This window comes from Pan paniscus, chromosome Y (genome assembly GCF_029289425.2).
Source record: "Pan paniscus chromosome Y, NHGRI_mPanPan1-v2.0_pri, whole genome shotgun sequence".
NCBI classification, from domain to species: Eukaryota; Metazoa; Chordata; class Mammalia; order Primates; family Hominidae; genus Pan; species Pan paniscus.
The window spans coordinates 42,941,876-43,013,964 of NC_073273.2; the positions used below are offsets into that span (position 1 = coordinate 42,941,876).

General features: G+C 42.0%; 1 protein-coding gene across 1 annotated transcript; it reads right to left on the reverse strand.

Annotated features, from left to right (window-relative positions):
• Nucleotides 1-24,422: 24,422 nt before the first annotated feature.
• Nucleotides 24,423-59,956, reverse strand: LOC129395498 (matrix-remodeling-associated protein 5-like). The gene is given in 7 exon segments (XM_055106937.2): nucleotides 24,423-28,038; nucleotides 33,682-34,801; nucleotides 40,664-42,979; nucleotides 42,982-45,603; nucleotides 52,747-52,891; nucleotides 56,149-56,401; nucleotides 59,254-59,956. Coding segments are annotated over 7 exon segments (8,409 nt in total). The 5' UTR covers nucleotides 59,301-59,956; the 3' UTR covers nucleotides 24,423-26,132.
• Nucleotides 59,957-72,089: the final 12,133 nt, after the last annotated feature.

Consider the following 72,089-nt stretch of genomic DNA (forward strand, 5'->3'; position numbering starts at 1 on the left):
CCCCTCCCCCCACCCCACAACAGTCCCCAGAGTGTGATGTTCCCCTTCCTGTATCCATGTGTTCTCATTGTTCAATTCCCACCTATGAGTGAGAATATGTGGGGTTTGGTTTTCTGTTCTTGCGATAGTTTACTGAGAATGATGATTTCCAGTTTCATCCATGTCCCTACAAAGGACATGAACTCATCATTTTTTATGGCTGCATAGTATAGCATGGTGTATATGTGCCACATTTTCTTAATCCAGTCTATTATTGTTGGACATTTGGGTTGGTTCCAAGTCTTTGCTACTGTGAATAATGCCACAATAAACATATGTGTGCATGTGACTTTAAAGCAGCATTATTTACAGTCCTTTGGGTATATACCCAGTAATTGGATGACTGGGTCAAATGGTATTACTAGTTCTAGATCCCTGAGGAATCGCCACACTGACTTCCACAAGGGTTGAACTAGTTTACAGTCCCACCAACAGTGTAAAAGTGTTCCCATTTCTCCACATACTCTCCAGCACTTGTTGTTTCCTGACTTTTTAATGATAGCCATTCTAAGTGGTGTGAGATGGTATCTCATTGTGGTTTTGATTTGCATTTCTCTGATGGCCAGTGATGGTGAGCATTTTTTCAGGTGTTTTTTGGCTGCATAAATGTCTTCTTCTGAGAAGTGTCTGTTCATGTCCTTTGCCCAGTTTTTGATAGGGTTGTTCGTTTTTTTCTTGTAAATTTGTTTGAGTTCATCGTATATTCTGGATATTAGCCCTTTGTCAGATGAGTAGGTTGTGAAAATTTTCTCCCATTTTGTAGGTTGCCTGTTAACTCTGATGGTAGTTTCTTTAGCTGCACAGAAGCTATTTAGTTTAATTAGATCCCATTTGTCAATTTTGTCTTTTTTTGCCATTGCTTTTGGTGTTTTAGACATGAAGTCCTTGCCCATGCCTATGTCCTGAATGGTATGGCCTAGGTTTCCTTCTAGGGTTTTGATGGTTTTAGGTCTGACGTTTAAGTCTTTAATCCATCTTGAATTGATTTTTGTATAAGGTGTAAGGAAGGGATCCAGTTTCAGCTTTCTACATATGGCTAGCCAGTTTTCCCAGCACCATGTATTAAATAGGGAATCCTTTCCCCATTGCTTGTTTTTCTCAGTTTTGTCAAAGATAAGCTGATAAGAAACTTCAGCAAACTCTCAGGATACAAAATCAATGTACAAAAATCACAAACATTCTCATACTCCAACGACAGACAAACAGAGAGCCTAATCATGAGTGAACTCCCATTCACAGTTGCTTCAAAGAGAATAAAATACCTAGGAATCCAACTTACAAGGGATGTGAAGGACTTCTTCAAGGAGAACTACAAACCACTGCTCAAGGAAATAACAGAGGATACAAACAATTGGAGGAATATTCCATGCTCATGGGTAGGAAGAATTAATATCGTGAAAATTGCCATACTGCCCAAGGTAATTTACAGATTCAATGCCATTCCCATCAAGCTACCAATGACTTTCTTCATAGAATTGGAAAAAACTACTTTAAAGTTCATATAGAACCAAAAAGAGTCCACTTCACCAAGCCAATCCTAAGCCAAAAAGCAAAGCTGGAGGCATCACACTACCTGACTTCAAACTATACTACAAGGCTACAGTAACCAAAACAGCATGGTACTGGTACGAAAACAGAGATCAGATCAATGGAACAGGACAGAGCCCTCAGAAATAATGCCACATATCTACAACTATCTGATCTTTGACAAACCTGAGAAAAACAACATTCTTAAAGAAAAGAATTTTCAAACCACAATTTCATATCCAGCCAAACTAAGCTTCATAAGTGAAGGATAAATAAAATCCTGTACAGACAAGCAAATGCTGAGAGATTCTGTCACAACCAGGCCTGCCCTAAAAGAGCTCCTGAACGAAGCACTAAACATGGAAAGGAAAAATCACTACCAGCCATGGCAAAAACTGGCTGATTGTAAACACCATTGATGCTAGGAAGAAACTGCATCAATTATCGAGCAAAATAACCAGCTAACATCATAATGACAGGATCAAATTCACACATAACAATACTAATGTTAAATGAAAATGGGCTAAATGTTCCAATTAAAAGACACAGACTGGCAAATTGGATAAAGAGTCAAGACCAATCATTGTGTTGTATTCAGGAAACCCATCTCATGTGCAGGGACACACATAGGCTCAAAATAAAGGGATGGAGGAAGATCTACCAAGCAAATGGAAAACAAAAAAAGGTAGGGCTTGTAATGCTAGTCTCTGATAAAACGGACTTTAAATCAACAAAGATCAAAAGAGACAAAGCAGGCCATTACATAATGATAAAGGGATCAATTCAACAAGAAGAGCTAACTATCCTAAATATATATGCACCCAATACAGGAGCACCCAGATTCATAAAGCAGGTCCTTAGTGAACTAAAAAGGAGACTTAGACTCCCACACAATAATAATGGGAGACTTTAACACTCCACTGTCAACAATAGACAGATCAATGAAAGAGAAAGGTAACAAGGATATCGAGGAATTAAATTCAGCTCTGCACCCAGTGGACCTAATAGACATCTACAGAAATCTCCACCCCAAATCAACAGAATATACATTCTTCTCAGCACCGTGCTGCTCCTATTCCAAAATTGATGACGTAGTTGGAAGTACAGCACTCCTCAGCAAATACAAAAGAACAGAAATTATAACAAGTGGTCTCTCAGACCACAGTGCAATCAAATTAGACCTCAGGATTAAGAAACCCACTGAAAAACACTCAAATACGTGGAAACTGAACAACCTGCTCCTGAATGACTATTGGATACATAAGAATATAAAACCAGAAATAAAGATGTTCTTTGAAAGCAGCTAGAACAAAGACAAAACATACCAGAATCTCTGGGACACATTCAAAGCAGTGTGTAGAGGGAAATTTATAGCACTAAATGCCCACAAGAGAAAGCAGGAAAGATCCAAAATTGACACCCTAACATCACAATTAAGAGAACTATAAAAGCAAGACCAAACACATTCAAAAGCTAGCAGAAGGCAAGAAATAACTAAGATCAGAGCAGAACTGAAAGAGATAGAGACACAAAAACCCCTTCAAAAAAATCAATGAATCCAGGTGCTAGTTTTTGAAAAGATCAACAAAATTGATAGACCACTAGCAAGACTAAAAAGGAAGAAAAGAGAAAAGAATCTAATAGACCCAATAAAAAATGATAAAGGGGATATCACCACCGATCCCACAGAAATAAAAACTACCATCAGAGAATAATATAAACACCTCAATGAAAATAAACTAGAAAATCTAGAAGAAATGGATAAATTCTTCGACACATACACCCTCCAAAGTCTAAACCAGGAAGAAGTTGAATCTCTGAATAGACCAATAAAAGGCTCTGAAATTTAGGCAATAATTAATAGCTTACCAACAAAAAAAAGTCCACGACCAGATGGATTCATGGCTGAATTCTACCAGAGGTACAAGGAGGAACTGCTACCATTCCTTCTGAAACTATTCCAATCAATAGAAAAAGAGGGAATCCTCCCTAACTCATTTGATGAGGTCAGCATCATCCTGATACCAAAGCCTGGCAGAGACACAACCAAAAAAGAGAATTTTAGACCAATATCCTTGATGAACATTGATGCAAATATCCTCAATAAAATACTGGCAAACCGAATCCAGCAGTACATCAAAAAGCTTATCCACCATGATCAAGTGGGCTTCATCCCTGGGATGCAAGGCTGGTACAATATACACAACTTAATAAATGTAATCCAGCATATAAACACAACCAAAGACAAAAACCACATGATTATCTCAATAGATGCAGAAAAGGCCTTTGACAAAATTCAGCAGCCCTTCATGCAAAAAACTCTCAATAAATTAGGTATTGATGGGACATATCTCAAAATAATAGAGCTATTTATGACAAACCCACAGCCAATATCATACTGAATGGGCAAAAACTGGAAGCATTGCCTTTGAAAACTGGCACAAAACAGGGATGCCCACTCTCACCACTCTTGTTCAACATAGTGTTGGAATTTCTGGCCAGAGCAATCAGGCAGGAGAAAGAAATAGAGGGTATTCAGTTAGGAAAAAAGGTAGTCAAATTGTCCCTGTTTGCAGATGACATGATTGTATTTCTGGAAAACCCCATCATCTCAGCCCAAAATCTCCTTAAGCTGATAAGCAATTTCAGCAGAGTCTCAGGATACAAAATTAATGTGCAAAAATCACAAGCATTCTTATACACCAATAACAGAGAGACAGCCAAATCATGACTGAACTCCCATTCACAACTGCTTCAAAGAGAATAAAATACGTAGGAATCCAACTTACAAGGGATGTGAAGGACTTCTTCAAGGAGAACTACAAACCACTGCTCAATGAAATAAAAGAGGACACAAACAAGTGGAAGAAAATTCCATGCTCACGGGTAGGAAGAATCAATATCAGGAAAATGGCCATGCTGCCCAAGGTAATTTATAGACTCAATGTCATCCCCATCGAGCTACCAATGACTTTCTTCACAGAATTGGAAAAAAACTACTTCAAAGTTCATATGGAACCAAAAAAGAGCCCGCATTGGCAAGTCAATCCTAAGCCAAAAGAACAAAGCTGGAGGCATCACGCTACCTGACTTCAAACTATACTAGAAGGCTACAGTAACCGAAACAGCATGGTACTGGTACCAAAACAGAGATATAGACCTATGGAACAGAACAGAGCCCTCAGAAATAATACCACACATCTACCACTATCTGATCTTTGAGAAACCTGACAAAAACAAGAAATGGGGAAAGGATTCCCTATTTAACAAATGGTGCTGGGAAAATTGGCTAGCCATATGTAGAAAGCTGAAACTGGATCCCTTCCTTACACCTCATACAAAAATTAATTCAAGATGGATTAAAGACTTACATGTTAGATCTAAAACCATAAAAATCCTGGAAGAAAAGCTAGGCAATACCATTCAGGACATAGGCATGGGCAAGGACTTCATGTCTAAAACACCAAAAGCAATGGAAACAGAAGCCAGAATTGACAAATGGGATCTAATTAAACTAAAGAGCTTCTGCACAGCAGAAGAAATTACCATCAGAGTGACCAGGCAACCTACACAGTGGCAGAAAATTTTTTCAATCTACTCATCTGACAAAGAGCTAATATCCAGAATCTACAAAGAACTCTAACAAATTTAGAAGAAAAAAAGAAACAACCCCATCAAAAAGTGGGCGAAGAATATGAACAGACACTTCTCAAAAGAAGACATTTATGCAGCCAACAAACACATCAAAAAATGCTCATCACTGGCCATCAGAGAAATGCAAATCAAAACCACAGTAAGATATCATCTCACACCATTTAGTATGGTGATCATTAAAAAGTCAGGAAACAACAGGTGCTGGAGAGGATGTGGAGAAATAGGAACACTTTCACCCTATTGGTGGGACTGTAAACTAGTTCAACCATTGTGGAAGACAGTGTGGGGATTCCTCAGGGATCTAGAACTAGAAATAGCACTTGACCCAGCCATCCAATTACTAGGTATATACCTAAAGAATATAAATCATGCTGCTATAAAGACACATGCACATGTATGTTTATTTTGGCACTGCTCACAATAGCAAAGACTTGGAACCAACCCAAATGTCCAACAATGAGAGGCTGGATTAAGAAAATGTGGCACCACCATGGAGTAGTATGCAGCCATAAAAAATGTTGAGTTCATGTCCTTTGTAGGAACATGGATGATGCTGGAAACCATCATTCTCAGCAAACTATCACAAGGACAAAAAAACCAAACACTGCATGTTCTCACTTATAGGTGGGAATTGAACAATGAGAACACTGGGACACAGGAAGGGGAACATCACACACTGGGGCCTGTAGTGGGGTGGGGGGAGGGGGGAGGGATAACATTAAGAGATATACCCAATGTAAATGACGAGTTAATGGGTGCAGCACACCAACATGGCACATGTATATTTATGTAACAAGCCTGCACATTGTGCACATGTACCCTAGAACCTAAAGTATAATAAAATATATATATATTTTTAAAAATGCCCCAAAGGATAAAAAAAGAAACTAGACAAATATCTTCAATCAGGCATTGTGAGTAATTGTTGTCTTTTATACTAGATTTCCTGGCACCTGTTTTCCTGATCTACTTCCTGTATATCCTCAGCTCTGCCTGGCAAGGAGAATGTCCCCTGCAGAGCTCCTATCAGCTGACTTGTTGCTGAAGTCAGCAATGGGGCAGGTATCGGAGTTTGGAGAAGAAGTGGGAGGAATGGAAGATGAGTGCATTTCCTGTGTCAGTCTTGGGCCACAGTGTTGCAGCCACAATTGATACATCATCAGTCTGTGACTCACTCTCTGAGGTGCCTACTTGTCTAGTTGGGCTCCTCAGCCCTTCCTTTCTTTCTGTATGCAACACCATATAGTAATTCCCCTTGACTGAAAACTCCAACTATGTAGTCCTTGAAGTTTTTTCTGTTTACATAATTAGGAAGCATCATAGAATGTTTCCTAAAACAAAAAAAGGGTACTTTTTTCTCTCAGATAATTTATGCTGCCCTACCAGAGAGTGGACACAGCTTCAGTGCTTTTCTTCTTTTTTTAATGGAACTTTCAAGTTTTGTCCTATGAGTTATGATATATCTGTGGTTTTCCCAATGTCCTGGTAAAATGAGTGGTGTCATCCCCACTTGATACACACAAAGAAACAGAAGTTTAAGTAGAGGACATCTACATTCACACAGCTATTAAAGAACAGGAAATAAATTCAAGCCTGTGTCTCATCCACTTGAAGTCTTGTTTGGTCGGCTGTTTTCCCAAGGCTCTTCATCCACTCAAAGCCTTGTGTGATGGAATATGTTTTCCCAAAGCTCCCCATCCACCCAAAGCTTTGTTTCATGGACCATATTTTTCCAAGGCTCATAATCCACTCAAAGCCTTGTTCGATCAGCCATGGTTTCCCAAGGCTTTTCATCCACCCAAAGCCTTGTTGATCAGCCATGCTTTTTCAAGGCTCCTCATCCACTCAAAGCCTAGTTTAATTGTCCATGTTTTCCCAAGTGTCCCATCCACTCAAAGCCTTGTTTGATAGGCCATGTTTTCCCAAAGCTCCATGGTTAGGCACAACACATCACAGCACACATGTTTGTTCTAGTTTTGGTTTCTAGTTCTGGTTCTGCTACATGGCTTAGGATGCATAAGCTTCTGCTGAAGTTGGATGGTGTAGGACTGAACCTACACCAATGCTCTAATCCTACACCAGTATAGTGGTCATATCTAAGCACCCTTCCTCAGAATTCAACTCTCCCAAGAGTGGTTGTAGTGCTTAACTTGAACATACTTTGGAAACCATCACTCTTCAAATTACTGGAGAAATGACAGCAATAAGTATGGAAACAACCAACATATACTGAGTACTTGTGATGTGACCGGCTTTGTTCTAAGAATCTCATATTCTATTTTCACAATGGCTTTATGAGATAAATATCCTATAATTTTCCTCTTTCCCACAAATCTGAAAACAGAAGCATGCAGAATTTCAACAACACACAAGGTTCTAATGTCTTCTTGTGGGGAGGTACCACACAATATGATAAAAATTAGCAAAATAGGTTGCCCCATTGAGGGTTAAATCATAAGAAATATGTGATGGATCACAGTATAGTTTTGCCAAACTACTTCAGGAACAAATGAATTCCAGCACTAAAGAGGCCACTTCCTCATCGTATTCTTGCTGCACTTCATACTCACCCAGGCTTCTCTCTCAGAGATTCTGAATTGTAGGTCAGAGATATTAATAGAGCCTTGTGTAGCAGGTGGAATGGTGGCCCTCAAAGATGTGTCTATGTCCTAACCTCTGGAACTTATGTGAACTTATTTAGATAAGATATAAATGGCTTAAGTATCTCAAAATGATATTATCCTGGATTAGATAAGCCCTAAGTCTATGGACAAATGTCCTTACAGAAAACCATGAGGCTGAGGAAGGAGAATTGCCTGAACCCAGGAGGCAGAGGTTGCAGTGAACCAAAATTGTGACATTGCACTCCAGCCTAGGCAACAAGAGTGAACCTCTGTCTCCAATTAAAAAAGAGAGAGAGAAAAGAGACAGAAGAGGAGAACAGACACAGAGGAGAAGGCCATGTGGAGATGGAGGTAGAGACTGGAGTGATGCAGATACAAGCCCAAGTATGCTTAGAGTCCACAGGAGCTGAGAGAGACAGGAAGGATCCTCTTCTAGAGCCTCCAGAAGGAGTGGAATACAATTGTAATGTATTGAACCATAGTGTCCCAAAAAGATATTTCCACATCCTGTCCCCAGAATATGTGAATGGAACCTTATTTGGAAATGAGGGCTTTGCAGGTATACTTAAGTCAAGGATCTCAAGATGAGATCATCCTGGATTAGTGTGGCCCTAGATTAAACAGCAGGTTTCTAAGAGACACAAAAGGAGACACAGATGGAGAGGAGTAAGCCACATGGAGATGGAGGCAGACACTGAAGTGATGCAGCAACAAGTCCAGAGATGCCTAGAGCCTCCAGGAGCTGGGAGAGGCAGGAAGAATCCTTTCCTAGAACCTCCAGAGGTAGCATAGCTCTGCCCACTCTTTCACCTCAGACTGCTGGTCTCCAGAACTGCGAGAGAATCAATTCCTTTTGTTTTAAGCCATCGGTTCTGTGGTCACTTGCAAGGGCAGCCCTAGGAAATGAAGACACTTGGAGTTGAGGATGTTTAAATCAATCCAGGAGATGACAACATAAAGCCAACAAGAACCACAGGTTTCTTGTGTTCTAACAAGGTTAATTTTAAAAGACTCTACTAAAAAGTAAGATGAACAACCTCTCAGGAGAAGATAAACCAACTTTTTTTTTCCCCCAGAACAGTCAGTTTGTGCTGGCCATCCAGGATCTCACTAACACTAGCCCTCTTAGTTTCATCATTAATCTGTTACTGAACTTCCACCTCCAAAAGACTTGGGTCATTTTTTATTTTTGGAGACAATCTTTCTCTATCACCCAGGCTGGGGTGCAGTGGTGTGATCTCGGCTCACTGTAGCCTCATTGTCTTGGGCTTAAGTGATCCTCCTACCTCAGTCTACAGAGTAGTTGGGACTATAGGCATGCACCACCACACCTAGCTAATTTTTGTATTTTCTGTAGAGATGGGATCTTGCTATATTGCCCAGGCTGGTCTTGAACTCCTGGGCTCAAGCAATCTGCAGGTCTTGGTCTCCCAAAGTTCTGGGATTACAGGTGAGACTTGGGTCTTAAATGACAAAAGTGCAGAAAACAATCTTGTGGGGTTCAGTGTCTTGGAGATTGAATTCAGCAGCAGGATTGGGGTCTTCCTCATCTTGTCCCACATTCAGCCCAGCTTCATTTAAACAAGAACGGCCTTTGGAATTACAAACCAGACTTCAAGGACTAGAGCCTGATTGAAGTTTTGTTTTTCTGTGAGGGCCTGAGAGTAATTAAATGGTGACAATGGATGGTTAGCTAGGGATTTTGCTTGTGTCCACAGATTTACAAGAACATATACCGGATGTTAGAACTTAGCCATTTAGGTGGGAAAAAACAACTGTCTTGTAGTTAGTATATTATTTACAAATAATGATAGTCATATGTGATTCTGATTAATGATCTGCTCAAATCACACCTTTGTGTTCTGGACAAACTGGTTTAAATCACTTATTTTACCTGTCATGAGGTTCTAAGTACCTATCATCATGACCATCCCTACAAGAAAATTTTAAATATTTGCATTTATTTCTCAGGGCTTCTGTAACCAATCACCTCAAAATAGGGGCTTAAAAACAATAGAAATGGGGGTGGAGCCAAGATGGCCGAATAGGAACAGTTCCAGTCTACAGCTCCCAGGGGGAGCGATGCAGAAGATGGGTGATTTTTGCATTTCCAACTGAGGTACTGGGTTCATCTCACTAGGGAGTGCCAGACAGTGGGTGCAGGACAGTGGGTGCAGCACAACATGTGTGAGCCAAAGAGGGTGAGGCATCGCCCCACTGGGGAAGTGCAAGGGGTCAGGGAATTCCCTTTCCTAGTCAAAGAAAGGGGTGACAGATGGCACTTGGAAAATCGGGTCACTCCCACCCTAATACTGAGCTTTTCCAAAGGGCTTATCAAATGGCACAACAGGAGATTATATCCCGCACATGGCTTGGAGGGTCCTATGCCCATGGAGCCTCACTCATTGCTAGCACAGCAGTCTGAGATCAAACTGCAAGGTGGCAGAGAGGCTGGGGGAGGGGCACCTGCTATTGCTCAGGTTTGAGTAGGTAAACAAAGCAGCCTGGAAGCTCAAACTGGGTGGAGCCCACTGCAGCTCAAGGAGGCCTGCCTGCCTCTGTAGACTCCACCTCTGGGGGCAGGGCACAGAGAAACAAAGGACAGCAATAACCTCTGCAGATTTAATTGTCCCTGTCTGACAGCTTTGAAGAGAGTAGTGGTTCTCCCAGCATGCAGCTTGAGATCTGAGAACAGGCAGACTGCCTCTTTAAGTGGGTCCCTGACCTCTGAGTAGCCTAACTGGGAGGCACCCCCAGTAGGGGTGGACAGACACCTCACATGGCCGGGTACTCCTCCAAGACAAAACTTCAAGAGGAATGATCAGGCAGCAGAATTTGTGGTTCACCAATATCCACTGTTCTGCAGCCACCATTGCTGATACCCAGGCAAAAAAGGTCTGGAGTGGACCTCCAGTAAACTCCAACAGACCTACAGCTGAGGGTCCTGACTGTTAGAAGGAAAACTAACAAACAGAAAGGACATTGACACCAAAACCCCATCTGTACATCACCATCATCAAAGACCAAAGGTAGATAAAACCACAAAGATGGGGAAAAAACAGAGAAAAAAAACTGGAAACTCTAAAAATCAGAGTGCCTTTCCTCCTCAAAAGGGACACAGCTCCTCACCAGCAATGGAACAAAGCAGGATGGAGAATGACTTTGACGAGTTGAGAGAGGAAGACTTCAGAAGATCAAACTACCCTCAGCTAAAGGAGGAAGTTTGAACACATGGCAAAGAAGTTAAAAACTTTGAAAAAATATTACATGAATGGCTAATTAGAATAATCAACGCAGAGAAATTCTTAAAGGACCTGACAGAGCTGAAAACCATGGCACAAGAACTATGTGATGAATGCACAAGCCTCAGAAACCAATGCGATCAACTTCCATCAGTGATGGAAGATGAAATGAATGAAATGAAGCATGAAGCGAAGTTTAGAGAAAAATGAATAAAAAGACATGAACAAAGCCTCCAAGAAATATGGGACTATGTGAAAAGAGCAAATCTACGTCTAAATGGCATACTTGAAAGTGAGGGGAGAATGGAACCAAGTTGGAAAACATGCTACAGGATATTATCCAGGAGAACTTCCCCAATCAAGCAAGGAAGGCCAACATTAAAATTCAGGAAATACAGAGAATGCCACAAAGATACTCATCCAGAAGAGCAACTCCAAAACACATAATTGTCAGATTCAACAAAGTTGAAATGAAGGAAAAAATATTAAGTGCAGCCAGAGAGAAAGGTCGGGTTACCCACAAAGAGAAGCCCATCAGACTAACAGCGGATATCTCAGCAGAAACTCTACAAGACGGAAGAGAGTGGGGGCCAATATTCAACATTAAAGAAAAGAAATTTTAACCCAGAATTTCATATCCAGCCAAACTAAGCTTTGTAAGTGAAGGAGAAATAAAATCCTTTACAGACAAGCAAATACTGAGAGATTTTGTTGCAACCAGGCCTGCCCTAAAAGAGCTCCTGAAGGAAGCACTGAACATGGAAATGAACACCCGGTAACACCACTGCAAAAACATGCCAAATTGTAAAGACCTTCAAGGCTAGGAAGAAACTGCTTCAACTATCGGGCAAAATAACCAGCTAACATCATAATGACATGATCAAATTCACACATAACAATACTAACCTTAAATGTAAATGGGCTAAGTTCTCCAATTAAAAGACACAGACCGGCAACTTGAATAAAGAGTCAAGACCCATCAGTGTGCTGTATTCAGGAAACCCATCTTACATGCAGAGACACATATAGGTTCAAAATAAAGCAATGGAGGAAGATCTACCAAGCAAATGGAAAATAAAAAAGGCATAGCTTGCAATGCTAGTCTCTGATAAAACAGACTTTAAACCAACAAAGATCAAAAGAGACAAAGAAGGCCTTTACATAATGATAAAGGGAACAATTCAACAAGAAGAGCTAACTATCCTAAATATATATGCACCCAATACAGGAGCACCCAGATTCATAAAGCAAGTACTTAGTTACCTATGAAGAGACTTAGACTCCCACACAATAATAGGAGACTTTAATACCCAACTGTCAACATTAGACAGATCAACGAGACAGAAAGTTAAGAAAGATATCCACGAATTGAACTCAGATCTGCACCAAGAGGACCTAATATACATCTGTAGAACTCTCCACCCCAAATCAAAAGAATATACATTCTTTTCAGCACCACACCACACCTATTCCAAAATTGACCACATATCTGGAAGTAAAGTACTCCTCAGGAAATACAAAAGAACAGAAATTATAACAAACTGTCTCTGAGACCACAGTGCAATCAAACTAGAACTCAGGATTAAGAAACTCATTCAAAACCGCTCAACTACATGGAAACTGAACAACCTGCTCCTGAATGACTACTGGTACATAACGAAATGAAGGCAGAAATAAAGACATTCTTTGAAACCAATGAGAACAAACACACAACATACCAGAATCTCTGGGACTCATTCAGTGTGTAGAGGTAAATTTATAGCACTAAATGCCCACAAGAGAAAGCAGGAAAGATCTAAAATTGACACCCTAACAGCACAATTAAAAGAACTAGAGAAACAAGAGCAAACACATTCATAAGCTAGCAGAAGGCAAGAAATAACTAAGATCAGAGCAGAACTGAAGGAAATAGAGACACAAAACCACTTCAAAATTTGGTGAATCCAGGAGCTCGTTTGTTGAAAAGATCAACAAAATTCATAGACCATTAGCAAGACTAATAAAGAAGAAAAGAGAGAAGAATCAAATAGACGCAATAAAAAATGACAAAGGGGATCTCGCCAACGATAACACAGAAATATAAACTACCATCAGAGAATATATAAACACCTCTATGCAAATAAACTAGAAAATCTAGAAGAAATGGATAAATTCCTCGACACATACACTCTCCCAAGACTAAACCAGGAAGAAGTTGAATCTCTGAATAGAACAATAATAGGCTCTGAAATTGAGGGAATAATTAATAGCTTACCAACCAAAAAAGTCCAGGACTAGATGGATTCACAGCCGAATTCTACCAGAGATACAAGGAGGAGCTGGTACTATTCCTTCTGAAACTATTGCAATCAATAGAAAAACAGGGAATCCTCCCTAACTCATTTAATGAGGCCAGCATCATCCTGATACCAAAGCCTGGCAGAGACACTACAAAGAAAGAAAATTTCAGACCAATATCCTTGATGAACATTAATATAAAAATCCTCAATAAAATACTGGCAAACCGAATGCAGCAACACATCAAAAAGCTTTTCCACCATAATCAAGTTGGCTTCATCCCTGGGATGCAAGACTAGTTCAACATATGCAAATCAATAAACTTAATCCGCCATATAAACAGAACCAATGACAAAAACCACATGATTATCTCAATAGATGCAGAAAACGCCTCTGACAAAATTCAACAACCTTCATGCTAAAAACTCTCAATAAATTAGGTATTGATGGGACATATCTCAAAATAATAAGAGCTATCTATGACAAACCCACAGCCAATATCATACCGAATGCACAAAACTGGAAGCATTCCCTTTGAAAACTGGCACAAGACAGGGATGCCCTCTCTCACCACTCCTATTCAACATAATGTTGGAAGTTCTGGCGAGTGTGATCAGGCAGGAGAAGAAAATAAAGGGCATTCAATTAGGAAAGGAGGAAGTCAAATTGTCCCTGTTTGCAGATGACATGATTGTATTTCTAGAAAAACCCATTGTCTCAGCCCAAAATCTCCTTAAGCTGATAAGCAACTTCAGCAAAGTCTCAGGGTACAAAATTAATGTGCAAAAGTAACAAGCATTCTTACACACCAATAACAGACAAACAGAGAGCCAAATCCTGAGTGAACTCCCATTCACGATTGCTTTAAAGAAAATAAAATACCTAGGAATCCAACTTACAAGGGATATGAAGGACCTCTTCAAGGAGAACTACAAACCACTGCTCAATGAAATAAAAGAGGATATAAACAACTGGAAGAATATTCCATGCTCATGGGTAGGAAGAATCAATATCATGAAAATGGCCACACTGCCTAAGGAAATTTATAGATTCAATTCCATCCCGATCAAGCTACCAATGACTTTATTCACAGAATTGGAAAAATCTACTTTAAAGTTCATATGGAACCAAAAAATAGCCCACATTGCCAAGTTAATCCTAAGCCAAAAGAGAACAAACCTGGAGGCATCACGCTACCTGACTTCAAAGTATACTGCAAGTCTACAGTAACCAAAACAGCATGGTACTGGTACCAAAACAGAGATATAGACCAATGGAACAGAACAGAGCCCTCAGAAATAATGCCACATATCTACAACCATCTGATCTTTGAAAAACCTGACAAAAACAAGCAATGGGGAAAGGATTCCTTATTTAAGAAATGGTGCTGGGAAAACTGGCTAGCCATATGCAGAAAGCTGGAACTGGATCCCTTCCTTACACATTATACAAAAATTAATTCAAGATGGATTAAAGACTTACATGTTAGACCTAAAACCATAAAAATCCTAGAAGAATACCTAGGCATTACCATTCAGGGCATAGGCATGGGCAAGGACTTCATGTCTAAAACACCAAAAGCAATGGCAACAAAAGCCAAAATAGACAAATGGGATCTGATTAAACTAAAGAGCTTCTGCTCAGCAAAAGAAACCACCATCAGAGTGAACAGGCAACCTATAGAATGGGAGAACATTTTTGCCACCTACTTGTCTCACAAAGGGCTAATATCCAGAATCTACAATGAACTCAAACAAATTTACAAGAAAAAAATAAACAACCCCATCAAAAAGTGAGCGAAGGATATGAACAGATACTTCTCAAGACATTTATGCCGTGAAAAAACACATGAAAAAATGCTCATCATCATTGGCCATCAGAGAAATGGAAATAAAACCACAATGAGATACCATCTCACACCAGTTAGAATGGCAATCATTAAAAAGTCAGGAAACAACAGGTGCTGGAGAGGATGTGGAGAAATAGGAACACTTTTACACTGTTGGTGGGACGGTAAACTAGTTCAACCAATGTGGAAGTTGGTGTGGCTACTCCTCTGGGATCTAGAGCTAAAAATACCATTTGACCCAGCCATCCCACTATTGGGTATATACCCAAAGGATTATAAATCATGCTGCTATAAAGACACATGCAGACGTATGTTTATTGTGGCACTATTCACAATAGCAAAGACTTGGAATGAACCCAAATGTCCAACAATGATAGACTGGATTAAGAAAATGTCGCCTATATACACCATGGAATAATATGCAGCCATAAAAAATGGTGAGTTCATGTCCTTTATAGGGACCTGGATGAAGCTGGAAACCATCATTCTCAGCAAACTATCACAAGGACAAAAATCAAACACCGCATGTTCTCGCTCATAGGTGGGAACTGAATAATGAGAACACATGGACACAGGAAGGGGAACATCACACATCAGGGACTGTTTTGGAGTGTGGGGAGAGAGGAGAGATAGCATTAGGTGATATACCTAATGCTAAATGACGAGTTAATGGGTACAGCACACCAACATGGCACATGTATACATATGTAACAAACCTGCACATTGTGCACATGTACCCTAAAACTTAAAGTATAATAATAAGAAGAAAAGAAATAAAAATAGATGTTACCTTCAGAAAGAAAAAAAAAACAGAATGGACTCCTTCTCAGTTTTGGAGACCAGAAGTCTGAAATCAAAGTGTCTCAGGCCCATGCTCCCTATGGAGGCTCTAGGGGAGGATCCTTCCTGCCTCTCCCAGCTCCTGGGGGGCTCCAGATGTCCCTGGGCTTGTGGCCGCATCACTCCAGTCTGCCTCCGTCTCCACATGGCCTTCTCCTGTGTCTGTTCCTACTGTTTTGTCTGTTAGACAGACACCTATCGTTGGATTTAGAGCCTGTCTAATCCAGGATGAACTCATCTCAAGATCTTTAACTTAATTACACCTGCAAAGACCCTATTTCCAAATAAGGTCCCATTCCCAGGTTCTGGGAGTCAGAATATGGGCATATATTTTGAGGGCCACTGTTCAATGCACTACAATTGTATGCAGTTCCCTCTGGATGTTCTAGGGGAGGATCCTTCCTGCCTCTTCCAGATCCTGGGGGCTCCAGGAATCCCTGGGCCATGTCACTCCATTTTCTGCCTCTGTCTCCACATGGCCTCCTCCTCTGTGTCTGTGTCCCCTCATTTGTCTCTTTGGGCACACTTTTGCATTTAGAACCCATCCTTATCCAGAATAATCTCATTTCCAGATCCTTCACATGATTACATCTGCAAAAACTCTTTTTTCAAATAAGGTTGCACTGACAGGTTCCAGGTAGAAATGATTTTTTTGCAAACTGCAGCCTCAAACTCCTGGGCTCAAGTAATCCTCCTAGCTCAGCCTCCTGAGTAGCTGTGACTACGGGCCTGCACCACTATTACATTTTATCTATTACTAAACCCCAGGTCTCCTTGCTTGAGGGTCGAACTTTCTTCATGATCTTTTTGCGGCCAGGAGAACACGTCCTCTCATTTGTCCATATCATTCTGCCCAGCCATTCTTCTATTCTTGACTCAGTGAAAATGCTATCTAAGTCATAAAAATATAGCTCTTTTTTAATGGGACTACAATCCCACTTGGTTTTTTTATCTTCTAGAATCTGAATGCTCTCTGAAACACTTTTAATGTTTCCAAACACCTCTTCAGCCCATCACCTCATACGAATGCAGAAATTTTGTTTGATAGGATGTTTTTGCCAAATTTTTTCCAGGTAAAATTTTACCAAGGTATGTCCTGCAGAAACATTCTCTACACCTAGGTGAACTTACCTCCCCAGATCTGTTTCCACATCATGCACTGAAGAAGGCTGTCCAAATGAACATGTTTCTGAAACCCTCTGCTGCGTGTATTTACCTAGCACAGTGTTTCGCATTCAGGAATGGTACAGCCTTATGCAGGGAATGTAGCCATGTCTAGAGACATTTTTGGTTGTCCACTGGGGTGGTGCGTGCTCCTGGCATCTGGTGGGTGGAGCCCAGGGACACTGCTCAACACCCTACAGTGCACAGGACAGTCCAACCATAGAGAATCCTCCTGCCCCAGATGTCCATACTGCTGAGGCGGAGAAATCCTTAGCATGAGAAACTCTATCTATTATCCATCCAGTCAACCCTCATCTATTTGTCTGTCTATGTATGTATGTATGTATGTATCTATCTATCTATCTCTCTCTCATGTATCATTTATCATCCATCCATTCATCTATCACCTATCCAACCATGCATCATCTATTTATCTATACATCTATCATCTACCCAACTACCTATCTAATCCACCCAACCATCTATCATCAGTTTATCTACATATGTATCTATCCAATTATTGATCATCTATTCAACCATACATTATCTACCACTCTATCTTCTATCTATAATTCATCCAAACATACATCATCTATTTATCTATATACCTATCATCCACCCAACCATCCATCATTTATTTATCTGTGTATCTATCATGCATCCAACCATCCATCATTTATCCCAACCATCCATCATTTATCTATCTATCCTCCATCCAACCATCTATTATCTATCTACCTATCTTACTCCTATCTGTATCTACTATCTATTTATATCTATCAATCATCTATCTGTATCAATCTTTGTCTCCTATCTATATCTATTATCAACCTATCATCAATCTCTTTGTATCTATCAGTCATTTATCTATCACCTATCTACCATCTATCTATCACTTATCTATCTATATCAATCATCTATCAGTTATTTATTTACCAATCTAATCTGTCCACATCAGTGGCTCTCAGGAGCAAGTTTGCACCCTCTAAAGGGGCATTTGGTAATGTCTAGAGACATTTTGGTCATCACAACTTTTTGGGGGTGGGGGGATGCTACCATGTGGCAGGTAGAGCCCAGGGATACTTCTCAACACCCTACACAGGACACCCAAGCCCAGAGAATCATCCATCCCCATATGTCATTCATGGGCATTTTGAGAGACCCTGCACCATCTGAAGAACCTGTCTATTGAGCATAAACACTCCAAGCACCACCTCCTCCTCCTCCTCTCTGCTTCCTCAGGCTCTGTTGATACCCAGCACAAGTAAGGGCTGTGCAGACATATTTAAGCAAATAAGTGGATTCATGAATGAGAGACATGCTCTATGCCTTCCACAGAGTTAAAAAAAAAAAGCACTCTTTAGTTTCCATGACCGACATTCTTTAACAATTTGTGACACTGCATTTCTTGAAATGCTGACAGTAATATTTTTCCCAAATATTTATCTTGTTTGCCTTTTTCCTTTCTCTCAGGGGAAGCAAAAGAAGGACAGTTTTGCATATTTGTGGAATACGAATACATGTATATCCAGGTGTCTCTTTGAAAACAATATAAAAAAGAAAAATCCTGAATGATTTCCTAGAGCACAGCTTCTCAGTCCCCAAGCTGTCTTGCTGCATACTGAAATTGTCACTACATGCAACTGACACTCAAATCCTGCCTTCCTGCCTGCCAAATCTGTCATCAGAAGCATTGCCTTTGACTCAGTTTCCTTGCCTGTTAAAAATGTGTAGAGAAGCTAATCATTGAGAGAAGGTGATGAAAGCAGTTTTTTCAACCACTCTGATGGAAACCCAAATTAATGTGACCCTCTTTTGTCCTTGAAAATAGCATTGTTGAAGATGGCCGAATAGCAACAGCTCCGGTCTACAGCTCCCAGTGTGAGGGACGCAGAAGACGGTGATTTCTGCATTTCCATCTGAGGTACCGGGTTCATCTCACTGGGGAGTGCCAGACAGTGGGTTCAGGTCAGTGGATGCGCACACCATGAATGAGCCAAAGCAGGGTGAGGCATTGCCTCACTTGAGAAGCGCAAGGGGTCAGGGAGTTCCTTTCAGAGTCAAAGAAAGGGGTGACAGATGGCACCTGGAAAATTGGGTCACTCCCACCTGAATACTGCGTTTTTCGGACGGGCTTAAAAAACGGCGCACCACGAGATTATATCCCGCACCTGGCTCAGAGGGTCCTACACCCACAGAGTCTCACTGATTGCTAGCACAGCAGTCTGAGATCAAACTGCAAGGTGGCAGCGAAGCTGGGGGAGGGGCGCCCACCATTGCCCAGGCTTGCTTAGGTAAACAAAGCAGCTGGGAAGCTCGAACTGGGTGGAGCCCACCACAGCTCAAGGAGGCCTGCCTGCCTCTGTAGGCTCCACCTCTGGGGGCAGGGCATAGACAAACAAAAAGACAGCAGTAACCTTTGCAGACTTAAATGTCCCTGTCTGACAGCTTTGAAGAGAGCAGTGGTTCTCCCAGCACACAGCTGGAGATCTGAGAAGGGGCAGAAGGGGTCCCTGACCCCTGACCCCTGAGCAGCCTAACTGGGAGGCACCCCCCAGCAGGGGCAGACTGACACCTCACACAGCCAGGTATTCCAACAGATCTGTGGCTGAACATCCTGTCTGTTAGAAGGAAAACTAACAAACAGAAAGAACATCCACACCAAAAACCCATCTGTACATCACCATCATCAAACACCAAAAGTAGATAAAACCACAAAGATGGGGAAAAAACAGAACAGAAAAACTGGAAACTCTAAAAACCAGAGCGCCTCTCCTCCTCCAAAGGAACGCAGTTCCTCACCAGCAACGGAAGAAAGCTGGACGGAGAATGACTTTGACGAGCTGAGAGAAGAAGGCTTCAGACAATCAAATTATTCTGAGCTATGGGAGGACATTCAAACCAAAGGCAAAGAAGTTGAAAACCTTGAAAAAACTTTAGAAGAATGTATAACTAGAATAACCAATACAGAGAAGTGCTTAAAGGAGCTGATGAAGCTGAAAACCAAGGCTCGAGAACTACGTAAAGAATGCGGAAGCCTCAGGAGCCGATGTGATCAACAGCAAGAAAAGGCATCAGTACTGGAAGGTGAAATGAATGAAATGAAGCGAGAAGGGAAGTTTAGAGAAAAAAGAATAACAAGAAATGAGCAAATCCTCCAAGAAATATGGGACTATGTGAAAAGACCAAATCTACATCTGATTGCTGTATCTGAAAGTGATAGGGAGAATGGAACCAAGTTGGAAAACACTCTGCAGGATATTATCCAGGAGAACTTCCCCAATCTAGCAAGGCAGGCCAACATTCAGATTCAAGCAGATCTCTCGGCAGAAACCCTACAAGCCAGAAGAGAGTGGGGGCCAATATTCAACATTCTTAAAGAAAAGAAGTTTCAAACCAGAATTTCATATCCAGCAAAACTAAGCTTCATAAGCAAAGAAGAAATAAAATACTTTACAGAAAAGCAAATGCTGAGAGATTTTATCACCACCAGGCCTGCCCTAAAAGAGCTCCTGAAGGAAGCGCTAAACATGGAAGGGAACAACCAGTAACAGCCACTGCAAAATCATGCCAAATTGTAAAGACCATCAAGACTAGGAAGAAACTACGTCAACTAACGAGCAAAATAACCAGCTAGCATCATAATGACAGGATCAAATCACACATAATAATATTAACTTTAAAGGTAAGTGGACTAAATGCTCCAATTAAAAGACACAGACTTTAAATTGGATTCAGAATCAAGACCCATCAGTGTGCTGTATTCAGGAAACCCATCTCACGTGCAGAGACACACACAGGCTCAAAATAAAAGGATGGAGGAAGATCTACCAAGCAAATGGAAAACAAAAAAAGGCAGGGGTTGCAACCCTAGTCTCTGATGAAACAGACTTTAAACCAACAAAGATAAAAAGAGACAAAGAAGGCCATTACATAATGGTACAGTGATCAATTCAACAAGAAGAGCTAACTATCCTAAATATATATGCACCCAATACAGGAGCACCAAGATTCATAAAGCAAGTCCTGAGTGACCTACAAAGAGACTTAGACTCCCACACATTAATAATGGGAGACTTTAACACCCCACTGTCAACATTAGACAGATCAACGAGACAGCAAGTCAACAAGGATACTCAGGAATTGAACTCGGCTCCGCACCAAGCGGACCTAATAGACATCTACAGAACTCTCCACCCCAAATCAACAGAATATACATTTTTTTCAGCACCACAGCACCTATTCCAAAATTGACCACATACTTGGAAGTAAAGCTCTCCTCAGCAAATGTAAAAGAAGAGAAATTATAACAAACTATCTCTCAGACCACAGTGCAATCAAACTAGAACTCAGGATTAAGAACCTCACTCAAAACCGCTTAACTACATGGAAACTGAACAACCTGCTCCTGAATGACTACTGGGTACATAACGAAATGAAGGCAGAAATAAAGATGTTCTTTGAAACCAACGAGAACAAAGACACAACATACCAGAATCTCTGGGATGCATTCAAAGCAGTGTGTAGAGGGAAATTTATAGCACTAAATACCCACAAGAGAAAGCGGGAAAGATCCAAAATTGACACCCTAACATCACAATTAAAAGAACTAGAAAAGCAAGAGCAAAAACATTCAAAAGCTAGCAGAAGGTAAGAAATAACTAAAATCAGAGCAGAACTGAAGGAAATAGAGACACAAAAAACCCTTCAAAAAATTAATGAATCCAGGAGCTGGTTTTTTGAAAGGATCAACAAAACTGATAGACTGCTAGCAAGACTAATATAGAAAAAAAGAGAGAAGAATCAAATAGATGCAATAAAAAATGATAAAGGGGTTAACACCACCGATCCCACAGAAATACAAACTACCGTCAGAGAATACTACAAACACCTCTACGCAAAAAAACTAGAAAATCTAGAAGAAATGGATAAATTCCTGGACACATACACTCTCCCAAAACTAAACCAGGAAGAAGTTGAACCTCTGAATAGACCAATAACAGGATCTGAAATTGTGGCAATAATCAATAGTTTACCAACAAACAGAGTCCAGGACCAGATGGATTCACAGCCGAATTCTACCAGAAGTACAAGGAGGAACTGGTACCATTCCTTCTGAAACTATTCCAATCAATAGAAAAACAGGGAATCCTCCCTCACTCTTTTTATGAGGCCAGCATCATCCTGATAACAAAGCCAGGCAGAGCACAACAAAAAAAGAGAATTTTAGACCAATATCCTTGATGAACATTGATGGAAAAATCCTCAATAAACTACTGGCAAAATGAACCCAGCAGCACATCAAAAAGCTTATCCACCATGATCAAGTGGGTTTCATCCCTGGGATGCAAGGCTCGTTCAATTTACGCAAATCAATAAATGTAATCCAGCATATAAACAGAACCAAAGACAGAAACCACGTGATTATCTCAATAGATGCAGAAAAGGCCTTTGACAAAATTCAACAACCCTTCATGCTAAAAACTCTCAATAAATTAGGTATTGATGGGACGTATTTCAAAATAATAAGAGCTATCTATGACAAACCCACAGCCAATATCATACTGAATGGGCAAAAACTGGAAGCATTCCCTTTGAAAACTGGCACAAGACAGGGATGCCCTCTCTCTCACCACTGCTATTCAACCTAGTGTTGGAAGTTCTGGCCAGGGCAATTAGGCAGGAGAAGGAAATAAAAGGTATTCAACTAGGAAAAGAGGAAGTCAAATTATCCTTGTTTACAGACGACATGATTGTATATCTAGAAATCCCCATTGTCTCAGCCCGAAATCTCCATAAGCTGATAAGCAACTTCAGCAAAGTCTCAGGATACAAAATCAATGTACAAAAATCACAAGCATTCTTATACACCAACAACAGACAAACAGAGAGCCAAATCATGAGTGAACTCCCATTCACAATTTCTTCAAAGAGAATAAAATACCTAGGAATCCAACTTACAAGGGATGTGAAGGACCTCTTCAAGGAAAACTACAAACCACTGCTCAAGGAAATAAAAGAGGATACAAACAAATGGAAGAACATTCCATGCTCAAGGGTAGGAAGAATCAATATCGTGAAAAGGGCCATACTGCCAACGGTAATTTACAGATTCAATGCCATCCCCATCAAGCTACCAATGACTTTCTTCACAGAATTGGAAAAAACTGCGTTAAAGTTCATATGGAAGCAAAAAAGAGCCCACATCACCAAATCAATCCTAAGCCAAAAGAACAAAGCTGGAGGCATCACACTACCTCACTTCAAACTATACTACAAGGCTACAGTAACCAAAACAGCATGGTACTGGTACCAAAACAGAGATATAGATCAATGGAACAGAACAGAGACCTCAGAAATAATGCCGCATATCTACAACTATCTGATCTTTGACAAACCTGAGAAAAACAAGCAGTGGGGAAAGGATTCCCTATTCAATAAATGGTGCTGGGAAAACTGGCTAGCCATATGTAGAAAGCTGAAACTGGATCTCTTCCTTACACCGTAAACAAAAATCAATTCAAGATGGATTAAAGACTTCAACGTTAGACCTAAAACCATCAAAACCCTAGAAGAAAACCTAGGCATTACCATTCAGGACATAGGCATGGGCAAGGACTTCATGTCTAAAACACCAAAAGCAATGGCAACAAAGGACAAAATTGACAAATAGGATCTAATTAAACTAAAGAGCTTCTGCACAGCAAAAGAAACTACCATCAGAGTGAACAGGCAACCTACAAAATGGGAGAAAATTTTCACAACCTACTCATCTGACAAAGGGCTAATATCCAGAATATACAATGAACTCAAACAAATTTACAAGAAAAAAACAAACAACCCCATCAAAAAGTGGGTGAAGGACATGAACAGACACTTCTCAAAAGAAGACATTTATGCAGCCAAAAAACACATGAAAAAATGTTCATCATCACTGGCCATCAGAGAAATGCAAATCAAAACCACAATGAGATACCATCTCACACCAGTTAGAATGGCAATCATTAAAAAGTCAGGAAACAACAGGTGCTGGAGAGGATGTGGAGAGATAGGAATACTTTTACACTGTTGGTGGGACTGTAAACTATTTCAACCACTGTGGAAGTCAGTGTGGCGATTCCTCAGGGATCTAGAACTAGAAATACCATTTGACCCAGCCATCCCATTACTGGGTATATACCCAAAGGACTATAAATCATGCTGCTATAAAGACACATGCACACGTATGTTTATTGTGGCATTATTCACAATAGCGAAGACTTGGAACCAACCCAAATGTCCAACAATGATAGACTGGATTAAGAAAATGTGGTACATATACACCATGGAATACTATGCAGCCATAAAAAATGATGAGTTCATGTCCTTTGTAGGGACATAGATGAAATTGGAAATCATCATTCTCAGTAAACTATCACAAGAACGAGAAACCAAACACCGCATATTTTCACTCATAGGTGGGAATTGAACAATGAGATCACATGGACACAGGAAGGGGAATATCACACTCTGGGGACTGTTGTGGGGTGCGGGGAGGGGTGAGGGATAGCATTGGGAGATATACCTAATGCTAGATGATGAGTTAATGGGTGCAGCGCACCAGCATGGCACATGTATACATATGTAACTAACCTGCACAATGTGCACATGTACCCTAGAACTTAAAGTATAATTAAAAAAAAGAAAAGAAAAGAAAATAGCATTGTCATCACTGCCAGGTTTTTGGGAGAACATATTTTATTATCAAATGTACAGTATATTGACCCTAAAATTACAGTAAAGCAGTCATGGAAATAACAGATCTTGTATTATTCATGGGCACAGACTAACTCATGGTTGCGGAAGCAGCAGCCACCTTAGACCAGATGGACAAGTCAGATACTGCAGAGAAGTTTCTGGGCTTTCCAGGGAAGACTCTAGATTCAATTCTGGAAAGATATGATGCAGTTTTCTCCTCCTCTCCTCTCACCTCCGCTGAGCACAGCTTTCAACAAAAACTTTGCATACAAGGAAATCTAATATCACAGCCTTCGCCAGTGCAGGGTTGCTGGAGAAAGTAACATAACAGTAGTGACTGAATTTGAAGGAGGTTGGAGAGGAATTGTTTAAAATTCTATTTCCATGTCTGCTGTAATGTATCCAAGTCTTGTAAAGACCAATCATTTATTAATTTTAATGAGACAGAAAGTATTTCTCCTTCTAGTCTCATCATCTGTTTTGAAAGGAAAAATATTTATATTAAAAAATTACATAAAAAGTGGGTTCCAGGAAGAAATGTTTTTTTCATATAAAATGGTAGCTGTATGTATGTAACTCTGAATTAAAATATATATATTATAAATTTTATATATATAAATTATATAAATTTATATATATATAATTTATATATATAACAATCACTCTAGTTCTAAATCCTTATTGGGCAAGCTGGAATTTTGAAGTGACAGAGGAAATAACTGAAAAATGACTTGTCAATCTGGAACAAAGTCTATCATGTAAAAACTGCAGCAGGTTAACTAGGTGATGCATCTTCAATGGGGTAGTGAGGTGTTGTTCATGTCTATGGCTTATTTTTGGTGAATGTTCCTCAGATATCCTACGGACACTTATGCAGGCAGTTGAATGACATTTGCAAAAAAATAAAAATTACAGTCAGAGCACAGACACCCTGAATGAAGCCCCTGGCATGATGTAAACACAAAAGAAAGTTCTCAGTGAGGCTGAGCCCTTTTACTCATGTCTGTATTGCTTCCTTTTCCCAACAATTGTAGATCAAGATCAACCTCAACTTGAAACCCACAGGGGGCCACCATGCACTGTGACACATTATTTAAGAGCTCCGATTCCCCAGCCTGGCTTCCCTTACAAACCCCGCTTTGTTGTCAGTTCCTGAGCAATCATCCTGGAATCCACATTTCAGAAGACGTGGATGTAAGTTGTTTTGGAGTCACTGCCGAGAATGTTTTTTGCCATGCACTTGTAGAAGCCGGCATCTCTCTGTGTGGCATGCTGGATGGTCAGTGATCCCTGGGGGTGAAGAAATCTGTTTCCATACAGACGAGCCTGAACCCCTGCCTTCAGATGCGACTTATCCGGTAACTCCCACGTGATGTCAGCTTTGGGAATCCCCATAGCCATGCAGTTCAGTTTCACGGTGTTCCCGGGCCGGGTGTAGATGACCGGGGTGGGCTCGCTGGTGATCCGGGGAGGATAGGCGATCACAATCACGGGGATGCTGGTGACCGAAGGGCCGTACTCCGTCTCCATCCTGCATACATAGGTACCCCTGTCAAACACTGAGGCCTCACGAACCGTGAGGGTGCCATTGTCCAGAAGAGAAACGCGTCCCAGGGTTTGGGGGCCCTCCAGATGCATGCCATTGGGGAGCGTCCAGGAGAAACGTCCCTGCCCAGCCCCGGGAGGGGTGCAGGGGAGCTTCAGGGTCTCACCATTGATGATGCTGACCAGGTTATGATACTGCTTGTTTGCTTCTGGCTTCAGTCCCACCTTCAGGGAGACCAGCCTCTCCGTGTGGCCAGCGGCATTGCGGGCCACGCAGCGGTAGGCCCCAGCGTCCACCGAGGAGAGACCACTAATGTGTAGCATGCCGTCAGCCTTGTGGTAGAAGCGCTGCAGCTGCTGTCCACTCTGCAGATCGGTGCCATTGGGAAGGACCCACACCAGGCTGGGTGTCGGGGTCCCCGCGGCAGAGCAGTTGAGGCTGATGGTGTGGCCCGCCATGGCTGTGATCTTCTCGCTGATTGAGTCGTGGAAGATGGGTCTCTCCATGGGCTCCAGGACAGTGAGCTGCACGATCAACCTCGCCTCCCCTCCCTTGTTGCGTGCCATGCATACCAGCTGGACGGAGTCACTCTTCCTCAAACTCCTGATGTCCAGGGAACCGTTGCCATGGACAATGATCCGGTTTCCATAGTATGGAGCTGGCAGAACCACACCCTCGGGAAAAGCCCATAACACCCTCGGGGTGGGGATGCCTTCAGCTTTGCAGTCAATCAGTTTCCGACTGCCCCCGGCTGCTATCTCCCGCACGGTGGTGATGGGGTTGGGGTTACCGTTGATCTTGGGTGGCTGGACGTTGACGTGAATCCACACCGTCTTCCTATCCTCTCCCGCGCTGTTCCTGACCAAGCAGGTGTAGTTGCCGCTGTCAGAGCACTGGGCTTTCTGAATAAGGAGAGTGCCATCTTGGTATATCTGATACTTCTCAGAGGAGGTGGGGATCACCCTGTTGGCTGGGGACAACCAAGTCACCTTGGGCATGGGTTCTCCTTTGGCCTCACAGGTTACAGTGACCACATCTCCATAGGGCACCTGAACTGCCAAGTAAGTCTTGTTCCAGATGGTGGCAGGTGTCACCACCTTGACTCTGACTCTCATCTCATCCTTCCCAACCTGATTTTCAGCAAAGCAGGTGTAGTCTCCTTCCTCCCTCATCCCCACTTCATTGAAGTAGAGTGTCCCATTGTTGAAGACCACATAGTGCTTGGTGTGTCCACCACTGTCATCTGACTGCATGAAGGAGTTCACCAGACTCCCATCCAGGAGGCTCCAGGAGATCTCGGGACTGGGAAGTCCAGTGGCCACACAGTCCACTTTCAGGTCACCCCAGTAGAAGACTTTGTGGTCGTTCTCCTCCTTGTGTTCAATCTTGGCCGGTTTCATCACCACATCCACCTTGAGCACCACGTAGTCATCACCAACCTTATTTCAAGCTACACACAGGTAATCTCCGGCATCTTTGTCCATCACTGATTTCACCACCAGGGTCCCATTGGCAAACACCTTGATTCTGCTATCAAAACTACAGAAAAAAAGAAAAAGGAGTAAGATGTCAGTTTCCCAAATACTCTACCATGGTGTTATGTCACTGGAATAACACAAAAAATAGATATTTCTGTGAAGCATCAGCCCACGCGGCTGCTATTGCAAAATGCCCAATGGCTTTTACAGCCTGGAGAAGATTGTGGAAAGTGATTGACTGCAAATAACAACTCCCTGTTAAATCTGATGTTAGGTTGGCCTGACCATGGGTTCAAGGACATGAAATGTAGTCAAAGATGTCAGTCCTATTCCTGCAAGTGTGTCTGGATCAAGTATTTGCATGGTAGTCATTGCAGAGGTCAATGTAAAAACAAAATCAGATAAAATGCTGCAGTCATGGAGATGGTGATGAATCTGAGTCAGCCTAATAAAGATGTTAATTTCTTCCTGGAGAAAATGCTTTAGACACTGTTTCTACTTTTGGCAATTTTTTTTTTTAAAAGCTGTTGTATCCCAGTTTTGGGCAAGAGCCAGAAAAAGCAACTCTAAGGTCATGTAATTATGGTTATGCCCAGAGTTCCAAGGCTAAAATTGGGCTCTTCAGAAGTTGGCAATATTGGTGTAATGGGTTTTCTAGAATTTGTAATTAAAGCTGAATAACACTCACTAGCTAAGACCCCAAGGCTGGTGTACCATTCTTCCCTATGAAGTCTAAGCACTGCTGAGTTAATAATTACAAAACGGTTTAACAGAGGCAACCTAGAAAGGATGATAGGAAAATCTTCATTATATATGTAACAGTTTCATAAATACTGAAGTATTCTTTAGTTATTCAGAACTAGTATGTTGGATAATCCAGTGAAAAGATTGAGAAAGTTCTCACTTTTAAAATTGTCCCTGTTGAATCCTCCATGACACATACATTGTAATGGGAGCCTTAATATTTCCTAAATACCACACTTTCTTTTTTTTCTGAAGAATTGGGATCTTGCTTTGTCATCCAGGGTGGAGTGCAGTGGTGCAATCATAGCTAACTGTAGTCTTGATCTCCTGGACTCAAGGGACCCTATTATCTCAGCCTCCTGAGTAGTTTGGACTATAACCATATACCAATATGCCTATGCATGGCTGGAGGTGTTTTTTTGTTTGTTTATTTATTTATTTATTTATTTTGCTTTTTTGTTTTTGTTTTTTTGTAGAGACAGGATTTTGCTATGTTGTCTGGGCTGGTTTTGAACTCCTGGACTTAAGTGATCCTTCTGCTCATCTCCCAAAGTGCTGGGAATACAGGCATGTGCCACCACATCTGGCAACATTCCATTTTTCTAATGACATGTCTAAGACGATGTCATAGATCTTAACAAAAATGAGCCTGCTTGTGCTTACATTCAACCTAATCATTGTAATAAAAGCAACAATTAACAATGACAAAATATACTGTTTTGTGGGTTATGAGTGAGAATGAAGTCAATGTAACTCAGTAAGGAATTTAATAGCTGTGGGGCAGGCAAGCACATTTTAATGTGTCTTGGAGTTTGAATCCAAAAATGATTATGGTAGCATGTGTATGTAAACGTTCTATGGCTTCCGTAACAGTGACCCCAATCCAGTTGTCATCAGAATAAATCAACTGAGCAAATCTGAAAGCCACAGATGTCTATGCATTGTGAGGGATTTGACTTCAAGAAACAAAGCTCTGATACTTGTTTTTCTTTTTGTTTTTTGAGATGGAGTCTCACTTTGTCACCCAGGCTGCAGTGCAGTGGCCTGATCTTGGCTCACTGAAACCTCTACCTTCTGGGTTCAAGCAATTCTTCTGCCTCAGGCTTCCAAGTAGCTGGGACTACAGGCATGTGCATTATGCCCTGCTAATTTTTGTATTTTGAGTAGAGACAGGGTTTCACCATGTTGGTCAGTCTGGTCTTGAACTCCTGACCTCAAGCAATCCACCCACATTGGCCTCCCAAATTGCTGGGGTTACAGGTGTCAGGCATCACACAAGGCCTGATATTTTTATTTTTAAGTAATCCCAACATGTAGGCAGGGAAGAGTCTGCTCTGACAAAATGCACATGGTTTGTTCAATTACACTTTACTAAGAATATAGTCAGAATTTACAAAGAATAAAGTAACATAAATAACAGTTTATAATTTATTTAGGATTTATATGGAGATATTAATAGAATGACTCAAAAATCCTAGTGGAACTGCATTCTTCTACTGTTATCCATTCAAAACTGCCTCCGCCATGCCAAATTCAATGGAAAACAGTTTTCTTAGTGGCAGCACATCTGCTAAGCTGGAAGGCCTTCCTGGGTATATTTGGTACATGATTCTTCTGGACTGATTGTGCAAGCTCTTCAGAGCACCACCAAGCCATCTAAAGTATAAAATACAGGCAGGGGAAAGGCATCTCAGCCCTTTTCCTGAACTGCAAAGAGTCCTAGAAGGGCAGATACAACTGTGCAGAAGAAACCCTTGGACACTGATTTTGCTCTCACCATAGTGAGAGGCTTTCCTGCTTGAGCTGCTGAATGCTGAAGACAGCACAATCCAGGGATTCTCCACCATAGCAGTGTGAATTGAGTTGGACTCCATTTTACCTTTCCTCTACTGTCAGTGTCCTCTATTTTTTGACACACTTATTAAAGAGATATTAGCCCTTTTTTGAATCTAGCTCAGGGTTTCTCAACCTTGGCACTAGCGACATTTGAGCCTAGATGATTCTCTGTGATGGGGCCAACCTATGAACTGTAGGGTGTTGAGCAGTGTCCCTGGACTCCACCCACCAGATGCCAGCAGTATCCATCCCATCTGTGACAACCAAAAAATGTTTCCAGACACAGCCAAATGTCTCCTGGGAGTAAAATCTCCTTGGTTGCAAACAACTACCATAGCTAGCTAGCTAGCTAGATCAGTAGATAGACTAGATAGATAGATAGATAGATAGATAGATAGATAGATAGATAGATACATACATACATACATACATACATACAGATGGATGGATGGATAAATGGATGGAGAGATGGGTGGATGGATGAATAGATGGATACATAAGACATAAGAATGGATGGATGGATAGGTTAGGTAGATAGAAATGGATGGATAGATAAGCAGGTATATAGACAGACCAACATTTTCATACTAAGATAGGGTTTCTTGGCTTCAGTACTAGGGACATTTAAGGCTGTATGGAGGATTCTTTGTGGTGGGTCTGTCTTGTGCACTGTAGGGTGTTGAGCAGCATCTCTGGGCTCCACCCACCAGTAACATTCATCCCATTTGTGACAACCAAAAAAAATGTTGTCAGACATAGCCAAATATCTCCTGGAAATAAAATCTCCCTGGTTGCAAGCAATTGCCATAGACGGATAAGTAGGCAGGCAGATAGGCAGATAGATAGATAGATAGATAGATAGATAGATAGATAGATAGATAGACAGACAGACAGACAGACAGATATGGGTGTATGATTGAATGAATAGATACACAAGAGATAAGGATGGATGATAGGTTAGGTATACAGGAATGAATGAATGGGTAAATAGATAGCTAAATGGACAGACAAAATCTTACATGCTAAGACAGGGTTACTTGACTTCAGCAGTATTAACACTTAAGGCAAGATGAATGCTAATCTGTGGTGGGGTGTCTTGTGCACTGTAGGATGTTGAGCAGGATCCCAGGACTGCAGCAACCAGCTACCAGAAGCACACCCTCCACCCCAGAGTCATGATGACCAAAAATGTCTCCATACATCACCAAGTGTCCCCTAGGGACTAAGGAACACCTGATGCCTGGTTGCAAATGACTGCCATAGATAATGGATGGATAGACAGACAGATGATTGATTGATAGATAGATAGATAGATAGATAGATAGATAGATAGATAGATGATAGATGAAATAGGTAGGATGGATAGATTATAGATTAGATAGATAGATAGATAGATAGATAGATAGATAGATAGATAGATAGATAGATAGATAGAATCTTTCCTGCTAAGACAGAGTAACTTGACCTCGGCACTATGGACATTGAAGGTAGGATAGATGACTATCTGTGATGGGCCATCCTGTGCACTGCAAGGTGTTGAGCACTGTCCCTGGGGTCCACCCACCAGATACCAGAAGCACCCACCGCCCCATTTGTGATAATCAAAGGTGTCTTCGGATGTTGCCAAGGGTTGTCCTGGGGCAAAATCACCCTTGGTTGAAAAGCACTGCCATAAACCTGTATATCTGGGAACTGATGGTACTTGATTAGAAGGTGGCTTTCTTCATAGCCCAAGTACATTTGTATCATTTCAAGTGCACTATGTTGGGGTGGTAATGATGCTTTTAAAACAATGTGTACACTTTGATTGTACCAATAATGCCATATTAAAATAAAGCCTAACACATCTATGTATATTGTTGAAATCTACAATGGAAATAGAAGCAAGCTGAATTGTTTGCCCTAACATTATAGTTAAACATATAATCATTAAAACAACCGTTTCTTGATTTATTTATCTTTTTCCTGTTTTTTTTTTTTTTGAATGGGACAAGAGAGGAGGAAGTTAAGTATTTGTTAAGAAGAAGTTAAGCATTCGTTGTAGATCCAAGTTTAGAGATACAAAATGTCATTGCATAAAAATCACACACAGGGTCAGGCACGGTGGCTCAAGCCTGTCATCTCAGCACTTTGGTAGGTCAGGGCAGGAGGACTGCTTGAGGTTAAGTGTTCAAGATCATACTTGGCAACATAGCAGATCCCATCTCTACATAAATTGAAGAAAGAAGAAGAAAAGGAAGAGGAGGAAGAGGAAGAAAGAAGAAGAATAGGAAGAGAGAAGAAGAAAAGAAGAGAAGAAGAAGAAGAAGAGGAGAAGGAGAAGAAGAAAGAAGAAGAGAAGAAGGAAGAAGAAGAAGAAGAAAGAAGAAAAAAGAGGACGAAGAAAGAAGAAGAAAGAAAGAAGAAGAGGAAGAGGAAGAAGAAAGGAAGAACAAGAAGAAGAAGGAGAGGAAGAAGAGGAAGAAGAAGAAAGAGGAAGAAAGAAGAAGAAAGAAGAAGAAAGAAGAAGAAGAAGGAGGAGGAGGAGGAGAAGGAGAAGAGGAAGAAGAAGAAGAAGAGTCGTGCCTCATGGTGCACACCTGTAATCCCAGCTACTCAGGGGATCGCTTCAGCCCAGGAGTTTGAGGCTGCAGTGAGCTATGATCGCACCACTGCACTGCAGCCTTGGTGACAGAGCAACACCCTGTCTCAACTTAATTAATTAACTTATTATTATTATTTTTAGATAGAGTGTCAGTCTGTCGTCCAGGCTGGCATGCAGTGGCGTGATCTTGGCTCACTGCAACTGCCACCTTCTGGGTTCAAGCAATTATCTTGCCTCAGCCTCCCGAGGAGCTGGGACTGCAGACACTCGCCACCACGTCCGGCAAATTTTTGTATGTTTGTTGAGACAGGGTTTCACCATGTTAGCCAAGCTGGTCTCGAACTCCGGACCTCAAGTGATCCGCCCGCCTTGGCCCCAAAGTGCTGGGATTATAGGCGTGAGCCACCGTGTCCTGCTAATTAATTTCATTTAATTTTATCGCACGCAGGGAGCAATGTGTGTGCATATTCATCCTGCAAGGTTATATTCGTTGGGGCCACCAGCCCAGGGATTTACAGGAAGCCACGTGGAGCTGCCTACCTGAAAAGCGCGTCGATCGTCCTCTTGGACGGCAGCCTCCAGAGGATGCGCGGCCAGGGATCCCCCGAGGCGCTGCAGTCCAGCTTGAGGGTCCCTCCGTACCTGACGTCCGTCCTCCGCGAGGAGGTGCCCGTGATGCGCACGTTGGCTGCTGCGCGCTGCACGTTGGCTGCTGCGCGCTGCACGTTGGCTGCTGCGCGCTGCACGTTGGCTGCTGCGCGCTGCACGTTGGCTGCTGCGCGCTGCACGTTGGCTGCTGCGCGCTGCACGTTGGCTGCTGCGCGCTGCACGTTGGCTGCTGCGCGCTGCACGTTGGCTGCTGCGCGCTGCACGTTGGCTGCTGCGCGCTGCACGTTGGCTGCTGCGCGCTGCACGTTGGCTGCTGCGCGCTGCACGGTCCTGCACGCGGAGCCGATCAGGTTGGCGGCCACACACTCATAGCGCCCGCTGTCCTTGGGCGCGAGGTTGCGGATGTAGAGCGTCCCGTTGGGGAAAACAAACAAGTTCCGCTGGAGGAACTGCGAGGGGCGGATCTCGGTACCATCCCCGAGCACCCAGAGCACGCTGGGCAGGGGCGCAGCCTTGGCAGTGCAGTGAATGTGAATGCTGAGCCCCGGGGGCAGCGAGATGTTCTCCAGCTTCTCCTGGTGGATAATGGGGGGCAGTGCCGCCACGTGTAGGCGGATGGACACGCTGTCCGCCCGGGTTGCGTTGCTGGCCACGCACTTATAGATGCCTCTGTCTGAGAAGGACGCCTCCTTGATGGAAAGGGTCCGGTTTTCGTGCAGGGTGATGCGGCCCTCCACGGGGGACACAGTTTGCCACACCCTCCTGTCAGGGAAGATCCAGGAAATTTGGGGGGCTGGGGTCCCTTTCGCCAGACACTCCATTGCAATGCTGTCTCCCAGGTAGACGGTGACGTCCTGGTAGTGGGAGGCTAGGATTTGAGGTTGCTGCACGGTGACCCACAGCAAGACCACCATCCTGTCCAGGCCGTGCAGGTTGCTGGCGGTGCACATATACTGGCCTCGATCTTGTACTTGAACCTTCCGTATCACTAAGGTACCGTTCTTGAGAACCTCAAACCGTTGTATCCTGGTGTTTGGAGTCATAAGAGCTCCTGGAGAAAATTAACACAGTCAGCTTTGGCATAAACTGTGCCCTTTTGATAATGCTCAAACGAGCAGTATTAGTTAATCTAAGTCTCCACTTTATCACCCAGACAGCAAAAGCAAATGTAGAAGGTGGAATGTTTTAGTGTTTTTAAAAGTTTTTTCATGTTTATTTTATTTGTTAGAGATAGGGTTTTGCTCTGTCTCCCAGGCGGGGGTGCAGAGGTACAATCATAGCCCACTGCAGTCTCAACCTCCTGGACTCAGCCTTCTAAGGAGCTGGGACTACAGGTGCAGGCCGCCAGTCCTGGATAATTAAAAACATTTTTTTTTCTTTTTTTTATTATTATTTTTTTTTTGTAGAGACATGGTCTTACTGTTTTGCCCGGGCTGCTCTTGAACGTCTGGCCTCAATTGATTCTCTGTCTTGGCTACCCAGAGGGCTGGGATTACAGATGTGAGCCATCACACCCAGATTGTTTTTGTCCTAACCATTAAAGAAATGTAAAACTGAGCTATCACCTCATGCCTGCTGGAATGGCTATTGTCAAAAAGACCAAAAACAACAGACACTGGTGAAGATGTGGAGAAATGGGCACCCTCATACACTGTTGGTGAGAATGTAAATTGGTACAACCACTGTGGAAAACAGTATGGAGATTCCTCATAAAACTAACAATAGAGCTGCCTATGGTCTAGCAATCCCACTACTGGGTATTTATCCAAAGGAAATGATGTCAGTTTGTTTATGAGACATCTGCACTCCCGTGTTTATCACAGTGCTATTCACAATAGCCAAGATTCAGAATTCAGCTAAGTGTCCATCAATAAATGAATGGATAAAGAAAATGCAGTATATATGCACGATGAAATACTATTATGTCTTTTTTTTAAAGGAAATTCTGTCATTTGCCACAACATAAATGAACCTGGAGGATATTAGGTTAAGTGAAATAAACCAGGCACAGAAAGACACATACTGCATGATCTCACTTATACGTGCAATGGAAGAAAGTTGAACTCATAGAAGAAGAAACAGATAGTGGAATGGGGGTTACCAGGGACTGGGGGTAGGAGAAAGGGGAAGCTGTTAATTAAAGAATGTAAAGTTCAGTTAGGAGGAATATGCTTAAGTGATGTTATACTCATGGCAACTATAGTTAATAACAATTTAGTTTATATTTGAAAATTGTTGAGAGTAGATTTTTTGTCATCACACACATATGAAATAAATATGCTCTTTAAAAAAAGGATAGAGAAAAATAACGTTTTGTTTTTCTTTTTCATTTTTATACTAGTCCCAGAAACAAGGCCATCCTCAAGCAAAAGAGGGCAAATGTGGGTTTTATAGAGAATTCTGGAAGCAGGCATAAGTCCTAGCCACTTCCAAGGTGAGCTAAGATTCCACAAGCTCAATTACTACAGACACAGCCTCTCCCTTATTTATTCATGCTTATGCTATTCTCCTGAACTCCTTGGGCTAGCTGGTTGCATGGTCATCCCAGGCTTGCAGTGGCCAGCCACCCCTGCCCAGAGAGGCCCTTGAGTCCACAAGAAAGGTAAATTACTCCCAGCACCTTAGCAGGCCAAGGCAGGAGGATGCTTGAGCCCAGGAGTTCTAGACCATCCTAGGCCACATATCTAAACTCTGTTTCTACCAAAAAAAAAAAAAAAAAATAGCTGGGTGCGGTGGCATGTGCCTTTGGTCCCAGTTATTTGGGGAGCTGAGGTGGGAGGATCCCTTGAGCCTGGGACATAGAGGCTGCAGTGAACCATGATCATGTCACTGCACTCATGCCTGGGCAACAGAGTGAAACTCTATTTAATAATAATAATAATAATAAAAGGAAAGAGAGAGAGAAGTAAAAAAAGAAAAGAAAACAGACAGAAAAGAAAATAAGGTAGATTGGTTAGACTGATGGGGACGGGGTCATGATGGGGTCATTCCCCACTTGAGTTGAGCATGAATTCAGGCTTCTCAGTGACATCTGACCTCTCACCACTCTAGCCAGTGGGTGGAGTTATGGGACATAGGTCCTTATTTCTCTCCACTCTCTATACTCTCTATATTTCACACTCTGTTTGACCTCCTAAGACCTGCAATCATCAGGCTCTGTATTAATTGTGTGTTTCTGATGCTCTGTCATCTGGGGTTTTGCTGACCCCGGGAAAACTACCCCTCCCAAAGCTAGATAATCACTAGAGATAGCAAACTACACACCTGTGAGTGCAGCTTGCATATGCAAACCAATCAATCCAGAGACCACACCCTAACCACCTCCTTTATTGGGCTGTCTGATTCCAAGTCACTATCCTCTAGCCTTAACTATCCCAGGGTCAGGTAACATACAACTAGGGACAGCCCCATGTGCTCCAGAGCCTGCTGACATTTTTCAAAATACTCAATTCTAAGCCTCGCCTGTTTCTTCCCATAGAAACTACAAAAAAAGGTGCTTGCCCACACTTTCTTCCTATCTCTCTGCTTCCTAACCAAACCTGGTGCTTCCCTCTGTGGCCCTGCATGATGTGTTGTACTCTGTCCTGGTAACTGAGTAACAAACTATCTTTTTAATGGCAGTCATCTGCTGATCACTTGGCCTAACCATACAGGCATGCAATGAAACTGTAAATGAGACCTCAAGCTCTCATAACATGGACCCCCTGTGACTGATAGAGATCCACAAATTTACAAAACAGAACCAAGCAACCATGGCAGGAGGAGAGAACAGCTGTCAAATGCTGTTTGTTCTCAGAGCAGTATCTCTTGACAAACAACTTGCCAGAGACTTCCAGTTTGGGGCTTGGAAATCACCCAATCAGGGCTCAACTATTTGGACCAGTCAGAACTAAACATATTTGAATTCCTAATTTGTGTAAATAGACTTGATTGGGAACCAGTGCAGGAACTGTCTCTACTTCCTTTGTTCTTCAGAGAGCACTTTTTACTTGCACTGAAGGCTATGTCCACCTAATCTGGAAACGGTTTTCTTTTTTTTTTTTTTAATGGAAAATACAGCTCCCCCTTTATCCTCCACAGATCTCATGGACTTTTGTTAACAATGAAATATAATAATAAAACCTACATTTTTAAACAGGGGAGCCCAAGGGAGCCCTGAATTTTAGAACTCCTTCCGTTCTTCTCCCATGTTACTGGACCTTCCTGGGTCTGGACTTGTCCTGTGTGCCATTCACTTCATTCTGACCAGTGCCTCCAACTGTTTTACTAATAACTTTCTCTAATATGGGAGCTCATTCTTTGGATGAAACTTTCAAATCCTGCAAGCTCGTCATCATTTCCATCCTCAAGGGGAACTCATACTCTGACAAAGCGTCTGGTGGTCACACACCTGCAAAATTACTTGCTCTCACTATGAAAATAATTTCATAGTGGGTGGATTATTCCAACACAGAACAGACATTGAAAAAAGGTCACTACTCTGGTGTGTTTACAGAAGCAGCCAAGACCACAGCTGTCCCCTCCAAAACGAGGATCAGCAGCCCGTTGAGTCTGCCCAGCCCACCAGGTCTTAGAGAGTAGGTATTGCTTAGTGCTGATATAATCTCCCTACTTTTCAGGCAATGCAGCTAAGATCCCACCTAGCTTTGTGGCTGAGCCCTCCCGAATGACAGGTGACCATGGGCATGGTCATGGACACCAACCTGCTGACCCTCACTTATGGAGTCCCACCTCCCCACTGAGGCATTTTATGATGCAGAGGTACAAGAGTGCCTGTCTTTCATTTGGTTTGGGATGCAAGGGAAGGACCACTGAAACCTCCTGCCAATTATTCTTACACCTCCTGGGGCAATTTTAAAGTGCCTTCCATTTCTCTCTGATGCCTCAATAAAAGAGATTAGTTTATCTGAAAACAAAGGCATGATAAATCCATGCCATGTAGTTCCACAACATGCAATTACAACACTTTTGGATGTGAGCAAATCTCATTTGGCCATCCATTGAGAGAAATAGCTTTTGTCTAAAAACAAGAGCTAGCTAACAAATGAGCAGCCAGCATTGAGAGCTGATTCCAGGAAATGTAGAAGAAAAATGTGCATGAATGTCTGGTGCAGGGGCAAAGTTCAAAGATGCTCTGAAATGGCATAGGGTGTGAAGGAACCTAAGGATTTATATAAATGGGATTCCCAGAAGGAGAATGGGTTCCTTCAAGGACATAACCCTTTTGGAATAAATAACCCATGGTGTCCCTCATTTTCCACTTCCAGCAAAATTCATTATGAAATTATGAAAACCTATGACTTCAAGTGCTAAGCTTATCAAAGAAGTAAACAATTGCCCTAGGCTCAGAGTCTCTGTGAACCTCTGGAATACCTCCAACATTTGGGAGATAAAGCAGTACAAAGAAAGTACAGCTAAGTGCTAGCAGCATAAATCATTTTGCATTATCGAAATGAAGGCAAAACACTCATAGACACACATACACACAATCCTCTGATCAGAATCCAGGGGTGAAGATACATTTGTGTTGAGAGAGAAGGAAAGAGAAAGGAGAAAAAGATGCTCTTTTGTCCAGGTTGTGATTCTCTGGTTTTATTTTCTTCTGTAACCTAGAAACTGTTCTGTCATTCAGAGAAAGCAGATGGTCAATTTAGGAAGCCAGCTGCTCTTTGAATGTCTGTCTCAGGATTCCAAGTATAAACCATTTTTATGGGCTGAAATGTGTCCCCCCAAATTTATATATTAAAGTCCTAACCCCCAGGAACTCAGAATATGACTGGAGATAGGATCTTCACCAAGGTGATTAAGGTTAAATGAGGTCAATAGGATGGTCTCTAATCTGATAAAACTGGTATCTTTATAAGAAGAGATTAGAACCCAGACAAACAGAAGTTGGACCATGTATGACATAGGAAGAAGACGGCAACTACACGCCAAGGAGAGAGGCCTCAGAAGGAACTAATCTTGCCAACACCTTGATCTTGGACTTCCAAAATCTGCAATTGTGAGAAAATAACTATCTGTTACTTAAACTGCCCAGTTAGTGGTACTTTGTCATGGCAGCCCAAGCTGATTAACACAACCCTGGGTCTAGGTTCAAGTCAAAGAAGCACCTGATTAGCACTTAGAAGACTATAACCAGATCTCTGACCAAGCTGGGTTTACCTTTGCAAGCTGGTAAAAGGGCAAGGGGGATTTACAGACCACGTCTCATATCCACTCTGCCCTCAGATGGTGGTTGAAGGCATTTGTATTGGAGCCAACTGAAAAAAGTGAGAGTCTCTCTTATGGAATATTTCAAACCTGGGTTATTCTCCATCGAAAGGACTTATTAGATGTTTCCATGGCTCCATTAAAATCTCACATCCATTCTAGTTCCTCACTTCCTGTCCCTGCAAAGAAACATGCTTAGATTTAAGATTTCAGATGACTCCTCTCATCCTACCAATTCCTTATTTTCTGAGTTTCTGGTTGTGCCTAAAGTAAGACTCCAGTAACTTTCTCCTACACTCTGGTTGAAGTGTAGATTGGGTACACATGGACATAAAGATAGGAAAAATGGATACTTGGGGCTACTAGAGGAGACAGGGAGGGGTAGCAAGGGCTGAAAAATCCACCTATTGGATGCTATGCTCACTACCTGGGTAATGGGATCATTTGTGACCCAAACCTCAGCATCATACAATATACCCATGTGAGAAACCTGCACATGTTCCCTCCTGCATCTAAAATAAAAGCTGAAATTATAAAAATAAACACTTCTTCAAGCAAAAAAAAATTCCCCAAATTTGTTGTAAATATTTCTCCTAATGTGTTTATGTTTTGTACCTCATGCTGTTTTAATGTATTGTAATATTGCTAGCCAATAAAATAAAAATTGACCCAAAAAAGAGTAGATGCTTAAAAATCTTACGTGTGGAAACTTTTGTCCAAGTAACGAAAGGCTTTGGTTTTCCTATTGCCTCACACGGTAACACAGTGTCCGTTTCAGCAGTGACAGACACAGTCTGTGGGGACTTGGTGAGGATTTGGGGCTTTTCCCCAAGAGGCCAGAATTTGGATGCAGGCGGTCCTCCTGCAAAGAACTTTGAGCCGCTTTGGTGGATGCTTCCTGAGGACTGGACAGAAGATGTTATAAAGGAGACAGAACTCTGGGTGGAAGAGACCATAGGGATATTCTGTAAGTTAGTTGAGGGTGATCTCGTGGTCTGCGGAGTGTGCAACAACGGAGGTGCCGGAGGGCCAAAGTCCAGATGGAAGGTGCTATGGGAATATATCCTATTGTAGGAACCTGGATTAACTTTTCTCTCTCTCATTACTGGGACAGGAGAAGAGGGTATCTGGGGTCTCCGGGTGATTCCCAACTGTGGAAAAGAAAGAGTCCTGTTGGTAAAGAAAGGGAGTCTTCCACTGGAATAATGAGAAATTCTTGGACTGAGAGGCTTCCCAACTGAGTTTCTTGCCTCAGGGATGTTGCTATTTCCAAACACTTTGTAGGAGCCATTGGATTGGTCAGTTCTTAGGTCAGCAAACTTACTAGAAATGCTGGGTTTGGACATGTGTGATAGGAGAGGAGTTGTACTTGCTACTCTTGGAGTTGTAAACTGTTTGCTCTCTGGCAAAGCCCTAGAAGGATATGTAGTTATTTCTGGTTTGTTGGTCCCGTGATGAGGTGACTGGAAAGTTACAAAGGATCTGGAAGTGCTTTGTGTGGACATTTCAGGCAGCCTCACTGTTCCTGTTGGTAGGATGGGTTTGGCAGGGATTCTGGTTAGTTGATGAGAAGTATGAACTCTTCCATCCTGGTGGTGGCTATCTGGGCCACGTGTTAGACTCCTACTATCAAATACTTGCTTTTCCAATTCTAGCTTTGTAGACAAGTTAAATGCATCCTGGTCAGAAGATGGTGTTGATAATTCATTTGGCCCTGACATACACTGTGTTCCTTCATTGTTCACTGGGGTTGCTTCTGTTTCTGGATTCCCCATGTAATTCAAGAAAACATTTTCCTTGGAATCTTTACATATTTGAGATGTTCTTGGACTGAGAAGTTCTGGCTTAGTGGTGGTGGTTTGTCCCAAAGTCAGGAGAATCATAGGAGGGGACAAGGATGTTGGCTCCTTCATGCGGGCAGCAGTAGGGATGTGATTCTGTGGTCTAGTTTCAGAGTGGAGAATAGCCACAGTGGTTTCATGATGATCTTGACCAAGGGTGGTAGTTTCTACCTGACTTGAAGCCATCTCCACTTTTATGCTTGAGAGAATTGTGGAAAAACCAGCTTCTTCCTGGTGAAATGGTGTGGAGACTGTCACAGAGGACAAAAACTCAGAAGTAAAATCCACATCCTCAAGCTCGTTAACAAGGGGAGGGTCTGTAGGGGTTTCCCCAGAAGTGGTAACATGTATGTCTGTCTGTAGCCTCCCAGGCTGAGCTGTCCTTGAGGGATTCCAGGTTGGAATTTCTGGAAAGCCCACAGGAGAGGATTCTTCCTTAAATTCTCCCATAGTGGAGACCAAGGAGCAAGAAGTTGGTGTGACGTTAGTAATTGACTCACCAGGGACTAAAATGTCACTTTTATGTTTGTCAACGTTTGTGGCAACATCATCCTGAATTTCTTTTCTATCTGATGTGGGTTTATACATGACTGGAAGTGTGTCTTGGACTTTATGGTAAGATGAATGTATTTTTCTGGTGGTTGTCGTGTAACCTAAGGAATCATAAACGCCCTCAGTTTTCAGAGAAACATTTCTAGGCAAAAGTGTAGTTTCTGAACTGGGAGTAACAATGTTTCTATGTTTATTTTCTGGAGAAGGGCTGGGCTTGGATGCAGATGCTCTTGAGCTCACTGTAGAAGGGGTATATCGATGTTTGTTTGGCCTCTTCCCGTGTTTTCTCCGTGGAGTTCCCTTTGATATGAGCTCCACATTATTCTCCATTTCCAGCTGTTTGGGGGTATTAACTGTGTTAATCTCCCAAGACGTAGGAACCAGAGAATTCTCCATTTGATTTGAAATCTTAATGTCAGTTGCTTGAGTTGGTTGAGTAGAAAAAGTCTCTAATGGGGCAAAAGTTGTGGGTGGGGTTTGCTTGTGCCGGTAGTGGAATTTGTGAGGGTGTAATTTTCTCCCATTGGGTCTCCTTCGAGAAGGGTGAGTGCTCATGGTGGATGATGAAGCCACTTTTTGCCTTGGAGTTGTTTCTGTTGTGGTGTCTTTGTGTAGCAGGGTGACTTCTTAACTGGAGACGTACTGCTCATTATACCCAGTGTGGAGTCAGGTAAAGTGATGGATTTGCTCTCTTGGCCCTCATTCTCAGAACTTCTGGAGTGTGTAGGGTCTCCCTCTAGCATATTTCCTCCCTGTAGTGTCTGAGACATCTCTTTCATACCCTTTTTAATCAGTAAGGTGTCTTGAGTGCTTAAACTACTTTTCACAAGCTGGATGTTCTCTGTCGGTCCTTGTAGATGTGATTTGCCTGGGACACCTTGTTCCCCTACAGTAGAATCCTCAAATGACAGTGATGTACTAGAGTCATTAACCCAGATGGTGGCGGTTGGAGTAAGGTGTGCAAAACTGTATTCTTTTATGTTATCCTCATGTGGTTGTGAATTAGTCTCCAAATCTGGGTCAAAGTATTGCACAGGCTCAGACTCAGCCAAGGAGACAACAACCAATGGAAGCTCATACTCACTGGGTGTGGGATCTGGTGAGGATCCAACATCTGCTGCAGACCAACCCTCTGTTTCCGTCTCTTCATGGGTGGGCTCTTCATAGACTGTGTCTAAGGTGTGCAGAGTAGGAGATGGTTCATAAGGCTCAGATATAAGTGTAGAGGCTGCAGTCCCCTTCAGGTCGCCTTCAGTGGAAGTTATCTCCTCAGTCTTCTTGGAATACTCATCAACAACTTCTTCCAGAGGTGTGCTTGTTACTTCAGGTTCAACAAGAATAACTCCATTGTTGTGGTGTTCTAGTCCCATGCTGGCTGAGGAAATGGCACTCAAAATGTGCTTTCCTTCGCTGAGTAGAGGTACATCTGCTGAGGATTCTTCAGCACTTGTTGCTGTCTGTATTGGAGATGCCAAGGGGGGAGAAACAGCAGGCAAAGGTGGTGTGACTGCTAGGCTCAAGAATGGAGAACTTGTGGTTTTAATAATTGGGGATACTTCTGTGCCTGTAGGGAGATTTTTCCCAAGGACTTTGGCTAAAATATCAGCCCAGTGCTCCGGATTAATCTGTTTGTTTGCCATGTTTATCCTTCGTCTTGATTCAAACACTCTGAGACCTTCTGCAACACTGGTCTCTGGTTCTTTTTCCGAATGCTTCCAGAGTTTCGGCTTTCTTCTCCCTTTCTTGGCTTTCTTATCTCCATTGATGGCATCATCCTTTGTTTTGAGGAACACCTCTTGGTGCTTTGGATGTAGAAGTCTCCTTGAAGTGTTCTCTTCATCTCCCGTGCCTGAGACCCCTTCAACCTCCACGATGTCTTCTCTCACTCTGGAAAGAGCCTTTGGACCTGGGCATCTGTCTCTTTTGGATGGCGAGCCAGAACCTTTCTTGGTCACTGTGATTCCCACCGTGATATGGTCTGCCCCATGCTGGTTGACAGCCACACATCTGTAGTAACCGCTATCACTGACTTGGATCTTTGGGATGGAAAGAGTTCCATTTGGCAGCATGTATACATGTGATGTGTTAGCCAAATCATTAATTATCCTTCTGTTTGGAAGAATCCAGCTAAGGTGGGCTTCGGGTATAGCTAAAGCATTGCAAGGCAACATCACTGGCTCCCCTGGGTTCTTGCCAATTGTCACTGTGTCTTTCTCGGCTGGCTGAGTGGAGGGAGACTGCACAAGTACCCTATATACCATGCGGTCCATTTCATCCCTCACTTGAGCAATGCACTGGTACAAGCCCGAGTCAGATGGCTCCATGGACTTGATCCTCAGCCAGCCACTGCTGAGAATGGAGAAATTGCTGTCTGGGTCATCCACAGGCACTTTCAGGATGGAGCCATCTGGAAGCACCCAGAAGATAGATGGACTCTCAGAAGCTTTCACATTGCAGCTCAACTGGCATGGACCCCCTTCCAGGACAGTCTGATCTTTTTGCACAGCTCTACTAGGCTCAATCATTACCCAGCTTCTGCCCCGAGCCTGCCTTGTATCTTTGGTGGCTATTGTTTGAGAATACTGGTTGTAGTAGGAAAGTAGCACCTTCTTGGCCGTACTCTGAGGTCGGTTCAGCTGGATATCTATGGATGGCTGCATGACCCATTCTGGTTCTGCAAGAATCTGGGCTCTCACACCTGTGTAGTAAAGAGCTTCTTCATCAGCATCGTGCCTGTACTGGTAGCTGACTCTGGGGTGTTTGCTGAGCATGAGCTCTCTATGTAGCTTCATGGGAACTTCACTGTAGTATGTTATCAATTTCCATAGATTTTCATAGTTTTCCTGGGTCATTGGACACTCAAAGTCCAAGGCAACCATTGCATTTATGTCAATATCTGGAGGATCTGTTTGGTTCAAGTGAATTTTGTACACATCCATTGGTTTCTTGATGTCACACACCAAGTTCACCATGTTCCCGTGCTCATCAGTCATATTCAAAGAGATGCTCCACTGGGGAAGTTGGATTTTCTCCAGGATGAGCTGGCTGTCACCATCCTCTTCCTGTTCTTGCTCCTCCTCAATACTCATGCTCCTGTTCTGTCTCAGAGGAGACTCTGTGGAAGGCTTCAGACAAGTCAGGTCCTTCAGCTTGTGAATCTCATGTTTGTACAACTTCTTTGGACTGAAGCACATTGCACACAACTGACCGCCTTCATAAGCTTTGTCCTTTTTACACTTCAGAATTCCTAAAACAAATAAGCAAATAGACACTCAATAGGGTAAGGAGCCAAAGAATGGCACGCCTTGTACATGGCCAGAGGATAAAGCCTATGTTTGCGTCTTTATCACCCAGCTGTAATCCCATAAACAAGGAATCCTATACATGAGTTGCCTTTAAGGCTTCATGTTAAACCACAGTTTTAGTACACTGTGTGGTAACTAATGGATGCTTTATAACTGCTTAACCATTAATAATAATTTTTACTTAAAAATATCTTAAAATACTTACTAACAGGTATTTTAAAAACATTTCTAAGTTAAAGAAAACAGCTTCACTCATATACATTATACAATGTACCTTCTGTGAAAGTTTAGAAGAATCTGTATAAATAACTACAAACTGGGGAAGCATTTCTAGGTAAAAGGATGAATCTTTGCATGTATCACATCATATCTATTTTTTGTTGTTTTTCGTCTTGATATATATACCTATATATATAAAAAATCTTTATATATATCTATCTCAATATATACAAATATGTATCTATCTTAATAGATATATATTTACATTATATATATCTATATAATATATAGATATATAGATCTATATATCTATATATCTATATATAATATATAGATATAATATAGAGATCTATTATATATTTATATAATATATAGATATAATATAGAGATCTATTATATATTTATATAATATATAGAATATATATAATTCTATACATTATATATAATATATATAATATATAAATATAGATATTATATATCTATATATAGATTAAATATATGTTATAAAGATATATATCTGTATAATATATAATAAATAAGATATATATCTATTGATATATCAGTATGTTTATATATCATGATAGATATGTAACTATTTATTATATTTTATATTATATTATATATATTATATTTTATATTATATTTTATATATAATATATAATATAATATATTATATAGATATATATCTATCATGATATATAAACATATATTGATATATCAATAAATATATGTAGATATATAGACATATAATCAATGTATATTCATATCTAAATATATATAAATATATATAAATATATATGGATATAAATATATAAACCCGTGAAAGCATTTTCAGGTAAAAGGAAGAATCTTTGGCATGTATCACATCATATTTACTTTTTAAAATTGTGATATAACAATATATAAATTTATAGATAAACATTTATATGTAATATATAATCAATATCCTTATATTATAAATATATTATATATAAATCAATATATTTATATTATAAATCATTTATAAATTTAAATGATAAATTTAAATTCTAAATTTAAAATATATAATTTATATGTTTATATATAAATATATAATTGATATGTATGTATCTAGGTAACTATATATAACTATGTATTTATAAATTTATAATATATAATTTATATATAATCAATATGTATCTATCTAGGAACTATTTATAACTATATTTATAATATTTAATTTATATATAATCAATATGTATATTTCTAGGTAAATATATCTATATTTATAACTCTCTATAAAGTTATAATATATAATTTATATATAATCAATATGTATGTATCTAGGTAACTATATCTATATTTATAACTCTATAAATTTATAATATATAATTTATATATAGTCAATATGTATGTATCTAGGTAACTATATCTATATTTATAACTATAAGTTTATAATATATAATTTATATATAATCAGTATGTATGTATCTAGGTAACTATATAACTCTATATAAATTCATAATATATGATTTGTATATAATCAATATGTATGTATCTAGGTAACTATATCTATATTTATAACTATATTTATAAATGTATAATATATAATTTATATATAATCAATATGTATGCATCTAGGTAACTATATCTATATTTATATGTATAAATTTTTAATATATAATGTATACATAATCAATTTGTATGTATCTAGGTAACTATGTATTTATAACTCTATTTATAAATTCATAACAATTTATATATAATCAATGTGTAGATATCTAGGTAACTATATATTTATAACTCTATATTTATAAATTTATAATATACAATGTATATATAATCAATATGTATGTATCTAGGTAACTATATCTATATTTATAACTCTCTCTGTATTTATAGTAAACACTTCATGTAGTGTTTGCTTTTGAGTTCACATTATCCTCTTGGTCTCCTGGATATGAAATCCTCTGGAATTTTCTCCACCTTTCCAGCCATAACTTGGTCTCAGTCACTGCTTCCCCCTCCTCCTCTGCCTGAATCTTTGCTGACTGGGTCCTCCTTGACTTGGTCCTAAGCCCCTTTCCTTCCTGGTTGGCTTCAGAGTCAATGGCCTCTCCCACATGCGTGGTTCCAATTACCACCCACCTGCCAGTGATGACTACCATATGTGCTTCTCTAGTCCAAATACATTCCCTGAGTTCCATACCCCATCTGTATTTACGGCCACTCCCCATTTCTGGCATTACTGTCTGAGCTCCACCTCCTGTCAGATCAGTGACAGCATTAGATTCTCATAGAAGCACAAACCCTATTCTGAACTGTGTATGCAAGGGATCTAGGTTGTGCACTCCTTATGAGAATCTAATGCCTGATGATCTGTCACTGTCTCCTATCACCCTCAGATGGAACTGTCTAGTTGAAGGAAAATAAACTCAGGGGTCCCACTGATTCTACACTATGGTGAGTTGTAGATTTATTTCATTATATATTACAATGCAATGATAAAAGAAATAAAGTGCACAACAATGTAATGCATTTGAGTCATCCCAAAACCACCCCCTCCCCAACCCTGTCTGTGGAAAAATTGTCTTCCATGAAATTGGTCCCTGGTGCCAAAAAGGCTGGGGACTGCTGATCTATTGTATGACTCCATGTATATTAAATGTATATTGTATGATTCCATATATATGAAATGTTCACAATAGTCAAATTCATAGATACAGGAAAGAAAGTGGTAGTCCCCAAAGGCTGGAGGAGGAGAGGGAGTAGAGCGTGACTGCTTAACAGATATGAGATCTCCTTTTTGGGTGTTAAAAATGTTTGGAACAAGATAGAGATGATGTATACACAATAGTATGAATGTACTAAATGGCACTGAATTTTAGCGTCTACAATAATGAATGCCATGCCATTTGAATTTTACTTTAAAAAATTGCAAAAGCATTGTGCAGGTCAGCTTTATATGTGCCTTCAGGATGTAGCTGGCTCTGAAAACAAGCTCTAATGCTTTTAGAGATGGAGAAATGAAAGGAAAAATAAGGGAGGTGCTGTTTGAAATGCCCTCAATATGAAACGATGTTTGCTACAGATTCTATGTGCATGGATTCATCTTGCAATGCAGTCACAGCTATAATTTGAGCTTTGTGGGTCTGCAAGTTACTATTCTGGGTGGGTCAACCAAATAGGCAAGGGCTCAGCTCTGTTAGCAAGAAGGATGACTAGAAGGGTAAAAATAATGAAAAAGATCATTTCAGGTAATCGTGAATTTCATAAGGAAATAATTAAAGGACAGGAAGGAGAGTAGAGGGGTTTGGTGGGTCAATGCCTGTGGCAGAGCTCTCTGGGGAGGTGAGATTTGAAGCAGGGCTTCAGAAGCCTCTTGGGGAAAGGCATTCCCAATGGAGGAAGACACCCAGAGATTTTCATTGCTTTATACAAAAGCTCACTGTTTGTTTTGTTGATCCTGATTAGGAACTTGGTTTTGGGTGCAGCTTCAGTGTTTCACTCCATTATTGGTTGACTTACTATTCATTTGGTTTCTTAACTCTCTGTTCCAAGATGCCTCATCTTATTTCCAGAGATTCATTATTGGTCCACTTGGGCAGGGCCTCATCATTTTAGAAGAATATTCCATGGTGGACAATTAGTTACCTCTCTGGTATTTTGCTGTTTGCCATAAAGTTCAGGGTTATTGGCCATCTTTCTATTCCTTAGACTCACCAAGCTTGCCTGCTTTATAGCATGGCCATTGATTTGTTCTCTATAGAGATGATGCTCAACATCCTGTAATGCACACGATGGCCCCTACAACCCAGATTGATTCAGTCCTAAACATCAAGATTGCAGAAATTTGGTAACATTACCTTAGCATGTGCAAATTTGTCTACCTGTCTCTCTGTCTGTATCTATCTACCTAACTACCTACCTACCTACCTATCATCTATCAATCTATCTATAATCCTATCTCTCATCATCCTATCATCTGTCAAGCATCTATTATCTATCATCTATATATCAATCATATATCTATTCATCCATTACATCTATTTATCTATCATCTATTATCCATCCATCACATCCATCTTTCTATCAATCATATATCTATCATCCATCACATGTATCTATCTATCTATCTATCTATCTATCTATCTATCTATCTATCTACTATCTATCTACCATCTATTACCTATCTATCCATTGCATCCAGCTCTGTATCTGGGTATCTATCTATCCATCTATCTATCATCTATCTATGTACCTATATCTATTGCATCTATCTATCATCCTATCATGTACCTACCAATATACCTACCTTTCGTCTATCTCTATCATCTATCAGCTATCATTCTATCATCTGCTTATTATCCTATCATGTTTCTGTTACCTATCTATCTTATATCTATTCATCCACCACATCTATCTATCTATCTATCTATCTATCTATCTATCTATCTATCTATCTATTTTTCCATCCATCTATGCATCTAATATCTATGGCATCTATGTATCTAATATCTATGTATCCTATCTATCTATCTTCTATTATCTATCCATCCATCACATCTATCTGTCATCTACCTATCACCTTTCTACATATGTATATCTATTCTATCTATCATCCAATCACCTACCTATCAACATACCTACCTTTTATCTATCTCTATCACCTATCAGTTTATCATCCTATCCAGTATCAGTCTATCATCTATCTTATCTATCATCTAATATCCTATTATCTATCAACCTATCTATCATCTATCTTTATCATTCTATCTATCAATCATTCTATCATCTGTCTGTCTCTCTGTCTGTCTCTCTGTCTCCCTGTTTGTCTGTCTATTGTCTATCTGTGGCAGCAGTTCTCAACCAGAGAAAAGTTTGTTTCTAGGGAACATTTGTCATCATGTGTAGAGATTTTTGGTGATCACAAATATGGAAGCAGGTGCTACTGGCATCTAATGGGTGAGGGTCAGGGAAGTTGCTCAACATTTTACAATGCACATGACAGCAACATAAAACAAAGAATGATCCTATCCAAAATGATAATAGTGACCCAATGTCAGTTATGCTGAGGTGAGGAAATCCTGCTCTAATCCTAGGTAATCTTTGGGCAGATGTGTTGTGTTTATTATTATTTAGGATTTTAGAAAAAATCTGTCTGGAATGGTGAACACACAAAAGGGAATTGATGTCAGCGCCAAAATCCTTTTCCAGGCTGCGTGTAGGTGGCTCATGCCTGTAATCTCAGCACTTTGCAAGGCCAAGGTGGGTGGATCACTTGAGGTAAGGAGTTACCTTGGGAGGCCAAGGCAGAAGAATTGCTTGAACCCAGGAGTTGGAGGTTGCAGTGAGCCAAGATAGCAGCACTGCACTCCAGCCTGGCAACAAAGTGAGACTCCATCTTAAAAAAAAAAAATCATTTTCCATTTCTTGGATGCTGAGATTTCTCTAGATACAGCAAGCAGGGGAAATAATGGTATCAGGTGAGTAGGTGAGATTGTCTGCAACCAGGTTACCTAAGAGCTGAGAAGACATGGGAAGGACTATGTTTTATTTACACCAAGTGCAAAAGGGAGTGATTGGAGGGTTTAAGGAAGGGAGTGACATGAATTGAAGTATGTGTTAAAACAGCAATGTTGGCCACTACCTGGAGAACGTGTCAGAGCTGGGCAAGAGAGGGAGGCAGAAATGAGGTGAATCCTGCAGAGAAATTGAGGGATGCTGGATTCACAACCAGGCAGTAAATATGAAAGCATACAGAACATTTCCAAATGTACTTAGAGGAAGAGCCAGCAGAAATTGCTGAGTGGTGGGAGTGGGAATGAGGACAAACTTGGAGGGGAGGATTCTCCATGTAGGGGGATGCTATCATTTGCTGGATGGCAAAGGCTGAGAGAGACAGGTGTTGGGGAAAGAATTCAAAGCTGTATTTACCATGCGATGGTTGAGAATTTTGTAAGCATCTAAGGGGCGAATAGGGATCAAGACCACGATGGAGAACCACGATGCACATTCAGAGGAGACTAGCCAACCAACCAATGGAACAGAGCCCTGGGAGTAAATAATCTGAACAGAGCCCACGGGAGGCAGATCTTCAGACAGAGAAGGTAGGGTTCTGAGGCTCAGTCTCCGAAACGGGTCAGAAACAGCTGGATGTTCCTCAGCACATTTTACTTCAAGAGTGTGCTATGTTCTCATTCCGTAGTTGTGGTCACCAAAAAGGTCTCCAGATGTTGCCAAATGTTCTCCAGGGGCAAACTCATCCATTGTTGATAACTACTATCATAGATAGATAATACATACATACATAGGCAGACAAATAATAGATAGATAAATAGATAGATAGACAGATAGATAGATAGATAGAATGGATAGATGATATTGATTGATTGATAGAGATGATAGGTAGGTAGATTATTGATAAATAGACGATGGAGAATAGATAGGTAGCTTGATTAATAGATGATAGATAGGATAGAGAGATCAATAGATAGATGAAGGAAATAATTAAAGGACAGGAAGGAGAGTAGAGGGGTTTGGTGGGCCAAACCACTAGAGATAGGGGATAGGTAGGTGATAGGCAGACAGATGAAACAAAGATTGACTGATAGATGATGGGTAGGTAGAGAGATAGATTGGCTGATTGAGGATAGAGATAGAGGTTAGGTAGGTAGATAGGTGACAAGCAGATAGATAGGTAGGTAGGTAGATAGATAGATAGACAGATATTGAGAAAAACAGACAGAATGACTCATATTAAAGCCATGGATAGCTGAATGTCAAAAGTAACCTAAGAATTTTGGTGACAACTATTAAGGTGGAGAAGAAGGGAAAATAGGAACAAAGGATCAATACTGGTTGATTTCCCTTCACATCTGAATAATTCCCCCTATTTGGGAAGGCACCCAAAGTCTGGGACAGGCTCCATATCAGCTCAGAAACGTGCCTGACTGTCATCTTCCCCTGATTGTTTTTAATGGGCATTAGAGAGCTTGCAGATGCAGATTCCAAGGGTGCCAGATGTGAGAATGGGGGAGGGGGGCGGTTATTCTGGAACAGACAAAAGCCTGGAGAATCACTTGAGTACCCCCTTTCAGAACCCGAGGGTATACATGTCCCCTTTTTGCATCCTTCTAAAAATCAGTAGACAGTCTGGGAAACTGGAGACTGGGATGACCCTGTACAAAGTGCAGTTCCGTGGCTTATTAGCCCCTTGGCTTACATTCCAGACTATCTTCATCACCTATTGATTGACAATCACTGAATATATAACTGACTCTGTGAAATGTTTATGGCAGACAATATTTGCAAAATTATGTCATAGATTCTGGTTAATATCACAAGGCAGAACTTAAAATAAAACGGATGAGTATGGGCATTGTCAAAGTTGCAGAAAGTCATAATCAAAACCAGTCTTTTAATCGAGGGAAAAAATATTAAAGAGTCTGTAAATCCATCTCTAGGTGGATGCTACATTGTTGGTTCCTGAAAAAAAAAATATTTGGAAAGCAATTTTCAGAAATGCTTTTAGTCTGTCCAAGCAGGAAATACCAATGCTGACAAAGAATCCTAAAAACAGCTGTGTGGGAATAGGTTTCATTGGCACTTGACCAACAATTCCTCATTCCTTGAGAGTCTTATATTTTCTCCAGACCACTAAAACACAAATCAATCTCTGAGTTTTATCAGTTAGACATTGCTCTTGCTTCAGGTTTTTTCCCCAACAAAGTCCAAGATGCTGGACTCATTACCTAATTTGAGATTGATTTTTCTGAAACAATGCTATTATAATATTATTAGTGATGTTTTTCCAATAGTATATTAGTTGCTATTACAGATTAAACCAGATGGAAGGCATAGATGTTGATGCAGTGAAGTAATTCTCTAGGGTCTTAAAATTTTTCTTTTCTTTTTAATATTATAGAAAACTATCTCTAGATATTACTGGCATCAATAGGAAAAAGAAACATTAACATGTTGATATGTCTGTTTTATTCCCCCATTAAAGTCAATCTTTATTGTGAGTTGTTTAAAATGAAACCATCAGAAATGGTGTTGTAATTTAGAGGTTAGTTATGTTTTGCACTTACAAAGTACTTAAGTTTAAAAATGAACAGGAAGAAAAGCATCCCAGAAACTGTAAATGAGATGCAAACAACTTCAGAAGTAATAGTCTTATTGGTGCTCTAAGTCTCCGGCCATTAAACAAATCACCTCTTTGGGGAGGTTGTATGCAGGGACTGTCCCCACCCTCATTTCCAGCCTGATATCCCCCTTCCCAACACACAACACAAACACACAAACCTGCTGTGCAGGAAGCACCGCCATATATATATATATATATATATATATATATATATATATATATATACACACACACACACACATACACACACACACACGCATATATCTGCATCAGCCCCACACTTTTTTAGAAGGCTCCACCAAGGCCTGGCTGATGGTACCCCCAGCATGGGACCTGCCAAGGTGCTAGGTTTGAAAGATGAGGTGGTTAATCCCAGCAAGTGGGACCATGTGTTAAAATGGTTCATGTATAAAAAACAATTCCTAGACAGAGCCATTTTGCACACCAAGGGTGGAAGAAAAAGAAGTTACAGTTAAAGCTTCACTTTCAAATATCACATGCGCTATCTCTCAGGATTCAAAGGAGCTTTAGCAGTCAAGGAACCAACCCAAATATTCATCAATGATAGACTGGATAAACAGAATGTGGTACATATAAACCATGGAATACTATGCCGCTGTAAAAAGGAATGAGATCTTGTTATTTTCAGGGACCTGGATGAAGCTGGAAGCCATCATCCTCGGTGAATTAACAAGGGGAAGAGAAAACTAAATGCGGCATGTTCTCACTCGTAAGTGGGAGTTGAACATTGAGAACACAGGAGCACAGGGAGGGGAACAACATACACCAGGTCCTGCTGGGGGGTGGGGGTTGAGGGGAGGGAACTTAGAGATTGGGTCAATAGGTGCAGAAAACCACCATGGCACACATATACCTATGTAACAACCTGTACACTCTGCACATGTACCGTGGAACTTAAAGTTAAATAAATAAATAAATAAAACAAATGGGCTTTAGCACCTATTCTGTTTTTCTTACTTCATTATACAAGAAATGTGTCCTGATAAATTACAAGACTGTAAAAAGGGAAGCTGGCTTACATGTTACTATTCCCTCCTCTGCCAACGCCAAGCTGTTTTCCCCAATGAGCTATCATCGTTGTGGTTGGATGTTCAGGTGGTCAACTCATAAACTCTAACAGCATTTCATTGAGAAAGCTATTTAATGGTCTGTTGCCATGGGTTAGGGAAATTATCATCTTATTCCCTCAATGTTTCATTGTCTAATTCTACCACTGTCAATAGGGAAGTTTCCTCCTTACTCCCTCAACGTTTCATTCTCTGACTCTACCACTGTCAATAGAGAAATTTCCATCTTATTATCTCAGTGTTTCATTCTCTTTTTCTACCACTGTCAATAGAGGAAAGTTTTTTTTTAACTTTGTTCTATAAGATGTCCACGTACATTTACAGTTATTTTGCATTGGCTCAAATCTGGCCATTTTATTTTTACTAAAACATCTCCATGGTGGATATTTCTCAGACACTAATTTAATCAGTTGTTCTGGGGATAGATGCCAGAAAGTAGCTAATACATTTTGTTGAAGTACTCCAAATGATTGTTGACTATTAAAATTGCAGTTGAGCACCTGTAGTTCATAGCACCTAACACTTAGGTCCACACAACCTTCGTGCGTATAAAATGAAACCAATATATTAAAATTCTACCTGGCACACTACATCAAAATATGTTTTAAAAAAGATGTTGACATTTTTAATAGCCAAAATCTGCAGGAATTCTTTTCCTGCCTTAAAGTCACAATTCTATCATCTACATGACTTATAAAATGGCACAGATGTTCTGCTTATTTTTATTATTCTTAAATCGTTGCTGAAGTCTATTTAAATCATCTTCGTATGTTTAAGTGTGTTTCTCATGCATTCACCTCTACAATATATTAAAGAAATGCTATCAAGGCAATTTCTCAACAGACTCTAAAGTTGTTCATGCTGCTCGTTAATAGACCTTACAGCAGTGGCAGCTGATGGATATATTGAGATAATCATCGAAAAAGCTGCATTTAGCATAACTAAAACTTTTTCTCTCTATTCTGCCCATCTGCAGCTCCATAATTCTCGACAGAGCTACACAGAGGAAATGCACATATGAAGTTAAGTAAATGCACATACACACATGCAAAACCAGATCAAGACGCACACACTGACAGTGGGAAGGTTCGGGAAGAAAGTGGTACAAACCCCAAATTGATTCTTTCCACGTGTTTAGCAATGCCAGCGGGCACGGAAGCCAGGGATCGGAACGTGCAGTGGACCTCGCTGGGGACGTAGCAGGCACAAGGATGCGGGCAGGCCAGCGCCACTCGCGGATGGCCCCAAAGCAGGATCAGCACCACGGAGAGGGCCCCCCAGTGCGCGCGCTTGGGCATCTTGTCGGGGTGCCTGATTCTCGGATACCTGAGGTAGAACAACGAAGAGATGCGCTTATTCACAGGTAGCACCGACGAACTGTGGGCAATTTTTAAATTTGAATTGTGCATCAGGGTTTCAAGCTTCCCAGGACTTCACACGATGTGTTGTAGTGACGCTTAAACCGTGGGAATTGAGAAAGATGAAACATGGTTTTTTTCTAAACTTTTCACCATTCACTTTAATCATGACTATAGAATATAGTCTTGATTCTTGGCTTGGATACTATGATTTGGAAATCTGTCTTGCATTCTGTAATTGTGGGTATGAAATTGGCGGGGGGTGGTGGGGGAGACAGACAGAGGGAGAACAAGAAAAAGAGAGGTTTGTATTTATGTTTCCATAATAAAAGAAATAATAAAATGTTGTGTTTCTGCATCCAACAACAACTGAGCCATTATATATTTATATACACAACAAACACACGCCTGTCCATTCGCCCAGGTTCTGAAGGAGGGCGAACTGCTGATTAAAAACTCTAAAACCCAGGCTGGGCGCGGTGGCTCACGCCTGTCATCCCAGCATTTCGGGAAGCCGAGGCGGGCGGATCACCTGATGTCGGTAGGTAAAGACCAGTCTGACCAACACGGAGAAATCCCGTCTGTACTAAAAAATACAAAATTACTTCCCAAGAAAACTATTTATTTTGATTCTTTCCTTTAATGATATTTCTCAAACCTTTAATTCTAGCTTCTTGAAGAGCTTAAAGAGGTATTCACTAGAAGAAGATTCATCCTGTTATTTCTGGGTGTATTTACTATCCTTATTTTTTTGTCTTGGAAAAGCCAGAGAGTTTTTTTGATGATATAGAGTTGCTGTTAATCGGGGAGGAATTCTGGGGGAGCCTCTGATCATTCAATAAACAGGAAGGGACTGCTTATGAAATATATTCAGGCAAACAGAAAAAAAATGGAGTCACTAAAAAAATGGAAAACCTAGATTGCATCAGCTACTTCATTTAGAAGTGATCATTTTCTTCGTGCCCTGGCAATGTCTATGTCATCTAACATTTTTGTCATCTCTTGAATGGCGTTCACTTAAAAACAGTGGCACACATGGAAAGTAAATAGGGATGCACAACAAACGACAGCCTGCCCATTCGCCCGGGTTCTGAACGACCACGAACTGCTAACTAAAAGTTCCAAGACCCAGGCCTGGCGCGGTGGCTCAAGCCGGCCATCCCAGCATTTTGGGAGGCAGAGGTGGGCGGATCACCTGAGGTCGGGAGTTCGATACCAGCCTGACCAATAAGTGTAAGCTCCGTCTTTACTAAAAATACAAAATTTGCCAGTCGTGGTGGTGCATGCCTGTAATCCCAGCTACTCCGGAAGCTGAGGCAGGAGAATCGCTTGAACCCGGGAGATGGAGGTTGCAGTGAGCCGAGATCGCGCCATTGCACTCCAGCCTGGGCAACAAGAGCGAAACTTGGTCTCAAAAATAATAATAAGAGTAAATAAAAATTCTAAAACCCTTTCTATAAGAGAGGAGCATCCAGACCTGTAGCTTTCCCTGCCTGTAAGTGACCTAGGAAAGGTTATTCTCTTAAGCCCGGGGGCTCGTCTCCCTTCAGTTGCCCATCAAGGACTGATGGTGCACTGGTAGCTTTGTAAAAAAGCAAGTCCGGCTTCGCCTCTGAGGGCTGGAACAAACTGACTCCCGCAGCTCTGCAAGTCCTCGGACTTTTCTCTCTCGTCAGAGCCCAGGTTGTCCCCGCCCCTGCCAGCGCACCCGACCTTGGTGCTGGGTTGGTCCCAAGGGCAGCCGAGGGCGCCGGTCCCCAGCGTCCTGTGCCTGCGGGCGGACTTGGCCCAGGCGTTCCAGAGGACTCCTCAGCCCCCGCTCCCTGTCCACCCTCCCACCCCGGCACCAACCTCCCGGGGGACCCGGGAAACTCGCCCCCAGACAACCCTAATCCCCGGGACGCGGGGTCAAGTCTCTGCCGCAGAGAAAGCGGCCCTGCGCCAGCTAGGCCGCCGGATACGGTCTGCGAACCCTGCAGGGAAGCAGGGGTGCTGAGGCAGTCTGCTTTCTTCTTGGCCCTGGGCGGATAACCTAGAGTGGCCGCGCTGGCGGCCCTGCGCCCCTGGCCGGCTTCCAGAGTACGTTGGGTTGCGTCGAGCTGGCTGAGGGGTGAACTACGCGCTTTCCTGGAAGGCGGATGGGGTGGCCCCGCGAGTCGTCGCCGCTCGGGACTCGGACATCAAACCCCTTCTCTCTGCAGTGATGACTGTCCCTTTTTTTTTTTTTTTTTTTTTTTTTTTTGCATGGCTCAGATCACTCTAGGCGTTGGGTTGTCCCCTTTCCAGGAAAAGCCTGGGTAATAGTAGGAGGAAAGAGGCAAGGAAGGAGCTGGGGAAGAGAGGAGGAATAGGTGACATGAAGTAGTCGCAGCCTGAGCAACTTCAAAAGAGGCCCCTCAAGCGTCCTTTCCCCCACCGATTGCAAGAGCACAGTGGGCTTCATTCAGGAATTCCGTCCGCAGCTTCCTAGAAACGCCGGATGGCGGGATTGTAGGTCTCCAGAGAGAGAGACAGAGGGATGAGGGGCGAGTTGGGAAGCGGGAGGAAAGGAGGCATGGGTTGTCTGGGCTTAATTAGACCTGCATGCATCCTCCTTCAAGATCCGGCTGTCCTCCCTAAATGATCCTCAGCTACTTAAAATTGCAGGAATTCAGGTATCCTGATTTCTTAGCAACTTCAAACAGTGCTGGGGAACAGTGCAATCTGCCTGCATGCAGGCCCTTTACCCCCAGTGTTTCCCTTGGGTGTCTCTCAAATCCCGTCACCCCCTGCAAGCAGACACAGCAGCCCACGGGCACCCTGGCCACCCTGGATCCTCACCTATCCTTGGGAAGCCGCCGCACACGGGAGCGGAGAGCGCGGATCATCCACCGTGCCGTGGTGCTCAAGTCAAGGCCAGGAGTCTGCCGGGGCCATGCCCTTTTCCGGGCCGGGGGCGAGGCAGCTCGGCTTTTCAGCGCGGCTCAGCGCGGCACAGCGCCCCGGCGCCCTTTTATTCAGGCGCTGCTAGGCTTCCCCAAGTCCACCCCTCTTCACACCCCCACCCTGCCCCACCCCGGGGAGACGGGGCGCAGGCCCAAGCCAAGGGACCCTGGCCGCGCCGCTCTGAGCTCAGCCTTCCTGTCGCGTCTTCATTGCGCCTGGGCCCGGGTGCGTATGCCTCACCCACTCCAGCTGCAAGAACCGCAGGCGGCTCTGGGAAGGAGGGCTCTGTGTCAGAGAGAAGTCCCGGGACCCAGGAGGAAAGGGCGAGATGCAGGGAGCGCGGTGGGAGCCGCAACAGAGTCCGCGCTTGGAGAACGCCTAAGCAGCGCTGGCAACGTTTCCGTTCCTTTCAGGGGACAGAGAAGGAGCAGAGTTTGCGCTTCTCCGGGTCAGATGGCGTTTTCTCTGGCAGCTCTTCCTAGCCCTTGTGCAGGCAGGAGCGGACTGGCCTCGCAAGCATACCGGGAGCTGCCTGCAGGGCTGCAACGTGAGAGCCGCCGCCACGCCCTCCCGCCTCTCCAGGACTCCCGGGCGCACGCCTCCCTCCCGCTGCCAGTCTTCCTGCCGGAAAGATGGAACGGCTGCCCTCCGGCGTGGAGAGCCTTCGAGGGGAAGGGCGAGGGCTGGGAAGTTGGGAGAGTCTAATGGTCTAATGGTATTATCTGGGGAGGGTGTGGGGGTGGCAGTGACCTGGAGACAAGGCAAAAAGTAGAGGGTACAGAGGGTAGTTCCCTATTCCAGGAGGCAGAGGACGAGGAGGAGGTGGCTGCCTGGCTTCCTGGATAAGTCAGACCTGGAATGGTGGGGAGAGGTCAGGAAAGGATCGTCGGTCAGCAGAGCCCACCTGGGGTAAAAACATGGAGCTCAGACCAGTGTGCAGGGCCCGGAAAGGCACCACGGCACCAGCTTCTTGCAGGGTGCACCAGCGACTGCTTTTGGCTCTTCCTCTGGTTAGTCGCAATCCTCTTCCTGACCCAGCATTTTGATAACATATCCTTAGGGACAGTGTTTGCCTGTTGTGTTCTTTGATCTACAAAAGACATCTGTGAGTATAAAAAGAAAAAAAATTTTTTACAAGCCCAATGGTATCATGTACTTGTACAACCAATCCTGTCTGCTGAGATGCCCCTGAAGCAGGTAAGCGGCTTTTATTTTTATTTATTTATTTATTTATTTATTTATTTATTTATTTATTTAAGATGGAGCTTCCCTCTGTTGCCTAGGCTGGAGTGCCGGTGGTGTAATCTTGGCTCACTGTAACCTCCGCCTCCAAGGCAGAAGCGATTCTCCCACCTCAGTCCCCCATGTAGCTACGACTACAGGCATTTGCCACCATGCTGGGCTAATTTTTGTATTATTATTATTGTTGTTATTATTTTTGTACAAACAGGGTCTCACTATGTTGTTCAGGCTGGACTCGAACTCTTAGCCTCAAGGATCTACCCCCCTCAGCCTCCCAAAGTGCTGGGTGTCAGGCCTCTGAGCACAAGCTAAGCCATCATATCCCCTGTGACCTGCACATATAAATCCAGATGGCCTGAAGCAACTAAGAAACCACAAAAGAACCCCGGAGGCAGAGGTTATGGTGAGCCGGTGCCATTGCACTCCAGCCTGGATAACAAGAGCAAAACTCCAACTCAAAAAAAAAAACAAAACAAAACAAAACAAAAACAAGAAGTGAAAATAGCCAGTTCCTGCCTTAACTGAGGACATTCCACCATTGTGATTTGTTCCTGCCCCACCCTGACTGATCAGTTAACCTTGTGGCATTCCTTCTTCTGGAAAATGAGTCTCATTATCTCCCCATCGAGTACCTTGTGACCCCTGCCCCTGCCTGCAAGAGAACAACCCCCTTTAACTGTAATTTTCCACTACTTTCCCAAATCCTACAAAACTGTCCCACCCCTATCTCCCTGTGCTGACTCCTTTTTCAGATTCAGCCCACCTGAACCCAGGTGATTAAAGAGCTTTATTGCTCACACAAAGCCTGTTTGGTGGTCTCTTCATACGGACTCATGTAACACTAGGATTACAGGCATGAGCCACCACACCCAGCAGGCATGCAGTTTTTAAAAGACAATGCATGGAAAAAGTATAATTGAGAAGTGCCTGCTGTTTAGATTTGATGCCCTGCCCTACATCCAGCACTTTCTCAGGGGCTGTCAGGAAGAAGGAAGGAATAAGCCTAAGAAATAAGTTGCTTCCCCTGCATGGAGCATGGACTGTCTTAGTTCCTCCTAAGAAACACAATGTTTAGGAATTCCTCACCACCTGCCGCCAACACCTAGGGTGGCTTCCACAGAGTTGATAGTCAGGAAACACTGGTTCATAAATGGGAATTCATTCCTTCTCTAGCTTTAGTTTTCAGCATGTGTTGACATAGTTCCAGGGATTAGTCAAATAATGCCCTTAGGCCTTTTCTTGGGCATGCCCCAAACCCATTGATTAAATTACAAAACAAAACAAAAAACAGCTGTCTCTTGAACATCTCTTTATCCTTGTTAATGATGTTGCCACCCATCTAGTCAGTAAAGTAGAAACTCAAGCCATCCTTGCCTTCTGCCTATCCTTCACACCTTCCTCATAGTCACCTGGTTGCCAAGTTTAGTTCCTGATGCCTAACAATCTCTGGGCCCAATGTGCTCTTCTCTCTGCCCTCTCTCTCTACAGTTGCATGGGTATGTCTTAGATTTTGACAACTTCTTCCTCCATCAATGCCTTAATTTGTCCCTTCCAGCTGATAACTGAGATTTAGAGGGGTGCTATCATCCTCAAACCCAAGGCTGAAGTTTTCTATGGGTGGCCGGTGACACGCCTTGTGCTTCCCAGCCTGTCACTGGGCTCTACCTTTTACTGATATGTCTGGCTTGTCAAGAACAGGTAGCACATCCCTGATTTTTGTTGTTGTTGTTGGTTTATGCCACTGTTTTGACAAACTTCTCCTCAATCTCCATTGTACAGCATTACCTTGCCTCTGTGCCCATTGCTAATGTGGGCTTTTTCCTGCATTGTGGACAATCGCTCACCTTCTTTTTATGCTGTCATAGCTTCTTGACACCTGGAGTATAGCACAGAGCTTGGCATACACCAAGTGTTCAATTGAATAAATGAATAGATGAATGAATGAATGAAAGAATACATGACTAAGGTTGAATTCTATTAAGAAATGTCTAGATTTGGCCAGGTGCAGTGGCTCATGCCTGTAATCCCAGCACTTTGAGAGGCTGAGGTGGGAAGACTGCTTAAGTCCAGGAGTTTGAGACTAGCCTAGGCAACATGGGAAAACCCTATCTCTACACACACACACGCACCAAACAAACAAACAAACAAACAAAAAAACTAGCCAGGCATAGTGGCATATGCCTGTAGTTCCAGTTACATACTGGGGGTTGAAATGTGAGAATCACTTGAGACAGTGAGCCAAGATTGCACCAGCGCACTCCAGACAGGGTGACAGAGCGAGACCCTGCCTCAAAAAAAAAAAAAAAAAAAAAGTCAGGATTTCCCTGCAGTAGGGAAATCTATTTATACTAGCTTATTCAGAGGGAATATTATTGGCTCACTTAATAGATAATATATATTAATACCTCTAAATACTTGTGCTACCTGGACAATCTGCACCCCAAAAATGGTTTATCGAAGTGCGGTGAAAGACAGAGGTTTACGGAAATTAGATAGGTAACTCAAATATAATGGTTTTAATTCCCTACAAGTCTGAAGTAAATAAAATATCAGGTCAACTAATTCAATTCTGCTTTGAAAATTTCATGCATTGGATGACGGTGAGTGAGCAGTGGAAAGAAACCTCTGGGTGGGTGCAGAATTTTAGCTTGGGGCAACAAAAATCCAGAACTACGTGCAGGTGATGGCTGCACAACACTGAGATGTATGAAATGCCATTACATTATTACTTTAACATGGTTTACTTTATGATGTGAATTTAACCTCAATAAATTATTTTTTAATTACACACATACTAATAAACAAGAAATGCCTAGAGTAGAAAAGTCCCAGGATGTAACTTGTACAATATATCCACAAAGAAAGTATTATGGAATCTCGTCATTCCATCCTTTTTGTTAAGTAAAATGCATAGTTTGCTGTATTTAGTCTTTTTTATTTTGACATTTGTCCTGCTAATGTTACCTGCTTGCTTGGTGATGTGTTCCTAGAGCAGGGACCATGTTTGATTAATTGTTGAATCCCTTGAAGTGCCAAGAGAGTTCCTTAAATACAGGAGGTTTGCAGTACATGTCAGTTAAATTAAATTCATCTGTTTGCTAATAATTCCACCATGTGGAGGGTGAGGAAGGATGATCAAATGAAGGGCAGGTCAGTCCTTGTAGCTACAGAATGTACTTCAAGCAAAAGAATGATACTGAGCTCAGTGATTAACAAAAGATTGGAGCCCTCCTAATCGCTAAATGCCATGGAACCTGATGGATTGTGGCTTGTTGCAGATGAACCAGTGACTTACTAGCCACTGCTTTTTACTGTTCCTCTGGTTAGCAGCATTTCTCTCCCTGAACCAGCATTTTGACAACATGTCCTTATTATCAACATTTGCCTGTTTTGTCTTTGATCTACAAAAGACATCAGTGAATATAAAAAAAAACAGAGTTTTTTTTTTTGGTTTTTTTTTTTTTTTTACAAGCCTAATGGTACCATTTCCTTGTGTAACAAATCCTGTTTGCTGAGATGCTCCTGAAGCAGGCTGATGGCATCCCAGTTTTAAAAAGTGATGCGTGGAAAAGACATGATTGAGAAGTGCCAGCCCTTTAAATTCAACCCCCTAGACTCATGCATTCAGAAGGAAATCCAGACAGGTTTGCTAGCTCACTTCCCATCACCCAACCCTGATCCTCCATTGAGACCCCCTTTCCTTTAGAAATGTGGAGGTAGGGAAACTTGCAGCCCAGGAGACCCAGGAGGCCCTTACCACTGGGGAGCCATCATCCCTCTGCCTCCGTCATAAGATCTTTAAAATCCACTTTTCTTGCAAGCCTTTGACCAACAGCGGAGCCATAGGTGATCGAGTCAGACAGATAGTAGAACTCAAACCACCTCCTCCTACTACTTGCCATTTCTTGGCCAGAGGGCCTAGAACACACTATTCTCCCTTCCTAAAACCAGATTTCTCAAGGGTACAATAAGGGTAATTTTACTTCTTGGAGGTGTCATAAGGACAGAATGCAATGTTGTACAGAGAGAAGTGAACATACTACATGCACCATGTCTGCAGTGAATATTTATACATAGGATCCAGAGAACCTACAGTCATTTTTTTCAACTTTATTGCTGTCTTTCATCTTCACATCCATCTTTTACCCGAAGGCAAGGTCTCTGGAAGTACACTGGCTGTTTCATGTATGAACTGCAGTTCCTGGAGTTTCTGGTTTCAATGTGAAACTCTAATATTCTAAAGGACTCTGTAGATCACTATGTAATTTTCTTAACAGGGATTGTAAAAGTAACTTTCTGAGTCACATGACTGCAAACCCTACTGCTTCGCAAGCTCTATAATCAAGAGAAAGGCTGACCTAGTGAATACCCTTGGATGACTGGAGGGAAAAAAAAAATCGACACAGGAAATCTCTACTTCAAACTCATGGGCTTGCATAGCTCAGAAATCCCAGGGGCAGACTAATAGCTAGTGGGGTTGTATCTTTATTTCAGCAGAAACAGACTTTTAGGAATTTTCCATGGGAACTTGCCCTCATCTGTGTAGGGTAAACCTTCAATGAAAATACGGGCTACTGGCCACCTCAATGAAAATGAGGGGGTATTTTTGTTTTGCTTCTTATCCTCATAGCACAGTCGGTAGGAATACTCTGTTCTCTTGTATGTACTAAAATGCTTCCAGATTTTCTCAACAGCATACTTTAAAATAGAACAGCAGCGTGGAAAATAAGTAAATAAATACAAAGAACACGTCAGAGAAACCCTCTAGCTCTCCTGATCACAGTTGAGTTATCTCTGCAGATTAGGCTGGAGAAAATTCTGCTTAGCATGGTGCGTATCAACCTGCAGAGAAAACACATCGTGGAGAAGTGAACTACCCTGACCCAGCTTGGGCAGATGTGCTGATGGGGATTTCTGGGCAAAATGAAAGCTGTTTATCTACTACTGTGACTTACCCGGACCAGCGGCACCTAGAACGGTGGAACTCACAGACACAGCCTTCTCCTCTCTGGATCCCTAAAATTTCAGTCGGTAGAAAACCAGCTGCAGGCCAGACAAGGTAGCTCAGGCCTGTAATCCCAGCACTTTGGGAGGCCAAGGCCGGCGGATCACCTGAGGTCAGGAGATCGAGACCATCCTGTCTAATACAGTGAACCCCAATCTCTACTAAAAACACAAAAACTTAGCCGGCCGTGGTCGCGGGAGCCTGTAGTCCCAGCTACTCGGGAGAGGCAGGAGAATGGTGTGAACCCGGGAGGCGGAGCTTGCAGTGAGCCAAGACCGCGCCACTGCACTCCCTCCAACCTGGGCAACAGAGCAAAACTCCGTCTTAAAAAAAAGAAAGAAAGAAAAAGAAAAAAGAAAACCAGCTGCAGAAGATGAGATCATGGAAGGTATGGAAGGTTACCCGCTTCCTCCCTGACCCAGACCACACAGGCCAGTGAATTGCCGACAGGGAAAGGCAAGAAAATGTCAGCAATCATTAATTAATCCCTTCAAAGACCTCAATCCTAGATGGGCAATTCAGGAGAAACCGAGACCTAGCTCACTTTTTTGTAGGGGGATGAAGTCTCACTCTGTTGTCCAGGCTGGAGTGCAATGATGGAATCCTGGCACGCTGCAACCTCCACCTCCCGGGTTCAAGCGATTCTCCTGCCTCAGACTCCCGAGTAGCTGGCACTGCAGGTGTGCACCACCACGCCTTGCTAATTTTTGTATTTTTAGTAGAGATGGGGTTTCACCATGTTGGCCAGCCTGATCTCAAATTCCTGACCTCAGGTCATCCATCCATCTCGCCCTCCCAAAGTGCTGGGATGACAGGCATGAGCCACCACATTCGGCCCATCTCACTTTTGAAAATAAAAATGGCACATTTTCAACATGAAACTATTCATTTCAGAAAGATGTTCTATAAATGATAAATACTCATAATTCTGGAGTTCACATCAAGAGGGAACCCTAATGAAAACTACGGACTTTGGGTGACTTTGATGTCTCCGTGTGAGTTCATCTGTTGTAACAAATGTCTCACTCTGCTGAGAGCTATTGATCATGGAAGAGGGTGTGTGTGTGTGTGTGGGAAAGGGATATATAAAAATTTATGTGCCTTCTGCTCAATTTCGCAGCTTAGACTGCTCTAAAAATAAAGTCTAGTTTTAAAAATTCTATATTTAAAGAGTCAAAACCCTTTTTCTTCCTCCAGACTGTTTTGGCTTACATTTTTGCTGACTTGTCTTCTTTCAGAAGCGGCCTCTTGGAATAAAAACCAAATGGCTTCTAGGGGATTCCACATGGAAGCTGCCCTAGAAGCTTGTGACGAAGTAGGATAGAATGTCATTGAAACTAGTTCTGAGCACTACTGGCTGGTGGAGACGTTGCCCTCAAGTGGCATGGTCTAGAAATCTCCTAGGTCATCGGTCCCTAATCTTTCTCGCACCAGAGACCAGTTTCATGGAAGACAGTTTTTCCATGTAGCAGGATGGGGGTGGGATATGTGGTTTTGGGATGATTCAAGCACATTACATTTATTGTGCCCTTTATGTATATTATTATTCCACTGTAATATGTAATGAAATAATTCTACAACTCACCACGATGTAGAATCCATGGGAGCCCCGTGCTTGCTCTGCTGCAGCTAGACAGTCCCATCTGGGGGTGATGGGAGAGACAGTGACAAATCATCAGGCATTAGATTCTCATAAGGAGCCTGCAGCCTAGATCCCTCGTATGTGCAGTTCACAATAGGGTTTCTGCTCCAGTAGGAATCTAATGCTGCTGCTGATCTGACAGGAGGTGGAGCTCAGGATGGGAAGCAGCTATAAATACAGATGAAGCCTCACTCACTGCCCTGCTGCTCACCTCCTGCTTTGCAACCTGGTTTCTAACAGGCAGGTAGCAGTTCATGGCCCCTGGGGTTGCAAACCCCTGTCCTAGGACATTCTTCTTACATGTGGATAGATTCCAACACCCACCTTACTTTTCAAAATAAAAATGGCAAATGGTCTCTCCTTCAGCATGAAACTATTCATTTCAGAAAGACTTCCTATAAATGATGAATACTCAAAATTCTATAGGACACCACGTGAAGTGCTTTCCCTTTGGGTAAGATGTCTCTTTCATGAATTAGAAGAAGCCGCCTTAGTTAACAGACCCGGGGTGACTCATGGAACAAGTTTTAAGTTATTCTTAAAATACAGCAGAGGAAATTAGTTCTTAAACCCAGTGATCTTTGATTCCCTGTGTAATCATGAGATCGAAACATACTGAGATTTACTTGATTATAAATATAGGTGTGTGTTTGTAAGTGGACAAGCTTAGAAATTCACTAAAACTCAGACTAAATTCAAAGGAGCACTAATGTATTTTAAAGAAGTATTATAACACTTTGGAACATGCTCTTTAAAGATATAAATATAACTATCTTATGAATAAAGTGAAGGAAACAAATAACTCAAAGCCATTAGAAAGCCTGGATCAGAAAATTCAGCCTCTAAATGTTGCCCTGAGTAACTTACAAAGAAGAAAAAGGCAAAGAATACTTAGTTTAAACAGAAACTGTGTGGTTTGGTAATGATTCCTAATTAGCCTTCAAACATGGGTGCAATCTGGACTGCCACACAAATCACCACTAACTGAGTGTCTTAAAACAACAGAAATTTATGCTCTCCCAGTTCTGGAGGCCAGAAGTCTGAGATCAAGGTGTGGGCAGGGCTGCACTCTCTCTGGAGGCTCTAGGGGAGGATCCTTCCTGCCTCTCCCAGCTCCTGGGGGCTCCAGGCATTCCTGAGCTTGTGGCTGCATCACTCCAGTCTCTGCCTCTGTCTCCACGTGGCCTTCTCCTTTGTGTGTGTACCATCTCCTCTTCCATCTCTTAGAAGGACACCTGTCATTGCATTTAGGGTTGACTCTACTCCAGGATGATCTCATCTCAAGATCCTTAACTAAATGTTTTTACATCCTCTTTCCCAGAAGCTATGAAAATGTTACCTTATAGGGCAATAGGGGAATCAAAGTTGGAGGGAAAATGAAGTTTGCTCATCAGCTGATCCTAAAATGAGGAGATTATTCTGGGTTATCCAAGTAATTGCAAGGGCTCTTAAAAATAGAAGAGGGAGGCAGAAATGGAGGTTAGAATGATGAGATGTGAGATGGTCTCTGCTGTTGTTGCTGGTTTTGAAGATGAAGAGGGAAACCACATGCCAAGGCATGGCAGCCTATAGGAGGTACAAATTGCAAGGAAATGGATTGTTTCCTGCATCCTCCAGAAGGAATCAACCTGGCCGACACTTTGATTTTAGCCCCAGGAGACCCATTTAGGACTTCTTATTTCTAGAGCTGCACATGAATAAATGGGTATTGTTTTCACCTAGCATTTTTGGTATTTGTTTTAGCAGCCACAGGAAACTCATACAGAGCTCTTGCACAGTCACGTTAAATCTCAAGGCATAGTCTCAACTCATTAGTTAGAATGTCTGATGTCGAGATGACTGGATTCTGATCTTCACCCCGTGGCAGAATGCCCTCCCTTCATGTTAAGATCTCTCCTTGGCTGCTGTTAGTTTTCGTTCTGACTTCTTTCTCATTCACTGTGGCTGTCACTTTGACTTATGTTGTTTCAACTATCTCTGTGGCTACAGAAATGAAAGGAAATACACATGTAAGAAATCAGCTTGGAAGGACCCATAGACACACTGGATATGAGAATAAAGATGATGGCAGCCCTGGGATAGTTCTCAAATTCCTGATTGGGAAAACAAGAGGATGAGATTGGAATGTATGATTTAGGGACTTTAGGGAGGAGAGAGAGATTTAGAGAGTGGGGTGAATATCATTCATGTTGAATTTCTGGTATGTCATGATTCCCAGCATGACATACTGGTTTTGGGGCCAAATTTTGGGGGTAAGACTCCCAGGTACGCCATTAGCTGCATAATCACAGGCCGGTAAATTGATTGTACGGGCTGGTAAATTGATTGTACTGTGCCTCAGTTTCTTCTTTGATGTACTGAGAATAATAATACAGTTATTATGATAATGAAATGAGCTAATTTGTGTAAAGCACTTAACAGTCTCTCGCATAGCATAAGTGCTCAATACATGTTAGTGGTCTCTATCATTATTATTAAATAGAACTGGCAATTTCTAGTTCAGGTGTGGTGGCTCACACCTGTAATCCTAGTACTTTGGGAGGCTGAGGCAGGTAGACCACTTGGGGTCAGGGGTTCGAGACCACACTGGCCAACATGGTGAAACCTTGTCTCTACTAAAATACAAAAATTAGCTGGGCATGGTGGCACATGTCTGTAATCCCAGCTAGTCAGGAGGCTGAGGTTCAGGAGAGTCACTTGAACCTGGGAGGCGGAGGTTGCAGTGAGCTGAGATTGTGCCACTGCACTCCAGTCTGGGTGACAGACCAGGACTCTCTGTCTCAAATTAAAATAATAAAAAATAAATGGCAATTTCTTATTGACATTCTCATGGAGCTGCTTGTAACAGAGGTAGTAAAACAAAAGGGAATTTTCAGTATTAACCTGGTGGTGATTGTGGGACTTCTTAGCTTTCATAATTATGGAAGGACCTACGATGATTGAAGCTTGAGGCAGGAATGGGATTGTGCAGAAGTCTGGAGAATTAGAAGAACAAAAGGTCCATGATGGATTTCTGTTGGTGTTTCCATGAAGAGCTGAATGAAAGGGGACTTGAGACAGCTAAGAAGAAGTAAGCAGGAAGAAATGAGGTCACATTTCACTATGGAACCAAGTGTGAAGGAATTTGAAGAAGTGGGTTGACTTTGTCAAATGCAATAGAACATCCAGAAAGCTAAAAAGCAAACATTAAAGGAAACCACTTTTGTTATTATATAACTTCTACTATACTTTACAACTGCAAGCAAAATTTGCACACAGGCAAAATTATTTTTTTCCATTAATGTTAATCTGTTTTAGAAAATTTACAGATTTTGTTTATCTTTTAGTCTCTTAGGTATGGTATATTATTCAATGGAAATAGAGTGGCATGGTTTTCTCTTCTTAACTATTTTCATTTCTATCTCAAAGCTTGGAGGCAGATGGCAGGCAATTGCTTTGCCTTTGAAAATATTAATTTTGCATGAATTTGGAAATATTTCAAGATAAAGTTCGCTTTAGACAAAGTACCTTCTGATGCATTCTGCTGGATTCCAAAGCAACTTTTCCAGTAAGCTCTGTAAAAAGTGGTTGACAACTAGTGGGAACACCCCTGTATCATGAACAGATTGGTTTTAATGGAATAAATATTATCTGTGCTTTGACTTGATGACACTCTGAAGACCAGATGCAGAGCTGAGGTCGCAAAGGAGCAGCAAGCCACATGACTGCTGAGCTACCTCTTTGTAATGGTGCCCATGATCTGCTACTACATGTTTTGGGTGATGACAAACTCATTACAAAGTACCATGCCAAGGTTCCTCCCAGTTGCACATCCAGCTATCTATCTACCTGTCTGTCTGTCTGTCTGTCTGTCTATCTATCTATCTATCTATCTATCTATCTATCTATCTATCTATCTGAGACAGGGTCTTACTTTGTCACCCAGGCTGGAACGTAGTGGTGCAAACATGGCTCATTGTAGCCTATACCTCCTGGGCTCAAGCAGTCCTCCTGCCTGAGCCTCCCAAGTAGCTGGGACTACAGGTGTGAGCCACCACAACTGACTAATTTTTATTTTTTGTTTTTGTAGAGACAAGGTTCTCCCACGTTGCCCAGGCTGGTCTTCAACTCCTGGGCTAGAGAGATCCACCCACCTCAGCCCCCCAAATTGCTGGGATTACATCTGTGAGTCACCACACCCCACCACATACCTATTTTTTAGTGTCGCTATATATGTGTGTATATATATATGTTTGTGTGTGTGTGTGTGGTGTCTTGTGTGTGTATACATAAATATAATACTATATATTAATAAAATTTGAAATTTCCCCATTATAAAACTTACCATTTTAAATATACATTTCAGGGGCTTTAAGGACATTTACATGTTGTGCAACCATCACCACCATCCATCCCAGAATTTTTTCACCTTCCTCACTGAAACTCTGTCCACAATAGACACTAACTCCTCATTCCTCCTTCCTCAATCCCCTGGAACCCCCATTCTACTTTCTCTATGACTTTGATTATTCTTGTTACTTCATATAAATAGAATCATGCACTATTTGTGTTTTTTGTTTTTTGTTTTTCTGAAACAAGATCTTAGTCTGTTGCCCAGGCTGGGATGCAGTGATGTGATCATAGCTTACTGCAGCCTCAATCTCCTGGGCTCAAATGATCCTCCTGCCTCAGCCTCCTAAGTAGGTGGGATCACAGGCATACACGACCACACCCAGCTAATTTTTTTATTTTTTGTAAAGATGGGGTCTCACTCTGTTGCCCAGATTGATCTCGAACTCCTGATCTCAAGGCATCCCCTCACCTTGGCCTCCCAATATGCTGGGATTATAGGCATGAGCCACT